We start from the raw sequence: 72,089 nt of genomic DNA on the forward strand, positions 1-72,089 counted from the left end.
TCCTCCAGAGCAAAGGGTAGGTTTGCTTACAGTCTTGAAAGTTTCCATTCATAGTGAAGACAGGCATACTTACTCCTAGGTACAATAAAGAAGTCTCCCTCTGAAGCAAAGGGTAGGCTTGCTTGTTGCCCATTATAAGTGATTCAGGTTCGTTCCCTAAACTCTCATAATGTAATTACAGGGGCCATTTCTCCCCTGTAACATAACCCACTCAATGCGAAGGCATCTATCTGGCCCATCGATGTCACCTCCATGAGACTTAGAGTAAGGGAACCTAGGGTGAGTGTGCTGCTGCTTGTTCTGCTTACTGTACCATGAGTAAGTCTACCTTACCTTGCAAGTAGGGTAAAAATCTCAGAAACTTTATAATTCTTGCATGAAGTTAAATGATTTTCGCTTGCAGCACATTGGAAGAAAACAACAACCTCAGCTTTCTTTTTCTTTTCTTTCTTTTTTTTTTTTTTTTGAGATGGAGTCTTGCTCTGTCACCCCAGCTGGAATGCAGTGGCACATCTCAGCTCACTGCAACCTTGCAACCTCTGCCTCCCGGGTTGAAGCGATTCTCCTGCCTCAGCCTCCCAAGTAGCTGGGATTACAGGTGCCTGCCAATGTGCCTGGCTAATTTTTGTATTTTTAGTAGAGATGGGGTTTCGCCATATTGGCCAGGCTGGTCTCGAACTCCTGACCTCATGATCCGCCCACCTCGGCCTCCCAAAGTCCTGGGATTACAGGTGTGAGCCACTGTACCTGGCCCAGGAACAGCTCAGCTTTCTAAGAATGTCTCCCCAAAGATAACCTGAAGGTAAAACAAATGTCCTTCCAAACATTTGCAAACATCAAATACTGTGGAGTTCAAGAGGATCACAGATTCGGGAATCTTGTAAGAAAATAAGTGTGGAAGAAAATCAACCAGAGCACTACTAAAATTTGGGGTTATACAGTCAGAGTTTTTATTAGCCTATCCTCAACGACACTTACGAAAATAAATTTTAGGATTTTTGTTTGTTTCTTTAAGAATTTATCTATATTTCTAAAGCCATCTTCGTAACAACTTTTAAAATGCTGACCATTTAATAGTTGGAATCTTTGAACATTTTGAGTATAAAGTGCCAGAGAATACAATTATAGGTTATTTAACTATGGGGATATGTTCTAAAAAACGCATCCTTAGGTGATTTCATTTTCACGTGAACATCAAAGACTGTACTTACACAAACCTAGATGGGATAGCCTACCAAACACTGGAGGAAAATTGGACAAAGCGTCAGTAGCATAAGACTTTATTTGAAAATGTTCTGGCTGGGCGCGGTGACTCACGCCTGTAATCCCAGCACTTCGGGAGGCCGAGGCGGGTGGATCACGAGATCAGGAGATCGAGACCATCCTGACTAACACGGTGAAACCCCGTCTCTACTAAAAACACAAAAAATTAGCCGGGCGTGGTGGCAGGTGCCTGTCGTCCCAGCTACTCGGGAGGCTGAGGCAGAAGAATGGAGTGAACCCGGGAGGCGGAGCTTGCAGTGAGCACTCCAGCCTGGGCGACAGAGCAAAACTCCGTCTCAAAAAAAAAAAAAACAAAAAAAGCAAAGAAAATGTTCTTGGCCTAAGAAGAGTCCCAAGGGCCATTCTGACTTGGGGCAGGAAGGTGAAATGTTTTATGGGGTTTTAGCAAGGGTACTTCAGCCACCATCAAGGATAGAGGGACTGTTCCTGAGGATTAGCAGTCATAAATTGAGTAATTTGAATTTACTCAAAAGATATGAAGATAAATCGTCAGGGGATGAAGTATTATGCAAGTGGGGATTAGTTGGAGGAGGGGGACATTAGCTGAAAGGGCATGAACATGAAAGCCCAGAGGAAATGTCTTAGGTATGAAGTCTTAGGTATCATTTCTTTTGATTTTTTGTGGGAAATAGAGTAATTGTTCCCCTTATACAAGTTTGAGTGAGGTTCATCGCAGAGGAGCATGAATTATTTGCCATGCTGTGCTATGCAGAATTATGACCCCCATGACCCTTGATGTTATATAATGTGTGCCCTATGAATGTGAGCAGAACCTGTAAATAGGATGAGATTGAAAAACCACAACTATGTTATATTATATGGCAAAAGGGATTCTTGAAGATACAATGAAGGTTACTAATTCATTGACCTTGTATCAATAAGAAAGGAGGTTTTGGGAGATTCCTGGAGGGGCCCAGTCTAATCACATGAGCCATTTGAAAGCAGATAATTTTCTCTGACTGGCAGCATAAGGGGAAGTCAAGAAATTCAAAGGCCAAAAAGAATTCACTGTCCTGGTGCTAGCTTAGAAGATGGAGGGGTTCTTGTGCCAAGGAATCTAGCTGAGACTGGCACCTAAGCTGATAGCCAGCAAGGAAGTGGGAACCTCAGTGCTACAACTCTACAACTACAAGGAACTGAATTCAGTCAATAACCTGAATGAGAGTGAAAGTTTGTCACACAGCCAAGTTAAACTAATAAACTGACTTTACAGGGGAAAAACATAAATGGGGATTAGTCTGGAATCCTCTTGTGAGTTATAATTACCTTCTCCAAAGATCAAAGACCTGGTACCTCTAAAATTTTAATGAACAGATCTTAACCTATCTTCTGGTGTATTATAAGGCTATTTTAATCTATGCTAAGGAGACAACGTGAAGGAAAATTCTTAGGTCTGGCCCTATTGTGTTCTTTAATTGGCTAAATAGAGAAAATGCCAATGTTGAAAAGAGCCAATAGGAAATCCTACTGGATGGTAGGATCAGAAGGCAAGCCAGCAAATCCAGTAAGGGAGATTCTCAGAAAGAACCTGGAGCTCCTTTTGCAAAAGATAGAGAGTGATCTTGATCATTTTAAAAGTGTGCTCAACAGAGGAAGAAAAGCATAGGCTTTTCAGCTACTGTGGGACAGTCCAAATTGAAATGCATGAGTGGTTTGAGAAGTACATAAAGGTTATAACAGGGTGATGCAGGCAGTGGTCTTGTCAGGAAATGGACAGTGCAGAAGGACTGACCATACATGGACTGACAGAACCTGCAAGTGGAGGGTGCTCAGAGACCAAAACAAACAAACAACAACAACAACAACAGTATATTAGACTAAAAAGGAGAAAAAAAGAAGAATTGAGTTTTAGCTCCGCTTTCTTCCATAGTACAGTATTGGATAAGTCAATTAAGTTACCAATATTTTAAACTCTATTTGTCCCACTGCTCCAAACAGGGATGCTCCATAACCATTCAGCAGCTCCCTTCTCCCTGTGTCTCAAAGACGGCCCTACTCCAGGTTCTCACTCTCTCTGCCTCTACTACTGCTGGCCTAGCCTGCATAACAGCTGCCAAGATTCCTGGAAGGTCTCAGCTGCTTGCTGGATCTTCAGGGCTACAGGATAGGACATCTGGTTTCTGCTGAGCAAGGGCAAGGTCTGCCTTGAACTTGGAAAGGTTTCCAGTTTAGGGGAAGGGACTTCATCTGTGGCCGTTCCCAGGATATGCCAGGAAGAGCTCCTCTTGATGCCAGAATCTCTTACTGTCAATGCCCTCTGTAGAACCGCTGTCTCTCACTCCTTGCTCCACCCCGGCTTAAATACTGTGGCTCTTCTCTCAGATCCTGTTATACATCTCTACCATTACCTAGCCTGAAAAGCCACCTCAGATTCAGCCAACAGGTAAGTGGGCATTACAGGAGAAGGGCACCTTTCACAAGGGCTGTAATCTAAAATCTTGGGGAAGATACAGCATCATCCGTCCAAGAGGTGTCAGCAGTAACGAAGCCTCAGTAGAAGCCAAAGTTATTTTGGGTTACTGAGCCTGTATAGTTTCCAGATTCTCAAGAGAAATATATGGGAATGTAGATATCTCAGAGGACCTTCCTGCTGTCAGGAATTCAGAGGAGGAAATAAGGAAGGTAATAGGTGCTCTGCTCTCATTCTCTCAAACCCTCTTCCCTGTGTTTTCCTATAGAGATTGCTGATTTGCTCCTTAAGCAAGAGATTCACTGCTGCTCAGCATGGCTCAAACCAACTCATGCTTCATGCTGATCTCCTGCCTGATGTTCCTGTCTCTGAGCCAAGGTGAGATTTTTTTTCCCCCACACATACCTCCCACAACCCCAGCCCTGAAGCCCTCACTCTATCCTCATGCATATGAGTTCACTTGAGAAAAAGCAGAGTCAAGTTCAGGGGTTGTTTTGTGTTGTTCAGTGATATTTATTGCTGATCTCATCCCATTCAAAAACATCCTCACCTCACTAGGGAGTTAGAGATGGAACTTAGCATGATCCTTTATCAGTGACCACTGCAGTTGGCATTGGTTTATCATATTAATGCTACTCATGATGGGGGGTGTTGAGGATGTCTGTATGTAGACAGTCATTAGTGGAATGGGGAGCTTGTGTGTAGAGAAACTGGACAGGCTTGAGAAAGAAGCCTCAGTCCTTCAAGGAAGAAAAAGCCATAAGTAAAAGGGACAATGGGGACACTTTTCATGAGCCTATTCATTGTGTGCTCTTGTCTTGAGCAAAGACATCTTGAGAGCCTATAGGTAAGATGCAGAAGGGCAGAAGTGACCAATCGCTTCGTGACCTGTAGGATCCTTCTATTCCTATAAAGAATCCTCAGAAGCTCCTACCTCATATTTTAGCCTTTACCTTGCCCTGAGGGTCTTTCTTAATTGTCTCTCTTTTCCAAGGACAGGAGGCCCATGCTGAGTTGCCCAAGGCCCAGATCAGCTGCCCAGAAGGCACCAGTGCCTAAGGCTCCTACCGCTACTACTTTAATGAAGACCATGAGACCTGGGTTGATGCAGATGTGAGTGAGGAGAGCAGTGTGGGAAGGGAGGCTCACGAAGGAAGGGGAAGCTGCCACTCTCCAGTGTGTTCAGTGGCTGATATGAGATGAGACTAATCCCCTCCCTATCCAATCATCAGCCTAAAACTTTCCAATCTACTTCATCCCATAATTCAGCACAGAGATGCTGGTGGTCAGTGACAGCATCATCAGGGACATTTCTGTGCTGTCCTTTTTCTGTTACATCCTCTGGGAGGGCTCAATATGTCTCCCACACTTTCCTCCTTCACTGAGTGCTCCATTTTCTTCTCCAACAGCTCTACTTCCAGAACATGAATTCAGGTAACCTGGTGTCTGTGCTCACCCAGGCTGAGGGTGCCTTTGTGGCTTCGCTGATTAAAGAGAGTGGCACCAAGGATAGCAATGTCTGGATTGGCCTCCATGACCCCCACCGGGTCAGTCTGCTGCATCTTCTACCTCCTGATTATCAGGTTCCAGAGGGTCCGACATCTGGCACCTCAAGCATCAGTTTTTACTATATTATGATAAAAGCAACCTCTCTATAAATCATATAATGTAAAGGATATCAAGGTTCTCCATAGGTTCTTAGAGATAAGCTTAAAGCTGAATTTCCTGTGTGTTTCAGGCATTCACAGATAAACTCATTCTCTCTACTTCTAGGGTAACATCTTTATGTATCTATTATGTACCTCTTATCTATTGTGTTATCATCTCTGTTATAGAAGAGCCTTTTGTAGACCATATAGAAAAAGATTATAGAGGAGGAGAATCTACTGCTGGCAATCGGGAACCGCAAGGTATACTAAATAATATATCAACAACTAATGGCCATCTAATGCTATGCTGGATATGAACTTTTGGGGCCTCAGGAAAGAAAAACCAGGAACTAGTTTCAATAATGAGGTTTCATGGTTCCCTGTGGCAAATTTAGAACACTTATCGTTTGGCAGGACACAGAGAGGTAGGTGAACATTCCAGGAAAGAAGAAGCTTAGAGAAAATGTGGAGGAAATAATATGACACTTAGAGAAAAAGGCAGGTTTATTCTTGTCTTATGTCTTGACCTGTTTCTGAGTGCGAACACAAACCAGGTGTTTCTATCTCTTTCTGAGTCACGTCTGCCCCTATTCTGGCCCTTCCCCATCTAGAACTGCCATTATCACTGGAGCAGTGGGTCCCTGGTCTCCTACAAATCCTGGGACATTGGATCCCCAAGCTGTGCCAATACTGCCTACTGTGCTAGCCTGACTTCAAGCTCAGGTGAGAGGCACAGAATCCACACACTTATTGCCATCCTCTCCTATTTATCTCTGAGGATCGACCGGGGACTGGGATAGAGGAAGGGTGAGCTCCTCATTCAGGAAATAGAGGAGTGTTTCCTCTTTATTTTTGCTGAGTCCTGCAGCCAGGAGGGTAATACACTCTGACCCCCTCAGTCTGAATCTTCTCATTGTCTTATAGGATTCAAGAAATGGAAGGATGATTCTTGTAAGGAGAAGTTCTCCTTTGTTTGCAAGTTCAAATACTGGAGGCAATTGTAAAATGGACGTCTAGAATTGGTCTACCAGTTACTATGGAGTAAAAGAATTAAACTGGACCATCTCTCTCCATATCAATCTGGACCATCTCTCCTCTGCTAAATTTGCATGACTGATCTTTAGTATCTTTACCTACCTCAATTTCTGGAGCCCTAAACAATAAAAATAAACATGTTTCCCCCATAGTGCTGTCTTCTGTGCCTGCTATTTCCCCACCTAATGCCTGGGTAGTTGGGATGGCAGTGATTGTAGCACTCTAGAGGTTGCTTCGGCCCATTCACTTTTAAAAACTTTGTCCACATATCATGCATGTTGGACTCAAGGGTTTATGAACATATGGTGGCCTTGCTTATGACAATGTTAAGAAGATAAGGATTTCACTCACCACCCACGTATTTCCATGGACCCAGTGTCAGAGAAATTATTACTGTTGATTTACAAGTGACTGGAGTGTTTGGTACTCTAAAGAGGTTCACATACCTGTGGCCTGAGGAAGGCACATCTGTGCTTTGTTATACAAGTTGAAGCTATGACTGAAGTGTTAATTTGAGAATTGTCAGGTCTACAGTGTTGAATGCATTGGTGTTGGAATGACTAGAGGCTTGGTGGCCAGCAATGTTGGTTAAATGGCGCTCCTGGAATGAACGGCTAAATGAATAATAAATTAGATTAATAAAATACTCAGGCATAGTTATTTAATAATCCTATCTTCATATACAGTCAGATTCTGAAGTACTGATGTTAGGACTTTAATGAATTAATTTTGTGGGAACACCATTCGGCCCGTAACACCAACAGCATCAGTAATACTATTACCCGGGATTTAATAAAACAATGCAATCAAAAGGCACATATTGTCAATCTGAATTACAACAACAACAAAATCTATTTATGAGCTATGAATAAATTGACTTAGATTCACAGACACTGTGGAGATGAAAGTGACTCCATCTTGGGTGCTAATCTGCCATGTTGACTTTTGATTAGCCCCAGTCGTGGGAATGCTTCCTGATTCCTACATTATTTACTGTCCTTAGGGTAAGAACATATACTTACTAGAAATCTTGCCTTTAGATAAAAACAATCTTGAGGTCTTTGCACAAATGATAGGCTATAGTGAACCTAGCATTCTTGTCTGTTTGGAAGGGTTGCCTCTAATTGTCTGTATAGAGCACGTGCACTCTTTCCCTGAGGTACATAAGCCCTGGGGCCAGGGAGTAACAGTGTGGAAATCTCCCTGTATGTGGCCACCAAGACCACACTTCTGTCTGTATGTTCCCCAGCAAATCACCCTTTACTGACAAACTGGACTGCTCTGCCTCATTCTTTAGTTTCTTGGCTCCTTTCGTGTTTGGTGGTTGCTTTGCATACATGGTCATTTATGAAACAACTGGGGAGTCAGTCAATAGGGGTCCAGGAACCAAAGTATGGGCAAAAGGCAGGAAACATATGTGGAGGAAATCCTGGCAGGCCCCCCTCATCTATGTGGGGTGGTGTTGGCTACTTGCTAGATGCCTGTGGACCATCATGTGAGTACAGAGATGCCCTGAAAATGCTGGAGGGTCTAGAATGCTTGTTAGTAGAACATCTTACAGCTCACTGGGGTAAGGAAGTTCACCAGGTGGCTGAGACAGAGGGTTGGCCACTGTTACGGATTGTGGGAATGGCCACAGAAGTGTAGTTAGCAGCTAAGATGAAGGTACTAAGACTAGAGGAAGAATTACCATTAGAAAAGGATATGTGGACCTCCGCATCCATGTTTGCATCTAGTCTGGCAGCTAAGCTCAAAACTCAGGATACTCACCTGGAACCCCTAGCCTGCTGCATTATATGGTTAGGTGGGAGAGAGCTGTGTTGGCCAAAAGTGCAAGCTGTTCTTCCTAAATTGGACTGGAATGCTAAGACTTGTTGTCCTTGGGAACCAATTAGTGAGTGAGATGAAGACATACCTCAGGAGGAGGAGGAGAATTATCCTTCCTTTTTGAGAGCAAGACCTCTCATGCAAAAGAAAACAAAAGCCCAACGCCTGCAGCCAGGTGGTAATGGACAACCTTTTCAGGAAAACTTCAATGTCCAAAATTACACCTTGGCAGAATTATTGAACATAGCAAAAACTTTCAAAGAGCAGCCAATAGAAAGCTGAGCCACACGGATGATGCAGCGAAGAAAACCTAGCGTGAATGGCATTTCCTTAGCAGAAAGTGAAGCTGATACAATGAGTACTGTAACCACCCTATCTGCTTTGAGACAGCGTTGCATAGTGCTGGAACTGCTGAGAGCAAGCACAGTCTTATAGACCAGATTATCCTGGCTGTGACAGAGGCTTGGCCAAATGAAGGGGACTTTCCGGGTCAAACTCTGGTAAGGTGAACTCTGGAGGAAACAAGGACCAATTTAAAGGAGTTGGTCACGCTCAGGCCATCTATGCCCAGCAATTTGCAGGACCAAATAAGGCCGTGTTTACCATAGGCAAAAATATATATATATATAATAATAATAAGTTGTTGCAAGCTGCCCCGTCCCCACCACCCCTGGAATTGCTATGGTTCTTTCCTATGCCTCTTAAGCCCTCTTGTGGGACAAGATATATATTACATGAGGAAGCTGTAGCTAATCTTGGAAAAAATGAAAAGGAAAGAGATAAGGTCTGTCTGTTTGCTAAAAAAAAAAAAAAAAGGTGGGGGAGGGGGTGGAGAAGAAGAAGCCAAGTCTGCCAGACTAAAAAAGGGAGGAATGAATGGCCTAGTTAGGATTACCAGGAAGCAGATATGGTATGATCTGATCTCAGCTGGAGAAGACAAAAAATAGATCAGAAACACAATGCCGTATTAGTGGGCCTTTGGAAAAACCTGGCACCTGATCAACATGTTAGACTACTTCCTAGTGCCCCACCATAATAGAGAGTAGACGAGGAAACTTCACATAAAAGAACCCCAATCTCTGCATTCCAGGGGCGACTCCTCCCCAGCCTAGAGACTGTTGCCTCCACCTGCCAGCAATAGGAGGCAAACAGGCCCCACGTGGATCTCACAATCTATTGAAGTCCAAAAAACAAGCAGAAAGGCTTAGCCTTAGTGGACATAGGTGAAAAATGCACCATAATTCATGGAAACCCAAAGAGACATCCTGGTAAGTGAGCAGCTGTGGATGGTTAAGGGGGGCGAACAATTTGAGTGAAACAAACTCCTTTCCTCATTTGTATTGGACAGAGTACCCCCACTTATTATATGTTTGTATCTCATTTATTCCATAAAACATCTTCAGTAAGGATGTCCATTTAGAATGTACTTTACAAATGTCTGTGAGGGACTTAGCCCATGAGTTTGGGTGGTAAAAGCTATTTTAAGAGGGGAAGCAAAATGGGAAGGGGTACACCTTCCTCCTCCACTGTGTTTATTAATGTGAAACAATACCATCTTTCTTGTAAGATAAAAGAAATGACAGGCACCATGCAGGAGCTGGTCAAAGTTAATGTTATATGGCCATTCCACAGTCCTTTCTAGAGTCCTGTACGGCCAGTAAGAAAACCTGATGGCACCTGGAACATGAGAGTAGACTACCAGGAACTAAATAAGATGGTTCTAGAGATACACATCACTATACCTAACATAATCTAAGTGATAGAGCAAATAATACCAAAATAGCGCTTTGCACCCTGACTCAGGGAACCAATTTGCCTTTACTTGGAACAGCAAACGATGGACATTCCAAGTGTTGCCCCAGAGTTTTTTCCACGGCCCCACTATTTGTCATGGAATGATTGCTAGAGATTTAACTTTGTGTTCACTGCCACCTGCTGTTAAACAGTTTCATTATAACAATGATATTATGCCAACTTCTGAAGACTCTCTATTGCTACAGCAGCACCTCCATGCATTGTGCACTCTTCTCCAATCCAGAGGATGGGCCATCAATTCACAAATGATACAAGGACCACGATTGGCTGAGCAGTTCCTAGGGGCACTTGGTTGGGTAAGACATGCCTTATCCCAGGGACAATCATTCATAAAATACAGTTTGCCATGCCTAAAGCAGTTAAACAGTTGCAAAGTTCCCTAGGTCTTTTGGAATATTGGCAGGCTTTCATTCCACTTTTAGCGCAGTGTTTTCATGCTCTATACTGACTAGTGAAGAAGGGATCTAGTTGTTGCTGGGATAAAGAACAAGAAGACGCATTTGAGAAGGCTAAAATATTAGTGGCTCAGGCACAAGCCTTAGGTCATCTCTTCCCAAGGTGCCAACGTCTTTGAATGCGAACATAAGGCCTGAGGGGATCAGTTGGGTAGAAGAGTTGTGTCCCAGGCCTGTATCAGCTATTCTCTAAGCCTCCACTTTACAAAAGTGGCATGTATCCCTGCAACAACATAGTGCCTTCTCCATGAGTCCCTTGGGAATGAACTGCATGCTATCTTAGAGCCAGTGCTATATATGGGGCCAGTGCTATCGATGGGACCAGTGCTGCCCTTATTGAGGAGCCTCCACAGGAGATGCCTCCAATAGTGCACAAAGGCACAGCCCCCATTCCTGAAAATGTGTGGTGCTCCAATGGACAAGAGCTAACCCTTGTATATGGATGGCAGTAGCTGTACAACCACGGACAGATACTATCTGGTTTGAGATAGGAATGTAGCAAAGCAGTGGGAAGAACTCTGTGGTGCATGGTTGGTTTGTACCCATGAGCCACTGCCTATAGTTCTCTGTACATATAATTGGGCAGTATTTAAAGGTCTTACAATTGGCTTGCCCAAAGGGCCCAAGATGACTGACACGTGCTTTGAAAGTCTTATCGGGAGCTGCTATGTGGAAAGACGTTTGGGAAAGGCTGCAAGAACTCACTGCAAGCTTAATTGTGTATGATGTTTCAACAACAGTCAGATTCACCTCCTGGAAACATGGAAGCCGACACTCTAGCAAAAATTAGAACACCAGCTCCCTTTCAATTACCCGAACTAGCTGATTGGTCCATAAACACAGTGGGCATCACATTGCAGGAGTGTGCTGACAAATAGCAAAGGGAACAAGATTGCCCCTCTACTATGCAGATTTAGTGGTGACAGTAATGAACTGCCCCTGCCATGTCCCACAAACACCTGGACAGAAACAAGGTGAATATATACACATACACACATAGGACAGCTGCTCTTGTAAGAACCTGGCAGATAGACTACATCAGACACCTGTCAGGCATCCTGGAACAAAAGCATGCACTAACATGTGCACATACTGCCAAGAGATTGTTGCAGCCTTCTCTAGAAAAATGGCAAACCAAACAACCATCATTAAGGGCTTGGAAAAATTCACTGACATGTATGGATACCCTCTATGCATTGATAACAATGGAGACATGCGTTTTACTGGATATGATGTCCAAGATGGAGCACATGAAAAAGATATAGACTGGAGATTTCACATGCCATATAATCCCCAAGTAGCAGGGTTGATTGAAATGGAAAATGGCATTTTGAAGGCACAACAGCAAGCACTCTCACATTCTAATACCTTGCATTTCCAGGGAGTTGATTCACTGGACGCATAAGAAAATGAAAACTAATAAGCAAAAAGTAAAATATTCAATCCCTTGGTTATTGTAATATATAATAGTTAAAATGAAAGTAAAAGAGAGTGCTGGGTTTGAACTTAAGGCTGGAGCAAGTTTTGATGTGGGCCTGTCTGAGGTCATGCCACTAACCTCAAAGCTACCCACAAAAGGGAAGATTATTCCAGGACAAAAGAAAGTACCTCAGACCAGTGGTTACCAAAAAGATAGTCAATATGAGAGAAGGAACAACCAGTAACTATTGGAACAAGAGGATATAGTGTGAAAGAATTTTTTCCTGTTGCAGATCAGCATCATTAGCTTTTTTAGAAAACTTAAATAAATGGATTCTGAGAGTAACTAATTTAGGAGCAGTATCTTTGGTTTCAAATGCTGCAGAGTGAAACAGCATGTTTGGGTTAATGCAGGACCCACAACTCACTATTGAACAATTGCAAATGGGTATAAATGATCCAGACACACAGGAGGTAAATCCTGAGGGAACCGCCAGCCTGGTGGACTGGATGAAAGCCATTGTGAGATCTGTTTATCCTGAGGAAAGGAGCAGTCCAGCTCTCCCTGTAAATGCCAAGTAAAGCACTTTAGAAAAAGCAGTTGATATGCTTTCTATGAAAGCCGCATAGGCCTGGCTTTATGATGACAAGGATATTCGCCACTGAGTATGCCCATTACTTAGGTCAGAGTAAACGCTGTGGTTAAGGTGACCCCTTCTACATGGGAACCTCATGTGACTTTACTCCTGCAGAATTAAATATCAGTTCAAGAAGCCTTATCAAATTTGCTGCCTGAGCTTCCTTTCATGGGTCTCACAGATGTTAATAAAAACACTAAGTTTATAAACAAGAGAATGGGGGAAGGCAGGAGGGAGAGTGAATGGACACATCCCAGAAAGGTAGACATTTTTAAACAAATATTAAGAAACAAGGTGAATGAAGAAAACATTGATAGTGATGAAACTGAGAGGAAAAAGAAACGGGAGAGACATGGGACTCAGGCAGCAGGGTGAAAATCTTTAGATGATTATTAAAAAATGGAAAGAATAAAATGGAAATTAGTAGGATTAAAACAAAGGTCTTCATACAACACGACTGAAGGTTGAGTGGACCAAAAGGAGCCCCTCCTAGCCCCCCAGCATTAAAGAGCCTAAGTCTCTGAACCCAAATCCTTTTCCACAGAAAAAAAGTAAAATGGTCTGGGGATGGAGAAAAGAAGTTCCTGGATCCTAGAATATAAAAATATAAAGGTTAATAGGATTATGAAAGTTAAAATATATAAACAGGCTTTATGTAAAGTAGTTGTGTCTCCTTTACCTAAATGTTTTATGAAATGTCTGACTGAGGAATGTTTCCTCTACCTTGCAGTATAAAATGGAAGGCATGTTAATCTGCTCTTTCAGCAATAGATGTCTTAATGGTGCACAAGGGGGGACTTGTGCCATTATGAAGGCTGAATGCTGTGTACATATTCTTAATAATTTAATATTATTACTATATTATTATTTACTATTATAATATTAATATTTAACATTATTAATATAATAATAAAATTCTTAATAATTCCTGCAATATAACTTCAGTCCTACACGACACGCATGAACAAATAACTGCCTTTTCTTTCTGACTCTACCCTTTCTCCCAAAGGCTCTCCTCTGTTTTTTTTTTGGCTCCTGGAGAACATGGTGGCAAAAGGCATTATTAATTCTGTTTCTTATACATAGCATAGGTATCATCACCTGTTGTTCATATTACTGCTGTAGCCTCTGCTTACATGTGAAAACAAATTGATGTAACATGTTACCCACACCATCAAAATGACTGCAGTGCCCCCCACCCTACCCTATCCTCAGCTCAGGGACCATTGCGGAACAAGTGGGTGTGTGAGATTATAAGAACCTGATTAGAGCTGTGGAGTATGGAGACAAAAGTGACTCCATCTTGGAAGCTAATCTGCTGTATTGACTTCTGCTTAACCCCAGTCCCAGGAATACCTCCTGATTCTTTATTTACTGTCTTTCCTTTTTTTTCTTTTTTTGAGACAGGGTCTCACTCCTGTTACTCAGGCTGGAGTGCAGTGGCATGATCACAGCTCACTGCAGCTTCTGTCCCCCTGGGTTCAAGTGATCTCCCTGCCTCAGCCTCCTCAGTAGCTGGGATGACAGGCGCACCTCATGTCACCACATCCGGCTAATTTTTGTATTTTTAGTAGAGACAGGGTTTCACCATATTGCCCAGGCTGGTCTCAAATTCCTGTCTAAAGCAATCTATTTCCCTTGGCCTCCCAAAAAGCTGGGGTTACAGGTGTGAGCCACCGTGCCTGGCTTATTTACTGTCTTTGGTGCAAGAATATGCACTCACTCTACATCTTTCCTTTAGAGCAAAGCAACCTTAATATTATTATACAAATTACAAATTATGACACATAGAGCATTTTTCCTTGTTCTGGAAAGTTGCCTTTAATTGTCCCTACAAAGCATGCACCCCCTTTCCCTGTGGTGTATAAGCACTGGGCCTGGGAAGTTATGGTTCAGAGATCTGCCTGTCTTGCTGCCACCAAGACCACACTTCTGTCTGTAAGTTCTCTAATAAATCACCCCTTACAGACAAACTGGATTTGTTTGCTTTGTTCTTTCTCTTCTCATCTCCTCCTTCATTTGCCAGTTGCTTCACATATATGGCCCTTTCATGAAATAGATACAGTAGTTTGAAAGTAAAAAAATCAGGAAAAGATATGTCATACAACAGCAACCATAAGAACACTGAAGTGTCTCGTCTAACGACAGGCATGTTAGACACTAAAGCAAAAAATGTTACTGGACATGTTAGACATTAAAGCAGAAAGTGTTACTAGAGGAAAGGAGGAGCATTTTATAATGACAAAGTGGTTAGTCTTTCAGAAAGGTGTTACAATTGTAGATACCTGTACAAATAACAACAGAGTCCCAAAATGCATAAAGCAAAATCTGGGAGAAGTGAAGGGAGAAACAGGTGATTGAACAGTTGTAGTTGGAGTCTTCAATGCAGCACTTTTAGTAATGGAAAGAACACTTAGAAGATCAACAAGAAAGTAGAACACTTTAAATATATTCTAAATTCACTAAACCATACAAACATATATAGAATGAACGCTTCACCTAATGTCAGCAAAATACACATCCTTCTCAAGCACACAAGATATATTCTCTAGGAAAAACCATACGGTAGGAATAAACAATTTAAAATAATATCAAGAAAACATTTTCATTACAATAATATCAAAACAAATAACATTTTAAGAAAAATTTTTAAAAGAAGTGCAAATCTTGTACACTAGAAACTACAAAACATTGTTAAATGAAAGTAGAGAGACCTAAATAAGTGAAAAGAGAGTTTGTGTTTATGGATCAGGGACTAAATATTAAGGTGAAAGTACTCTCTAAATTGACCTTCAGATTTGTTTTAATCCCCATGAAAGTCCCAGCTGCCTCTTGCAGAAATTGTCAAGTTGATCCTAATATTCATCTGGAAATTCAGAACAGCCGAAACAATATTGGTCTAGAATAGACAAAACAATTTTGGTAAAGAACACCAGTTCTTACAGTTACAGTTTCAGATTTTTAGAACTTATTACAAAGCTAAAGTGATAAAGATTGTGTAGAATTGTCATAATGACAAACATGAGTTAGTGTTATAGAATGCAGATTTCAGAGATAAACTTTTAGACTTATAGTTACTTGTTTGTTGCCAACTGTGTCATGGAAATTCAAGAGGGAAGAATATTCTTTAGCAAATGGTGCTGGAACAACTAAATAGCTATACGCTAAGGAATGCATTTGGTTCTATATCTTACACTGTATATAGAGATTGATTCAAAATGAAATATAGATTTATATTTAAGAGATAAAACTATCAAACACTTGAAAGAAAACATTTAGTAACTCTGTAAATTTATGCCAGATCTCCTATAGATACCACATAGTTGGATCCTGATTTTGTTATTGTGGTGGTTGTTTTAATCGAACAACCTGTATTTTTAATTGGATTGTTTTATCAAATCACATGTAATAGTACTATTGATATGGATGGTGTTATGGTCTGAATTGGGTCTTCACAAAATTAATTTGTTAAACTCCTTAGACTCAGAACTTCAGAATTTGACTGGATCTGGAGATATAATCTTCAAGGAGGTAACTAAGTATGCCTGGATATTTTAACTATTTACTGATTTATTATGTATTCAAGGAGAGCCATGTAACAACTGTTGCTGGATTCCAAGTCTCTAGGTTATTCCACTATGCATTCAGCACTCTAGATCTGAAAATTTTCCTTAAATGACCCATTTCCACTGTGGCTTCAATTTGCATATGGAGCAAAGATGCGACATCCTCATACCGTAACTATACAAATTTCTCATGAATATCAAATACTTCAGCCATCTGTAGACCATTAACAATCACTTCTGTAACTTGAACTGGGTTTATGTGAATACAAGCATACCTCATTTTATTGTGCTTGATAGATACTGCGTTTTTGGTTTTTGTTTTAATGGAATGTTTGTGACAACTCTACATTGAACAAGTCTATCAGTACTGTTTTCCAATATCATATACTCACTTCAAGTCTTTAGGTCATATTTTGGTAATTTTGCAATATTTAAAACTTTACTATTATTATTATATCTGTTGTGGTGATCTGTGATCAGTGATCTTTGATGTTACTATTATCATTATTTTGGGCTTCAATGAAACATATAAAATTATGAACTTAATCAATAAATGTGTGTGTTCTGACTACTCACTGGTCACTTCCCCAGCTCTCTCCCTTTTCTCTGGCCTCCCTATTCCCAGAGACACAATAATATTGAAATTAGGCCAATTAATAACTTTCCCATGGCCTCTAATTCTTCAAGTGAAAGGAAGAATTGCACATCGTTTGAGTTAAATTAAGAGCTAGAAAAGATTGAGCTTAGTGAGGAAGGCATGTCCAAACTGAGATAGTCTAAAAATGAGGCCACTTGTCCCAAACAGCCAAGTCGTGAATAAAAAGGAGAAGTTCTTGAAGAAAGTTAAAAGTGTTACTCCAGTGAACACACAAATAATTTTAAAAGCACGTCCTTATTGCTGACTTGGAGAAAGTCAGCAACATTCTATGAAGGCTGAGAGAGTTGACGAAACTGCCTAAGAAAAGTCTGAAGTTAGCAGAAGCTGGTTTATGAGGTTTCAGGAAAGAAGCTGTCTCCATAACATAAAAGTTCAAGGTAAAGCAGCAAGTGTTGATGGAGAAGCTTTAGCAAGTTATCCAGAAGATCTAGCTAAGATAATAAAGGTGGCGACACTAAAGCCTGGATGAGAGCATCTGTTTATAGCATAGTTTATTGAATATTTTAATCCTACTTGTTAAGACCTATGTATCAGAAAAAAGATTTTTCAAAAATATTACTGCTCATTGATGATGCACCTTGTCACCTAGGAACACAGATATATGCAAGAAGATTTATGACTTTTTCATGCCTGCTTCTAATACAAAATCTGTTTTGCAGCCTAGGGATCAAAAAGTAATTTCACCTTTCAATTCTTATTATTTAACAAATACATGTCACAAAGCTATAGCTGCCATACATAGTAGGGATTCCTCTGAAGGATCTGGGCAAAGTAAATTGAAAACCATCTGGAAAGAATACACCATTCTAGATACCATTAAGAACATTTTTTATTTAAGGGAGGAGGTCAATATATCATTATTCACTGGAGATTGGGAGACGCTGATTCCAACTTCATGGATAACTTTGAAAGGATCAAGATTTCCATGAAGGAAGTAACTGTGAATGTAGTGGAAATATCAAGAGAACTAAAATTAGAAATGCAGCATGAAGAGGTGACTGAACCGCTGCAATCTTATGATAAAACTTGAAAGGATAAGGAGCAGCTTCTTATGGATGAGCAGAGAAAGTGGTTTCCTGAAATGGAATCCACTCTTGACAAAGGTGCTGTGAACACTGTTAAAATGACAACATAGGGTTTAGAACAACATATAAACTTAGTTGATAAAGAAGCAGCAGGGTTTGGAGAGGCCGACTCCAATTTAAAAGAAGTTGTACTGTGGGAAAAATGCTATAAAACAATATTACATGCTATAGAGAAATCATTCATGAAAGGAAGAATCAAATCAATGTGGCCAACTTCATTGTAGTCTTATTTTAAGAAACTTCCACAGCCACCCTAACCTTCAGCAACCACTGCCCTGCTCAGGCAGCAGCCATCAACATTGAGGCAAGACCATTCACGAGCAAAAGAATACTACTTGCTGAAGACTCTGATGATTGTTAGCATTATTTAGCAATAAAATACTATTTCATTAAAGTATGTATATTTCTTTGTAGATTTCTATGTATATTGCTCATATAATAGACTACAGTAAAACATTTATACGCAAATGGAAGCAAAAAAAAAACCTGTGTAACTTGCTTTTCTGTGACATTACCCTTATTACAGTGATCTGGAACTGAATGCAAAATATCTTTGAGATATGCCAGCATGTGAGTTTTTGGTCAATCTCCATCTTGTTAACCTTGTCATAAGCAAAGCCACATATGTTCATAAATACTGAATTCCAATATGCATGGTATGCGGATGGACTTTCAAGAAGTGGATAGGCCAGAGCAAGCTTTGTTGTAATCACTCTCATCTCAACCACCCAGGCATCAGCTGTGGAAATAGCAGACACAGTAAGACAGCACAATAGTGGAAACATGTTTATTTTTATTATTTAGGGTTCCAAAGACTGGGGTAGGTAAAACTATTGAAGATTAACAAGGCAAACTCAGCAGCGAAGAGAGTGTCCAGGTTGATTTGAGTTGGAGAGATGGTCCGGTTTAATTTTTGACTCCGTAGTAATTGCTGGATCAGTTCTAGACATGTATTTTCCAGCTGCCTCTAGTTTTTGAACTTGCAGACAAAGGAGAACTTGTCTTCACAAGGCACATCCTTCCATTTCCGGAATCCTATAAGTCAATGAGAAGAGTTAGAATTGGGAGACCAGAAAGAGTATGACCCTCCTGGCTTTAGGACTCAGGACAAAAACCAAACATCCATTTCCTTAATGAGGAGTTCACCTTTCCTCTATCCCAGTCCCAGTTCCATCCCTGGAGCTAAGCAGGAGAGAACAGAAACAGGTGGATGGATTCTCTGCCTCTCACCTGTGCTTGAGGTCAGGCTCACACAGTAGCCAGGATTAACACTGCTTGGGGCTCCAATGCCCCAGGACTTGTAGGAGACCAGGGACCCACTGCTCCAGTGCCAGCGGCGGTTCTAGATGGGGAAGGACCAGAACAGAGGCAGTGGTCACTCAAAAATATATGGAATCACTGGGCCTGTGTGCACACTCAGAAACATGCTAAGACACAAAGGAAGAATAAACCTTGCTAAATATTGTTTCCTTTCCTTTGCTATTGCTCTAAACTTCTTTCCTGAACTGTCCAACTCATTAACTGTATTCCACCAAGAAATAAGTGTTATGAATTTGACAGAGACCCAAAGTATCTCACTTAAAAAGTGGTTCCTGATTTTTTGTCTTTGTGGCCCAGGACCCTCATATCTAGCATAGCATTGGCTGACCATTAGTTGTTGATTTATTATATTATTTAGTATACTACCAGGTTCCCAAATGCCAGCAGTACAGCAGCAGATTTTTACCACAAGTCTCCTTTCCTATATAGTCGGCAATCTAGTCTCTCTTGTGACTCTGACAGTAACAAAATAGGTAAGAAGTTGGTGCATAAAGATGCTTTGTTGACTGTAAACAGGATAAGTTCATTCATGAATGACCAGAACACCTAGGAAATTCAGCCTTCCACTTATATCTCCAATCATCTACAGTGCACCTTGCTACACAGGACATTAGAAGATCTGTAAACAGCCTGATTTCTGGAAAGCAATAAAAGCTGGTACTTAAGAGACCAGAACTTGAACCTCCTTCTTACTTCTCAAACCTGATCATTAGGAGATAAAGAAGGCTGCAGCCTACCTTTTTGGGGTCATGGAGGCCAATCCAGACATTGAAGTCATCAGTGCCACTCTCCTTAATCAGTGAGGCCACAAAGGCACCCTCGGCCTGGGTGAGCACAGACACCAGGTTGCCCGAATTCATGTTCTGGCAATAGAGCTGTTGCAGAAGAAAATGGAGCACTCAGTGGAGGAGGAAGGTGTGAGGGATATACTGAGTCCTCCAAGAGGATGGGTCAGAAAAAGGACAGCACAGTAATGTCTGTGATGATGCTGTCACTGACCACCAGGTTCTTCGTGCTGGGAATGTGCTGAATAATGGGATAAAGTAGATTGGAAAGTTTGGGGCTGATGATAGTATAGCGAGGGGTTCAGTCTCATCTCATTGCAGCCACTGAACACACTGGAGAGTGGCAGCTTCCCCTCCCTTCATGAGCCTCCCTTCCCACACTGCTCTCCTCACTCACATCTGCATCAACCCAGGTCTCACGGTCTTCATTAAAGTAGTAGCAGTAGGAGCGATAGGCATTGGTGCCTTCTGGGCAGCTGATCCGGGCCTGGGGCAACTCTGTCTGGGCCTCTTGGCCTGAAAAAGAAGAGACAATTAAAGGAGGCTCTCAGGGTAAGGAAAAGGCTTGAAGGTGAGGTAAGAGCTTCTGAGGTTCCTTTATAGAAACAGAAGAATCCAGTCTATTATGGGATGACTGCTCACTATTGCTCCTGCATCCTACATCTTCTGTCTTTGGTTTCTTTGATCAGGGGGAAAAAAACAGAATGAATAGGCCAAAGAAACAAGTCTCCAGTTTCCCTTTTATGTCTGGAGCTCAGGCTCTTCTACCTTGAAGGACTCAGCCTTCTACTTTCTCAAGCCTGACTTGGTTTCCCTGAACACAAGGCTCTCTTCAGTTCTCCACCCCGTTAGTGACCGTCTACACACAGACATCCCCAAATCCACCATCATGTATAAATTTAATCAGATAAACTCATGCCAACTGCAGCAGTTGCTTATAAGGGGTCATTTTAAATTCTAGCTCCAACTCCTTAATGAGGTGTGGATGTATATAAATGTGAAGAGATCAGCAATAAAGATCACTAAACACCACAAAACCACCCTTAACAGTGACTCTGCTTTTTTTTTTTTTTTTTTTTTTTTTCAAGTAGACCCATATGCTTGGGGATAGAGTGAAGTCTTCAGGGCTAGAAAGAGTTGGTTGGTGGAAAAGAGATCTTACCTTGGCTCTGAGACAGGAACATCAGGCAGGAGATCAGCATGAAGTATGAGCTGGTCTGAGCCATGCTGAGCTGCAATGAATCTCTTGCTTAAGAGGCAAATCAACAATCTCTATAGGAGAACACAGAGAAGGGGGTTCTGAGAGATGGAGAGCAAAGCACCTATTACCTTCCTTAAAACCTCCTCTCAGAATTTCTGAGACCAGGAAGGTCCTCTGAGACACCCACACCTTCAAATGTTTCTCTTGAGAGTGGGGATTATACAGACTCAGTAACTGAAAAACAACTTTGGATCCCACTGAGGCTTCATTACAGCTAAAACCTCTTGGACAGAAACTCATGCTGTATCTTCCTGAAGATTTTAGATCTACAGTGCATGTTAGAGGTGCCCTTCTCCTGTAATGCCCACTTACCTGTTGGCTGAGTCTGAGTTGGCTTCTCAGTCCAGGTAGCTGTAGGAGCTTTATATCAGGATCTGAGATAAGAACCACGTCATTTAAGCAAAAGGGGTGGGGGCAAGCGGTGAGTTTTGGGACCCAGAGAGGGCATTGACAGTAAGAGATTCTGGCACCAGCACGAGCCTTTTCCTGGCACACACTGGGAGTGGTCACAACTCAGGTCCCCTTCTGGCAAACAATTTGGCAAGCTGTCTAAATCCAAGGTGGACTTTGCTCTTGCTCAGCAGAAAACAACTGAGGGCTCCCATGTCCCCTAATAACCCAGAGAGGAGCAGAGAACAGTAGATTTCCTTGTATTCCCTGTAAATTTAGAGGCTCCTCTTTGGTGTCAGGCATGGCTAGGACATGGGGAGGAATTAACTGATTCCAAATAACTTAGAACAATGTGCTTGTGGCATTAAGTGGTTCCTCCATGTCTTTTTAGGCTCAAAAATCTCTCAAGACCTACCTCAAGGGATAGGTTAAATTTATATTTCTAAACATTTAACATGTCTAACAAGCTTTGAGCTAACAGAATACAGATATTCTCAATGTGAGGATTGTAGAGAGCTGATGCCTAAGGAAGCTTAAAGGAGCTAAATATGAAGTCAGGCTTCATTGAAATTGTCCATGTGAAGTCAACTGTTTGTTAGTATGAAGTCAAAGATTGTGTGGTGAAATTGAATATTTACCAGAATCATCATAGAATAGTCATTTATAATTCAGGGAATAAAAGCCAATCAGAATGCAAAGTTAGGAAGAAAAAACTAACCTGAATATTCACAGAAAGAGAGATAAGTATATGAATTGGGACAAATGGATTAACAAAATATAATAAAATACTAAACAGAATTTAAATCGAATAAAGTAGATATCTATATTTCAACTTGGACTAGTATCAAAGCTATAACATTGAATACAAAAATTCAGTTGCAAGAAGTTATAAGCTATTTGATAAACTTTATATATGGTTTTAAAAGAGATTAATACTAAATTTTATTTATTAATCAATTCTTATACAGTTTAAAAAATAAAAATCTGAAATGTAAGAATATATATTACAATTTGTCATATTATTTGCCTAACAATTTTAAGGTTTTTTTTTCTTTATATAAAAACTGATGATGGGCCTGGTGTGGTGGTTCAAGCCTGTCATCCCAGCACTTTGGGAGACTGAGATGAGAGGATCACTTGAGCCCAGGAATTCGAGACCAGCCTGGGCAACATAGCGAGACCCCATCTCTACAAAAAAAGTATATATATATATATATATATATATATATATATATATCCAGATATGGTGGCACATGCCTGTAGTCTCAGCTACTTCAGAGGCTAAGGTGGGGGATTGTTTGAGCTTGGGAAGTTGAGATTGCAGTGAGCTGTGGTTGTGCCACTGCACTCCAGCGTGGGTGATAGAACAGGGAACTGTCTCAAAAAATAAAAACAAAAACTAACGATATTAAACAAAGATGACAAATGTTAACATTGTTTATTCTCACTGGTTCATATGCGTTTGTTAAATTAATCCAAATTTTTTCTGCTTTTACAAAAAGTAGTTATACCTTTTAAAATGATTACAACCAGAGAATGATTCCTATTTTTTTCTATAAATAAGAGATTCAGAAATATTCTTCTGTTAACAAAGGATATAGTAGGGAAGAGTCCAGTATACTTGGTATCATGACATATTTATCTTGTGAAAATTAAACAAGCAATCAATTTTTTAAAAATCTAAGATAAAAATACTTTATGGCATAATATTTTCTTTTCTTTTTTTAACTTTAATTTTTTTTTTTTTTGAGATGGAGTCTGGCTCTGTCACCCAGGCTGGAGTACAGTGGCTCAATCTCAGCTCACTGCAAGCTCCGCCTTTGGGGTTCACGCCATTCTCCTGCCTCAGCCTCCCAAGCAGTGTAGCTGGGACTACAGGCATCCGCCACCACATCCGGCTAAGTTTTTTTATTTTTTTTTTATTTTTAGCAGAGACGGGGTTTCACCGTGTTAGCCAGAATGGTCTCGATCTCCTGACCTCATGATCTGCCTGCCTCAGCCTCCCAAAATGCTGGGATTACAGGCGTGAGTTAACACACCCACCCTTTAACTTTAATTTTAAGTTAAGTGGTACAAGTGCAAGTTTGTTACAGAGGTAAACTTGTGTAATGGGGGTTTGTTGTGCAGATTATTTCATCACCCAGGTATTAAGCCTAGTACCCTTAGTTACTTTTGCTGACCCTCTCCCTCCTCCCATGTTCCACCCTCCAAAAGGCCCCAGTGTGTGTTGTTCCCCACTATTTGTTCAATTATTCTCATCACTTAGATCCCACTTATAAGTGAGAACATACAGTATTTGGTTTTCTGTTCTTGTGTTAGTTTGCTAAATATAATGGCCTCCAGCTCCATTCATGTCCCTGAAAAGGACATTATCTCATTCTTTTGTATGGCTGCATAGTATTCCATGGTGTATATGTACCACATTTTCTTTATCCAGTTTATCATTGATGGGCATTTAGGTTGATTCCATGTCTTTGCTATAGTGAACAATGCTGCAATGAACATATGTATGCATATGTCTTTATAATAAATATTTTTAAAATATGAGATTTTTTCTAAATTTAACATCAAACAAGAAATGACTGTCCAGGTATAAAAGATCTAATACTCTAAAATACACAATAAAATATGTTACAACCAGGAAGACATAAAACAGAGATTCAAAACAAATAACAATTGACAAAGTACTCCCATAAAAATCTTTATTGTCCCCAGTAGCGGTAAATCCATGGAGAAGTTGCACTTATTGCTTACATAGGTGACTGGCCAAATTCCACATGCAAGATAACAAAATTTAGGACATAAATTGGTAGCAGCCTTGGTCCCAGAGAAATTCCTTTTTCAGGAAAGCCATACATTCAATCCCTTTAATATTTTCCTTATTTTTCTGAGGAACTTCAAGGACCTTTTACCTAGTTTTAAAAGATTCCCAGAAGCTCATTTCAGGCCTTTCCCATCTATTCCTTATGTTAATTTGCTCACAGATAGAAACAAGTATCATGGACGTTAGGGTTAATATGTGCCCAAGTGGGGCAATTTCTTGATAAGACTTAATATGGCTTAGAACGTTTCAAGGCTGTAGGTGATAGATGGTGCTACTGGCCATCATCCAGTAGGTATTTTCTGCTTTTGATGCTTGTAATAGAGATTTTAGACTTGTTATTGAGAAATAATTTTCCTCTTGTTTAAATACTTAGCAGGCATGTGAATAGAAGCCTGTCTGCAAACCTTAGACTGGAGAGGAAAGGAGCTCAAGAAATACAAGATGCATTCAGGACTTTCCCTGGTCTACTGTGTTCTGCAGACATAAAGAAAACTTACTTATAACTTAGCCTCTTCTGCTTCACAGGAAACCTCTGTTTTATTTGACACAAAATTTCTTTTTCTTTTTTTTCTTTTTTTTTTTTTTTGAGATGGATCCTCACTCTGTCACCCAGGCTGTAGTCCAGTGGTGCCATCTCAGCTCACTGCAACCTCCGCTTCTCAGGCTCAAGTGATTCTCCTGCCTCAGCCTTACAAGTAGCTGGGATTACAGGCATAAGCCACCATGCCTGGATAATTTTTGTATTTTTAGTAGAGACAGGGTTTCACTATGTTGGCCAGGCTGGTCTCGAACTCCTAACCTCAGGTGATCCACCCACTTCAGCCTCCCAAAGTGCTGGGATTACAAGCATGAGCCACTGCATCTGGCCATTTAACACAAACTTTCATTGCATGCTCTCTGTGCCAGGGACTATTCTAATGCTGACTAACAGGAACCTACTTAATCCACAAGACATCCTAATAATATAGGTTCTATTAAGAACCATATTTAACAAATGAAGAGACTGAGGGTCAGAGAAGAACTAACTAAACCAATTCAAATGGCAGATATTTATTGGCACTATATTCAACACAAGCAGTTTTGCTTTAGGGTCACTTTGTTATTCCAACTACCTGAGTTTCTTTTATTAAGTAATTTCCATGTTCAACCCATCTAGACCTCTGAGGACTGATTTAATAACCACAAACTCATCATGACCATGGCCAGAGACACCATAAGAAAAGCTTAAAATGTAAATAAGTATAAGACATCAAGCACCCATATCTACCCCACAATTTATTTGTTTTTTTTTAAAAAACATACATTAACAACACAGTTCTGATCTGAAGTCACAAACCAGTGTGGTCAAATAACTTGAAATATTGGAGGAGCCTTGGAAGAGCAGAAACTTAGGGCCCCCACCTCACCCTTTCTCACGTCTCAGCACTTGTTCAGAGAAATGAAAGACACAAAAAGATTCAGGAAAATACCAGGCACAGAAAGATAAATACCACATGTTCTAGCGCAAATGTGGAAGCTAACAATTTAGATCTCATAGCAGTAGAGAGAGAAATAGTGGTTACTACAGTCACAGAAGGGGACAGAGAAGACAGCCAAAGCTTGGTTAAGGAATACAAAAGTACAGCCACATCTGAGGAATGGGTTCTAATGTCCTATAGCACTACAGGGCGGCTATAATTTATAACAATTTTGTGTAAATTTTTGAATAGCTAGATGAGTGAGTTTTGAATATTCCCAACAAAAGAAATGATGCATGTTTGAAGGGATAGATATGCTAATTACCCTGGCTGGTTTATTACACATAGTATACATGTATTGAAATATCACAGTGAACCTGAAAAATATGTACAATTATTATAGGCCAATTAAAACATTGAAAGGAAAAAGAAAAGAAAAAGCTATTACATAAAACTATCCAGGACCTCTCCCTACTCTAAATCTTGCATCACTGAATAGTCAGAAACACCTACTCTATCAAGCCCCCAGTTATTTAATGTATTTATTTGAGTATAGAGTTTCTAGAGAAGTTGTAAGTTCCTCAAATCCACAACAGAAGCTATTTTCCTGTGGATCCCTCCTACTGTAAAGAGAGCTTTGAATTTGAATTCCAAGCAGAGGGCAAGGGTAGAAGCTCAGAGACCCTACAGATGGCTCCAACACAAGGGAATTCTGGCATCAGGGGGAACTCTTCCTGGCACACCCTGGGAGTGGTCACATATAAAGTCCTCTTTCACAAACAGCTTGGCAAACTGTGCAAGTCAAAGATGGGCTTTGTCCTTTCCCAACAGCAACCAGATGTCCAGTTCTCATGGCCCTGAGCAGCCCAGGAAGAAGCAGAGACCTTCCAGGAATAGTGATGATGGGTGTGAAGGGAGGACTCTGGGAGGAGGGGCAGTGAGTGGTGTAAGCCTTGAGCAGGACCATCTGTGGGACAAGGGACAAGGGCAGCAGCAGGACAAGATGTGGACCATCCTGCTTGGGGCAGTGGGGAATGGGAGAGACAGAAGTTCGTGGAATGTTAACGTCATTTACCACGGAGGCCTCCTCTACTGACTAGGCGTGTCCTGAAAGGAGCCTGTGGAAAGAGAAACTCCCACGGAAGAAGCTGAAGGTTTCTGGGGACTGCACCTTACATCTCACTTCCCCAAAGTAATAAATCAACTCTAATGCCTCTTCAGAACTGTTGCCAGATACCTTGAGGATAAAGAGGAGGAAGAGAGTGATGATGGTGATGATGCATTCAGCAAAGGCACTCTTTAACACTGTTGGCTTTCTGCTAAACACATAACAGTGATGATTAAAGCTGAAACTATAATTCTCTGTGTACCTTCATAATACCTTCAAATACACCCTTTCATATAATAGTTTAGAATATTTCTGTTATATTATTCCATTTGCACAAACATGTATATTACAATTTTCACGTTCTGAGAAATATTTGTACATGTGTCAAATATGTTAACTTTTAAAAAATATCCCTACATATTGGGAGGCTAAGATGGGTGGATCATGAGGTCAAGAGATCGAGATTATCCTGGCCAACATGGTGAAACCCCGTCAAAAATTAGCTGGGCATGGTGGCGCACGCCTGTAGTCCCAGCTACTTCGGAGACTGAGGCAGGAGAATCGCTTGAGCCTGGGAGGCGGAGGTTGCAGTGAGCCAAAATAGCGCCACTGCACTCCAGCCTGGCAACAGAGCAAGGCTCCATTTCAAGAAAAAAAAAAATCCCTACATAGAAGACGTTACCTTAGTAAATAAATAAATAAATAAATAAATAAATAAATAAATAAACCTTATCCACAGAAAGGTGGATTAACTTGCCCAGGGTCACACAGTAACCACGATATGTGGCATAGTTAGAATTCAGACCCAGTGAACCTGACACCAGGGTCTGTGCTGTTTCTCTGCTCTATCACCCACCCTGCAAAAGTTCTAAAATTCTGACACAACTGGTAAGAATGGAAAGTTATTGGTAGATGGGATCACGTATTGTTCCACTCCCTCTCATAAGGAGACAGGTATTCAGAGAATTTTATTGTCTAGTTCAGACACTAAAATTGGATCCCTCCTCTCTAAAGAGAACCATTGTCCATTAGTGATCAAACAAAATGCTGAAACTCCAATCCACTTCCCAGTCTGCTATTCCTTCCACCACTTTGCCCCTCCTTTCCCTGTGGGCTCCAGCAGCTATTTTACTTTATGGTTATTTTGTAAAAGCTTCCCATTGACAACCTCATCTCCACATGGAAGCTGGAGTTATACCATATCCTCCTCTGAGTGTCTATAGTCTCTCAGGTTTCCTAACCACCATCCCACTTCCTCCATTTATACATTTCACAGAGAAACAAAGTCAAACTCAGTTTTGTGAATACATTGTCTCTACTTTGCAGTCTCCGGACCAGTTGACTTGTTGCCAGTGGGGTTTGACTTATTTTTGTGAGACTTCCAAGGAGGAATCACTCGTCAAGGACTGTTGTCAACTGTCCATTATAAGCCTATGGGCTGAAGGGCCAAATTTGGTTTAGGGAAAGCTCCAAAGATTCTGATCCTCAGTTTCGGAGTGAATTATATTCTGCAGGAGTAATGGATCCCTGAACCCTAAAACATGAAAAGCTAAGCATATAGCCATGGTCAGAGCCATCATCTGCCAAACAGCATTGGGCTTTTAAAACACACATTGATGTTAGCCACAGACTAGCACAAATATAAACTGCCTTAAAATCTGAGATTTAAGAATAGAGGTGGAGTTTGGGAGCTCAGATTTTATTCTCTCTCATGTGAAAAGATTCTTTCTTCAGAGAAACAATGGCCTGCCTCAAAGACATGGTAAATCCACAAACTTAAACTCAACTCATAATGGATGTCTTGCTATGGAATTAGAGAAAATGTAAAAGAGGAAGCCAGATAACACTTTTAAAAATACCATTATGTTAATTGAGATGAATATTAGCCAGGGTCCAGATGAACCAAAAAGGTAAGAAAATCAGAGAAGGTTATAATATGTGTTCCCTCCAAAACTTTTGTCGAAATTTAACTGCTATTGCAATACTACTAAGTAATGTTACCTTAAAGAATTAATGGAGCTATGAGGCTTCTGTTCTCATGGGTGGGATTAATGACATTATAAGATGGCTCCTTTCATTTCCTTTTGCCTTTTTGTCATTCAGCCTTTTACCATGAGATAACACAGTAGGAATGCCATTGCCAAGTGCAAGCACCATGATGTTGAACTTAGTATCCAGAGCTGTGAGAAAATAAATTTCTGTCAATTATAAATTTCCCTCTCTCAGGTATTCTGTCCTAGCAGCACACACACACACACAAAAACTAAGATAGAAATTGGTACCAGAAGCGGTATTCTTACCATAACAAATACATAAAAACGTATGTCAGCTTTGGAACTGGGTAATGAGCAGAGGCTGGATGGGTTTGAAAGAAGAGGCTAGAAAAAGTCTATATTGCCATTAACAGAGAGTTAAGGGCTTTCCTGATGAGGGCTCAGAAGAAGGAGAGCTAACAGCCAAGCCTAAATCATCTCTAAGATTACTAAGTAAATGTATACAGAATATTGTTAGCAACACAGACACTAGAAGTAATACTGATAAGGTCTTAGATGGAAATGAGGAGCATGGTATTGCACAATGGAGGAAGGGCCATCCTTTATATAAAGTGGTAAAGAACTTGGCTGAATTATCTTTGTGTCCCAGCAATTTGCGAAAGCAGACTTTAAGAACCGTAAACTAGGATGTTTGCTAAAAGAAATATCTCGGCAGCAAATTGTTGAGGATGCTGCATGGCTTCTTTGACCTAATAATAGTAAAATTCAGGAAGAAAGAAGCAACTTAAAGCTTATGGATGCTGGGCTTAATACCTAGGTGATGGGCTGATCTGTGCAGCGAATCACCATGACATACGTTTACCTATGTAACAAACCTGCATATTCTGTACATGTACCCTGGAACTTAAAATAAATTTGATGAAAAAAAGAAGATATAATTTATGTGAAAAGATAAACAAAGTGTAAATATTTGAAAAAATCTCAGGGTTGCTTTGTTTTTAAGAAAGAAAAAGCAAGGTAACAAGAGAAAACCAAAAATATAGCCAAGTAACTATTTGATATAGAGATTAGTATGAATGGAAGAAGCTAGCTGCTTCTTCATCAAGACAATTCATCAAGACAACGGAAGAATGATCCCAATGTCATCTTGGAGATTACTGGTGCTGCTTCTCCCATCACAGGTCTAGAATGCCAATATCTAGGGGATAGAATTATACTAAAAGCTGGACCTTGGAAGCCCTAGAGACCTTGATGCTCAATGCCCAGGGCTACTTCAAGTCTCTGATGCCTACATTCCGGAGTAGCAATCCTTACCATTTCAGAAGTGGCTTAAAGGATCTCACGTGTGGAATAGGAACAGCTCCGGTCTACAGCTCCCAGCGTGAGCGACGCAGAAGACGGTGATTTCTGCATTTCCATCTGAGGTACCAGGTTCATCTCACTAGGGAGTGCCAGACACTGGGCGCAGGTCAGTGGGTGCGCGCACCGTGTGCGAGCCGAAGCAGGGCGAGGCATTGCCTCACTTGGGAAGCGCAAGGGGTCAGGGAGTTCCCTTTCCGAGTCAAAGAAAGGGGTGACGGACGCACCTGGAAAATCGGGTGACTCCCACCCGAATACTGCGCTTTTCCGAACGGCTTAAAAAATAGCGCAGCACGAGATTATATCCCGCACCTGGCTCGGAGAGTCCTACACCCACGGAGTCTCGCTGATTGCTAGCACAGCAGTCTGAGATCAAACTGCAAGGCGGCAGCGAGGCTGGGGGAGGGGCGCCCGCCATTGCCCAGGCTTGCTTAGGTAAACAAAGCAGCCGGGAAGCTCGAACTGGGTGGAGCCCACCACAGCTCAAGGACGCCTGCCTGCCTCTGTAGGCTCCACCTCTGGGGGCAGGGCACAGACAAACAAAAAGACAGCAGTAACCTCTGCAGACTTAAATGTCCCTGTCTGACAGCTTTGAAGAGAGCAGTGGTTCTCCCAGCACATAGCTGGAGATCTGAGAATGGGGAGAACGGGCAGACTGCCTCCTCAAGTGGGTCCCTGACCCCTGACCCCTGAGCAGCCTAACTGGGAGGCACCCCCCAGCAGGGGCACACTGACACCTCACAGGGCAGGGTATTCCAACAGACCTGCAGCTGAGGGTCCTGTCTGTTAGAAGGAAAACTAACAAACAAAAAGGACATCCACACCAAAAACCCATCTGTACATCACCATCATCAAAGACCAAAAGTAGATAAAACCACAAAGATGGGGAAAAAACAGAACAGAAAAACTGGAAACTCTAAAAAGCAGAGCACCTCTCCTCCTCCAAAGGAACGCAGTTCCTCACCAGCAAAGGAACAAAGCTGGATGGCGAATGACTTTGACGAGCTGAGAGAAGAAGGCTTCAGACGATCAAATTACTCTGAGCTATGGGAGGACATTCAAACCAAAGGCAAAGAAGTTGAAAACTTTGAAAAAAATTTAGGGGAATGTATAACTAGAATAACCAACACAGAGAAGTGCTTAAAGGAGCTGATGGAGCTGAAAACCAAGGCTCGAGAACTACGTGAAGAATGCAGAAGCCTCAGGAGCCGATGCGATCAACTGGAAGAAAGGGTATCAGCAATGGAAGATGAAATGAATGAAATGAAGCGAGAAGGGAAGTTTAGAGAAAAAAGAAAAAAAGAAATGAGCGAAGCTTCCAAGAAATATGGGACTATGTGAAAAGACCAAATCTGCATCTGATTGGTGTACCTGAAACTGATGGGGAGAATGGAACCAAGTTGGAAAACACTCTGCAGAATATTATCCAGGAGAACTTCCCCAATCTAGCAAGGCAGGCCAACGTTCAGATTCAGGAAATACAGAGAACGCCACAAAGATACTCCTCGAGAAGAGCAACTCCAAGACACATAATTGTCAGATTCACCAAAGTTGAAATGAAGGAAAAAATGTTAAGGGCAGCCAGAGAGAAAGGTCAGGTTACCCACAAAGGGAAGCCCATCAGACTAACAGTGAATCTCTCAGCAGAAACCCTACAAGCCAGAAGAGAGTGGCGGCCAATATTCAACATTCTTGAAGAATTTTCAACCCAGAATTTCATATCCAGCCAAATTAAGCTTCATAAGCGAAGGAGAAATAAAATACTTTACAGACAAGCAAATGCTGAGAGATTTTGTCACCACCAGGCCTGCCCTAAAAGAGCTCCTGAAGGAAGTGCTAAACATGGAAAGGAACAACCGGTACCAGCTGCTGCAAAATCATGCCAAAATGTAAAGACCATCAAGACTAGGAAGAAACTGCATCAACTAACGAGCAAAATAACCAGCTAACATCATAATGACAGGATCAAATTCACACATAACAATATTAACTTTAAATGTAAATGGACTAAATGCTCCAATTAAAAGACACAGACTGGCAAATTGTATAAAGAGTCAAGACCCATCAGTGTGCTGTATTCAGGAAACCCATCTCACATGCAGAGACACACATAGGCTCAAAATAAAAGGATGGAGGAAGATCTACCAAGCAAATGGAAAACAAAAAAAGGCAGGGGTTGCAATCCTAGTCTCTGATAAAACAGACTTTAAACCAACAAAGATCAAAAGAGACAAAGAAGGCCATTACATAATGGTAAAGGGATCAATTCAACAAGAAGAGGTAACTATCCTAAATACATATGCACCCAATACAGGAGCACCCAGATTCATAAAGCAAGCCCTGAGTGACCTACAAAGAGACTTAGACTCCCACACATTAATAATGGGAGACTTTAACACCCCACTGTCAACATTAGACAGATCAACAAGACAGAAAGTCAACAAGGATACCCAGGAATTGAACTCAGCTCTGCACCGAGTGGACCTAATAGACATCTACAGAACTCTCCACCCCAAATCAACAGAATATACATTTTTTTCAGCACCACATCACACCTATTCCAAAATTGACCACATACTGGGAAGTAAAGCTCTCCTCAGCAAATGTAAAAGAACAGAAATTATAACAAACTATCTCTCAGACCACAGTGCAATCAAACTAGAACTCAGGATTAAGAATCTCACTCAAAACCGCTCAACTACATGGAAACTGAACAACCTGCTCCTGAATGACTACTGGCTACATAACAAAATGAAGGCAGAAATAAAGATGTTCTTTGAAACCAACAAGAACAAAGACACAACATACCAGAATCTCTGGGATGCATTCAAAGCAGTGTGTAGAGGGAAATTTATAGCACTAAATGCCCACAAGAGAAAGCAGGAAAGATCCAAAATTGACACCCTAACATCACAATTAAAAGAACTAGAAAAGCAAGAGCAAACACATTCAAAAGCTAGCAGAAGGCAAGAAATAACTAAAATCAGAGCAGAACTGAAGGAAATAGAGACACAAAAAACCCTTCAAAAAATTAATGAATCCAGGAGCTGGTTTTTTGAAAGGATCAACAAAATTGATAGACTGCTAGCAAGACTAATAAAGAAAAAAAGAGAGAAGAATCAAATAGACACAATAAAAAGTGATAAAGGGGATATCACCACCGATCCCACAGAAATACAAACTACCATCAGAGAATACTACAAACACCTCTATGCAAATAAACTAGAAAATCTAGAAGAAATGGATGAATTCCTCGACACATACACTCTCCTAAGACTAAACCAGGGAGAAGTTGAATCTCTGAATAGACCAATAACAGGATCTGAAATTGTGGCAATAATCAATAGCTTACCAATGAAAAAGAGTCCAGGACCAGATGGATTCACAGCCGAATTCTATCAGAGGTACAAAGATGAACTGGTACCATTCCTTCTGAAACTATTCCAATCAATAGAAAAAGAGGGAATCCTCCCTAACTCTTTTTATGAGGCCGGCATCATTCTGATACCAAAGCCAGGCAGAGACACAACAAAAAAAGAGAATTTTAGACCAATATCCTTGATGAACATTGATGCAAAAATCCTCAGTAAAATACTGGCAAAATGAATCCAGCAGCACATCAAAAAGCTTCTCCACCATCATCAAGTGGGCTTCATCACTGGGATGCAAGGCTGGTTCAATATACGAAAATCAATAAATGTAATCCAGCATATAAACAGAGCCAAAGACAAAAACCACATGATTATCTCAATAGATGCAGAAAAAGCCTTTGACAAAATTCAACAACCCTTCATGCTAAAAACTCCCAATAAATTAGGTATTGATGGGATGTATTTCAAAATAATAAGAGCTATCTGTGACAAACCCACAGCCAATATCATACTGAATGGGCAAAAACTGGAAGCATTCCCTTTGAAAACTGGCACAAGACAGGGATGCCCTCTCTCACCACTCCTATTCAACATGGTGTTGGAAGTTCCGGCCAGGGCAATTAGGCAGGAGAAGGAAATAAAAGGTATTCAATTAGGAAAAGAGGAAGTCAAATTGTCCCTGTTTGCAGATGACATGATTGTATATCTAGAAAACCCCATCGTCTCAGCCCAAAATCTCCTTAAGCTGATAAGCAACTTCAGCAAAGTCTCAGGATACAAAATCAATGTACAAAAATCACAAGCATTCTTATACACCAACAACAGACAAACAGAGAGCCAAATCATGAGTGAACTCCCATTCACAATTGCTTCAAAGAGAATAAAATACCTAGGAATCCAACTTACAAGGGATGTGAAGGACCTCTTCAAGGAGAACTACAAACCACTGCTCAAGGAAATAAAAGAGGATACAAACAAATGGAAGAACATTCCATGCTCATGGGTAGGAAGAATCAATATCATGAAAATGGCCATACTGCCCAAGGTAATTTACAGATTCAATGCCATCCCCATCAAGCTACCAATGCCTTTCTTCACAGAATTGGAAAAAACTACTTTAAAGTTCATATGAATCAAAAAAGAGCCCGCATCGCCAAGTCAATCCTAAGCCAAAAGAACAAAGCTGGAGGCATCACACTACCTGACTTCAAACTATACTGCAAGGCTACAGTAACCAAAACAGCATGGTACTGGTACCAAAACAGAGCTATAGATCAATGGAGCACAACAGAGCCCTCAGAAATGACGCCGCATATCTACAACTATCTGATCTTTGACAAACCTGAGAAAAACAAGCAATGGGGAAAGGATTCCCTTATTTAATAAATGGTGCTGGGAAAAGTGGCTAGCCATATGGAGAAAGCTGAAACTGGATCCCTTCCTTACACCTTATACAAAAATCAATTCAAGATGGATTAAAGACTTAAATGTTAGACCTAAAATCATAAAAACCCTAGAAGAAAACCTAGGCATTACCATTCAGGACATAGGCATGGGCAAGGACTTCATGTCTAAAACACCAAAAGCAATGGCAACAAAAGACAAAATTGACAAATGGGATCTAATTAAACTAAAGAGCTTCTGCACAGCAAAAGAAACTACCATCAGAGTGAACAGGCAACCTACAAAATGGGAGAAAATTTTCGCAACCTACTCATCTGACAAAGGGCTAATATCCAGAATCTACAATGAACTCAAACAAATTTACAAGAAAAAAACAAACAACGCCATCAAAAAGTGGGCAAAGGACATGAACAGACACTTCTCAAAAGAAGACATTTATGCAGCCAAAAAACACATGAAAAAATGCTCACCATCACTGGCCATCAGAGAAATGCAAATCAAAACCGCAATGAGATACCATCTCACACCAGTTAGAATGGCAATCATTAAAAAGTCAGGAAACAACAGGTGCTGGAGAGGATGTGGAGAAATAGGAACACTTTTACACTGTTGGTGGGACTGTAAACTAGTTCAACCATTGTGGAAGTCAGTGTGGCGATTCCTCAGGGATCTAGAACTAGAAATACCATTTGACCCAGCCATCCCATTACTGGGTATATACCCAAAGGAGTATAAATCATGCTGCTATAAAGACGCATGCACACGTATGTTTATTGCGGCATTATTCACAATAGCAAAGACTTGGAACCAAGCCAAATGTCCAACAATGATAGACTGGATTAAGAAAATGTGGCACATATACACCATGGAATACTATGCAGCCATAAAAAATGATGAGTTCATGTCCTTTGTAGGGACATGGATGAAATTGGAAATCATCATTCTCAGTAAACTATCGCAAGAACAAAAAACCAAACAAAAAACCACATATTCTCACTCATAGGTGGGAACTGAACAATGAGATCACATGGACACAGGAAGGGGAACATCACACTCTGGGGCCTGTTGTGGGGTGGGGGGAGTGGGGAGGGATAGCATTGGGAGATATACCTAATGCTAGATGGCGAGTTAGTGGGTGCAGTGCACCAGCATGGCACATGTATACATATGTAACTAACCTGCACAATGTGCACATGTACCCTAAAACTTAAAGTATAATTAAAAAAAAAAGAAAAAGGATCTCACTTGTGGCTTCATCCACCATTCCAGAAGGTGCAGGATGTAAATCTTGGCAGTGCCCACTGGTTGCTAATTTTGTAGCCTTGCCTATTATAGATTTCAAAAGATGCCTCAGAGAGGCTCGGGGCTCAAATAATTGACACTAGGACAGGGTCACCACAGAGTTTGTCCACTAGGGCAATTTCTAGTAGAACTTTGGGGAGTGGGTTTTCTTCAAAACCCTAACTGTAGATCCAGCAGTGTGAGATGCCATCTGTAGAAGGCTGCATAAAAGAGACTCTAACCTCTGATAGCTACTTCCTGGGATGCACCCAGCAAAATCATGGGGGCCCAACCCTCACCCCAATATGTAGAGAAGGTTTGACTTGGAGCCAAAGACGATTATTCTCAAACCTCAAGATTTAATGTTATTTGCTTTGGTGGGAATTGGACTTATTACAGACTTATTATTTATTTTTATTTTCCATTTCTCTCTTTTGGAATGAGGCTGTCCATCCTGTGCCTGTCCCATCACTATATTGTGGAAGTACATAACTTACTTGATTTCACAGCTGGAGAAACATGTGCCTCAGAATGAATCATACTTGACTTTCACACGTATCTGATTTTGATTATATTTAGATGAGAATCTGGACCTTAGACTTTTAAGAGGATACTATAATGAGCTAAGACTTTTGGGGCTTTTGGGATGAAATGATACATTTTGTACCTGAGAAATACGTGATTTTTAGGCAGCTAGAATGCTGCAGTTTGAATGTTTGTCTTCTCCAAAGTTCATGTTGAAATTTAATTGCCATTGGAACAATGTTAAGAGGTGGGACTTTTATGTGGTGACCAGGCCATGAGGATTCTAAAGAACAGTTCCTCCTTTCAGGAACACACACACACACACACACACACACACGGGTTGGTGGTGCTAGTGTGTGTGTAAAAGACAAATTAAATTGCAGGTTAAGAATTGGGTGCTTGATGTCTTACATTTATTCACTTTTTAAGCTCTTCTTGTGGAGCCTCTGTCCTTGACCGTAATCAATGGGTGGTTATGTGTTGAAATCATTCAGAATCCAGATAGCTGGATGAGTTGCATGTGGAAATAAGTAGAGGAAAATCAGTATTTTGGGAACTCAGGGAATGGCCCTGGAGCTAAACTGCATGTCTGAATCTAGTGCCAACACATAGTAGCTGTTTGGCTTTTTAAAATTTTATTTTAGGTTCAGGGGTACATGTGCATGTTTGTTATACAGGCAAATTGTGTGTTGCAGGAGTTTGATGTATGGATTGTTTCATCACCCAGGTAATATGCATAGTATCTGATAGGTAGATTTTCAATCCTTACTTGCCTTCCACCTTCTATCCTCAAGTAGGCCCTGTGTCTGTTGTTCCTTTCTTTGTGTCCATATGTACTTGATGTTTGGCTCACACTTATAAGTGAGATCATGCAATATTTGGTTTTCTATTCCTGTGTTAGCAGCTGTTTTAATCTTGCAGAAGTTACCTAGCCTTTCTCTTGCCTTCAGTTTTTTTATGTGTCCAATATGGTTCGTAGCAGCACCTACATTATTAGGTTTTCATGGGGATTTCATGGTTTCTAATTAGGCAAGCATTTAGAATTGAGCCTGGCATAGACAGCATGTGACAAAAATTAATGTTTAAAAATCAGAGGTTTCTTGTGAAGCAGAATAGGCTAACTTATAAGTAGGTTTCCTTACACCTGCAGAACACAGCAGACCATGGAATGTCCTTGCTGCATTTGTTATTTGTTCAGCTCCTTTCTTTTCCAGTCTAAAGTTTGCAGACAGGCTATTATTTACATGCCTGCCAAGGATTTAAACAAGTGGGAGATTATCTCTCTCTTATATGTCTAAAATCTCAATTCCAAAGGTGGAAAGCAGAGAATACCTCTTGGAAAATGGCAAACAGCACCTAGAATCAGCCATAGCCTTGGAATTTTCTTGGCGTTATTGGAGGCTTATCAGAAAGTTTCCCCACTTAAGGACATATTAACACTAGATTTCCAGGAGACTGCTTTCCATATACAAGAAGACTGCTAGAGGGAATATGATGGGAAAGACCTGAAATGAGCTTCTTGGAATCTTGTAAAACTATGTCACAGGAAGGGCCTTGTTTTCTGGAGGACAATGAGATAAACCTTGAACAGATAGGAAATACAGTTTATATGCAAAAGGCATCACTTTGGAACAAAGTAGCTGCCAGGTAAAGGTATCAGTTTTATTAGCTTGCATGCGGAATTTGGCCAGTCACATGTGCAAGCAATAAAGTTAATAACATCTCAATGTGTTTCCAGATACTGGTAGCAATAAAGATTTTTATGGGAATACTGTGTCAATTGTTGATACAGTATTGAACTGAATCTCTCTCTGTTTTATATCATGCCAGTTACAGTGTATTTCATTATGTATTTTAAAGTATTAGATCTTTTATATCTGGAATGTTTTTGCTTGCTTTAAGTCTTCTTGAAGTAAATAAGAACTCTCATATTTAAAAAAATTATGCCACAAAGAATTTTTTGTTTTAATTTTAAACTATTAATTACTTGTTCATTTTTTTTGCAAGATACACTTATTATGGTACCAAGTATACTGGACTCCTACCTACTGTATCTTTTATGAAGTCTGAAGAATATGATTGACTTTCTTATTTATAAGAAAAAAGATATCTTAACCTGGCTATAAGCTTGTAAGATAGCATAAATATTTTTACTAAATGCAGAAATAAGTTGGATTAACATAACAAACACCTATGAACCTGCCAAGTAGAATAAATAATGTCAACGTTTGTCATCTTTGTTTAATATTATTAGTTTTATTTAAAAAGTTATAAATTCTCCAGGCAAATACTGTGATAGATTTTTCTGTTTACTCTGTGTATATGCAACAATGTAGCAAAAATTATCTCATCAAAATCTGACAACTTGATCTTGGACTTCCCCGTCTCAAAAAATTAGAAAAATAAATTTGTGCTCATTAAAAATTACACAATCTCAGTTATTTCATTCTGTTATAGCACACAAAATGATCTAAAACTAGAAGAATGCCTACCTGGTATCTATCACCTCTTCCTCACTAATGACATAAGCAAGAATTTACATGATGTGTCAATGTATCACAATAAAGAACATTTTATTATTATTATTATTAATATTACATACATTTTTTTTTGAGACGGAGTCTCACTCTGTCGCCCAGGCTGGAGTGTAGGGGTGCTATCTCAGCTCACTGCAAGCTCCGCCTCCTGGGTTCAGGCCATTCTCCTGCCTCAGCCTCCCGAGTAGATGGGACTACAGGTGCCCACCACCACAACCGGCTAATTTTTTGTATTTTTAGTAGAGACGGGGTCTCACCATGTTAACCAGGATGGTCTCGATCTCCTGACCTCGTGATCTGCCCGCCTCTGCCTCCCAAAGTGCTGGGATTACAGGCGTGAGCCACCGCGCCTGGCCAACATTCTCCTTTTTAAATACAGAAGGCACAAAACTAGCAGAAATATAAACTGCTGTAACATATGAGGCTGAGGAATAGAAGTGGAATTTGGAAACCCAAACTGGATTTTCTCTCAAGTGAAAGGATCCTTTCCTCAGAGGATCAACGACCTGTCTCCAAGGCAAGGTAAATTCACAAATCTAAATTAAACCGATAACGTATTTCTGGCTATGAAATGACAAAAAGTGTAAGACAGATAACCATATAACCTTTAAACAAATGTCATTATGCCAATTGAGGAGATGAATATTAACCAGGTTTCAGAAGAATGAAGATAGTAAGAGAATCAAGGAAAAATTATCAAGTTTATCTTCTCTAAACTCATGTCGACATTTAATTGAACATTGTAATCATTTTTACATGGACCTTTAAGAAGTGATTGAGCCATGAAGGCTCTGTTCTCATAGGTGAAGTTAATACCATTATAAAATGGCTAGTTTCATTCCCTTTTGCTTCTTTGCCCTTCAGCCTTTTGCCATGTCATGAAACAGCAGGAAGGCCCTTGAAAGATTCCAGCTTCTTGATAATGAACTTTTAAGTCTCTGGAACTGTCAGAAAATAAATTTCTGTTTATTATAAATTATCCAGTCTCAAGTGTTTTCTTCTAGTTGTAGAAAATGGACTAAGATAGAAATTTGTACCAGAAGTGGGGTTGTTACTATAAAAAACACCTAAAAATGTGTGTCAGATTTGGAACTGAGTAATGGGCAGAGGGCAGAAGAGTTTAGAGGATCAGGCTAGAAAAAAGCCTAGATCGCTATTAACAGAGTGTTAAGGGCTATGCTGGTGAGGGCTCAAGAAGAGGAGAGCTATAGGCTAAACCTAAATCAGCAGTGAGATTACTTAAGTGGTTTTCAAGAGAATAATAGCAATATGAATGGTAGAGGTAATTCTGATGAGATCCCAGATGGAAATGTAGAACATGGTATTGCACAATGACCCGAGGGTTATCCTTTTTACCAAGAGGCAACAAACATGGCTGAATTGTCTTTGTGTCCCAACATTTTACGAAAGGCAGAATTTAAGAACCACAAGTTAGGATATCTGGTGGAAGAAATATCTAAGTAGCAAATTGTTAAGGATGCTGCATGACTTTTTTAAACTGTCAATAGTAAAACTTGAGAAAAGGGGAAAAAATTAAATATGAAATGTACATTGAAAAGGAAGTAGAAAGTAAAGATTTGGAAAATTCTTAGTCTGGCTGTGTTTTAAATAAAGAAAAGGCACATTCAAAAAAGAAAAACCTAGGGTGTGGCCAAATTTTGATAAGGAGATTAGCTCCCATCACAAACCCAGACAGAATGCCAATGCCTGGAGAACAGAATTAGATCAAAAGAGGAGTCTTGGGAGCCCTTGGGACCTTGTTACTCACTACTCAGGGCTTCCTCAAATCTCTGATTCCTGCATTCCTAAGCAGCTCTTTTAAGCCATCTCAGAAATGGCTTAACGAAGCCCAGATGTGGTGCTGGCCATCACTCCAGAAGGCACAGGGCACAAGTTTTGATGGTGTCCATAGCGTGTTAATTCTCCAGGATTGCTGATCGTAGGAGCTAGATTTCAAAAAATGTGTCAGGGAGCCTCAGGGCTCAAAGAGAGAACTGACACAGGTGCAAGGCCACCACAGAGATTACCCACTAGGACAATTCCTAATGAAACATTAGTGGGGTGGGGGGGGGGTTGCTAGGCAAATAGCTAAACATAAGCAGGAGGGAAGAACTCATGACAAAAGGGAGGTTTGAAAAATTTTACACCCCAGAGAATACCTAAAACAGGCATGCTAAATATAAGCCAAAAAGAGGAAATAAACTCTCTGTTCTCTATTTTCCTTCAATACATTCTCTTTTTTGGTTAAATCAATCGCTTGGCAGAATTCTTCCTCCAGTTAAAACTAATCAAAAATTCCTGCACTTCCCAGTAACAGTTGGAAGCCCCAGCTGCAGCGAACTTTGGGGATAATATTTCAGCCTGTGAGAGCTGCTGCATTGGTTGCTCCCAGAAAAGCCATGGAGGCCTAACCCCTGCCCCAGTCTGTGCTGATAGTGGGACTTGAAGTCAAAACAAAAAATTCTCAAATGTCGGGATTTAAAATGTTGTTGTTGTTGTTGTTGTTTTTTGGTGGGGGTTTGGACTTAGTGGGAGCCTGTTAATTCTTTTTATTTTCTGTTGCTCTTTTGTTATGGAATTGTCTATCCTATGCCTGTCCCACCATATATTTTAGAAACATATAATTTGTTTGATTTCACAGCTGGAGGGGAATTTTCCTCAGAATGAATCATAACCTGAGTCTTACATATATCCAATTTTGATGATATTTAGATGAAAATCTAGACCACAGACTTTTAAGATTATGCTAGAATGAATTAAGACCAGGAGCTATTGGGTTAAAATGAAAGTACTTTATATGTGAGAAGTACATAAGTTTTGGGGGTGACAGAGGCAGAATGCTGTAATTTGAATGTTTGTCCCTTCAAAAATTCATGTTGAAATTTAAGTCTCACTGTAACAGTGTTAAGAGATGTCACCTTTAAGTGGCAATTAGGCCATGAGTGTAAGATTCTCTCTGGGGCCTGAAAGCTTAAGGAAATGAATAATTCTTCCCTTCTCAGGCCCAGTCCCAAGGTGCAAGGCTACTTGCGCCAGCAGCGTGTGCCAGCAGGATAGCAGAAGCAGGAAGTGAGCGAGCTGGAAGACATGTACCCCTGAAGATCGAGAAAGAGGCCATCTGGGTCCAACGTAGCAGTTACGTCAGACTAGGACACTTCCTGTTTACAGGAGACTATAAAACCTTTGCCCCTTCCTCACTTGGGGCTGACGCCATTTTAGGCCTCAGCCATCCTGCACCCAGGTGCTCATTAAAACAGCATGTTGCTACACACTGCCTCCTGTTAGCTGTTGGCGCGCTCTCGGGGTTTGAAGTGATATTAAAAACCTTACATCTGGTGCTGAAACCCAGGAGGGGCTCAGGTCTGCATCCTCCATGGACCTACCCCTCCACCCCAGAAAGCAGGCCACAGCAGCTGGACAAAGGAAGCTCCTTGGTCTCCAGTCACTTCTCTGTGCATGCACATCAGTCGCTGATCTTGCCTACTGCTGAGTTTCCTTGGGAGCCCCGTTAAAAGGGAAAAATCTGCACAGCCTGTTTTTGTTTGTCTGGTCCAAAAATCCAACATTGGTCCAAGAAGGCTCCAGCATGTGTCAGGCACTCGCTGATCATCTGGTCTTAAGTGGATGCCTCTTAGCCATTTGATCCTGTTTCGGGAACAAAAAAGGCAGCGGTGACAATTGCTCCTTTTATCATCTCCCTCTGGCTGTCCAGGACGGTCTCCTTTTTCCCTGTTCTCCCCAGCCTACCCTCCTTTATGGAAAACTCCCCGTCCTCCATTCCAAAAAACAGCCCTCTAGGCTGCCTCATAAAAACCTGCAAACCTTAGGCCTCAAGCAAGATATCCGCCGTAAGCGCCTTGTCTTTCTTTTTGCAATACAGCCTGGCCACAGTACAAATTAAATAACGGATCCAAATGGCCCGCAAATAGAACATTTGACTTTACAGTTTTAACTGACTTGAGCAATTATTGCCGACGACTGGAAAAATGGGGAGAAATTCCTTATGTCCAGGCCTTTGTGCACTCAGATCACTACCCGACCTCTGCAATCCTTGCTTACCTGTTCAAATCCTTCCCCTCCATTCTTGCCTCCCTGATCGCCTTTCTCCCCCGACCCTCTCTCTTTTTCCTCATTCTATCCAGCTGACTGCTGTTCACCCCTCCCAGCCACTACCTCTTCCTCTCAACTGTCTTCTTTAACCCTCCAAACCTCCTTGTTGTCTTCTCAGCCGCCATCTTCCCAGCTGGCATCACCTCCAAAAGTACCAACTTCTTTTCCTACAACATCCTCTCCTCAAGACAACTCTAGCATTGTCTGTACTAATTCTCCTTCTTCACCCCGCTCTCCTGAAGCCTGTAAAACCATCCCACCACATTATGCCCCTATCTATCGTCCACTGCCTGTCAACTCAAACCCCCTTCCCCTTCAAACCCTGAGCAGGAACCACTTCTGGCTTCTTTCTTCTCTCCCACCCATATTCGTTCAGGCACCATCTTTGGCCCATGCCCTACTCTTACTTCGGCGCCGGCGCTAGAATGCCCCCTTCGGGAAGTGGCAGGAACTGAAGGTATTGTTAGAGTTCATGTTCCCTTTTCCCTCACTAATGTCTCTCAAATTAACAAAAGACTCGGTTCATTTCCAGAAGACACTACCTTTTATATTAGAGAGTTTCAGTACCTTACCCAGTCTTATAAACTAACCTGGCATGACCTCTACGTTATCCTCTCTTCCACCCTCACCCCAGAAGACCAAGACCGGACCGTATCTGGACCCTAGCTCAGGCACACGCTAATACAATTCATCACCAAGCTCCTGCCCTGTCTACTGGCACAGAGGCAGTCCCCAGCCAGGACCCCCACTGGGATTATTAAGATGGGGCCTCTGGATGGCGCCATCAAGACCACATAATTATGTGTCTCCTTGCAGGACTCAAAAGGGGTGCCCATAAAGTGGTAAACTATGAAAAACTTTCAGAAATCACCCAAGGTCCTGACAAAAACCCAGCCCTTTTTCTCTCTTGTTTAACTGAAGCCATGAGAAAATATACCAACCTAAACCCAGCCATCCCAGAAGAAACCACTATTTTAAACCTTCAGATCATTTCCCAATCCACCCGTGATATTAGACGCAAGCTTCAGACGCTTGACGATGGCCCTCAAACCCCACGACAAGACCTTATTAATTTAGCCTTCAAAGTCTTTAACAGTTGTGACGAGGAAAGTAAAAGGCAAAAACAGGCAGATTCTCAAATGCTTGCCTCCGCCATCAGGGGCCCTGCAGGCCCCCAGGGCCGCAGCTCCACACGGAAGCCTCCAAGCAATCCACCTCCACCTGGCACATGTTTCAAGTGCAGCAATAAAGGCCACTGGTCCAGAAAATGCCCAAATCCAGGTAGGCCCACCAGACCATACCTCCTCTGCAGAGGACTCCACTGGAAGTTGGACTGTGAGTGGCCCCTGCAAGGACCACCCCCATCCCTTCCTGAGCCGGCCAAAACCTCCTACTCAGATCTCATTGGTCTTGCCGCTGAAGACTGACGGTGCCCTGGAACGGATGCCCCAGCAACTACCATTGCTTCATCGGAGCCAAGGGTAACCCTGATGGTGGCAGGTAGGCCACTATGTTTTTTTAAATTAATATCGGGGCAACCTACTCTGCTTTACCTAATTTTTCAGGACCAACCCAGTCCTCCCAAGTCTGTGTTGTGGGAATTGATGGACAAATCTCCAAACCCTGAGCCACCCGCCACTTTTCTACTCCCTGCACACTTTTTCCTTCACTCACTCTTTGTTAGTCTTGCCTTCATGCCCAACTCCGCTCCCAGGCAGACATATCCTTCCTTTTTCTTTCTTTCTTTTTTTTTTTTTTTAAGACGGAGTCTCACTCTGTCACCCAGGCTGGAGTGCAGTGGTGCGATCTCTGCTCACTGCAAGCTCTGCCTCCCAGGTTCATGCCATTCTCCTGCCTCAGCCTCCCGAGTAGCTGGGACTACAGGCGCCCACCACCACGCCCGGCTAATTTTTTGTAATTTTAGTAGAGACAGGGTTTCACCATGTTAGCCAGGATGGTCTCGATCTCCTGACCTCGTGATCCTCCCGCCTCGGCCTCCCAAAGTGCTGGGATTACTGGTGTGAGCCACCGTGCCCAGCCGAGGCATCCTTTCAAAACTCCACACTACTCTCCACTTCCACGTTCCCCATAGTACCCAACACATCCACCCAGACCCCTCCAGTACTTCTAGTTTTCTTCTACTCCTTCAACCTCCCACCCTAAAACACACAACCTTTCCTTATCCCCCATCTGTAGTTAATCCTGCTGTTTAGGATGCTTGCTCACCCTCAGTTGCAGAACACCACACCCCTGTCCACATTACTCTTAAAGAGCCCACCCAGTTCCTATCACAGAAGGAGTATCCCATCCCCCAAGCAGCTCTCATAAGCCTAAAGCCTATCATTTCTTGCCTTCTTGCCAGTCACCTACTCCGCCCAACAAACTCCCCTTTTAACACACCAATTCTACCTGTCAAAAAGCTAGCTGGAACTTATCGCTTAGTCCAGGACCTCAGGCTCATTAACCAAGCTGTACTTCCAGTATGTTCAGTAGTTCCTAATCCATACACTTTCCACAATTCCCTCCAATACCACCCATTTTTCTGTTCTAAACCTAAAGGATGCTTTTTTTCACAATTCCTTTGCACGCTAATTCCCAAAACCTCTTTGCCTTTATGTGGGAAAACCCCGACACCCACATTTCACCTCTGCTCACCTGGTGCGTACTACCTCGAGGTTTCAGAGACAGCCCCCACCTTCTTAGACAGGCCCTTGCTTGCGACCTTTGTACCTTATCCCTAAAACTGTCCACTCTGCTTCGATGCGTTGATGATCTGCTCCTGCGTAGCACCTCTCAAAGAGACTGCAACGCCCATACTATCTCTCTCTTTTAAACTTGGCAGAACGGGGGCATTAAGTCTCCCCTAAAAAAGCACAAATATGCACCCCCTCAGTCATCTATCTAGGCCTAGATCTTACCCTGTGTACCCAAGGGCTCACAACCGACCGCATATTCCTCCTCCTGTCCCTTCCACCTCCGCAAACTAAGCAAGAAATTCTCTCTTTTCTAGGGACAAGCAGGATATTTTAGACTCTGGGTTGCCCCCTTGGCTCTACTTGCCAAACTGTTATACCAAGCTGCTAAAAGGCCCTCTCCATGAGCCTTTAAAACCTGCACAGCCTATTACTCAACCTTTCCATCTACTCCAGAAGGCTCTCATCTCAGCCCCCGTCCTCACTCTCCCAGACCTCACCAAACCTTTCTCCTTCTATACCGACAAACAGTGTGAAGTTACACTGGGTGTTCTAACCCAGTCTAAGGGACCCACCCTCCAGGTTGTTGCCTACCTGTCTAAACAGCTTGAAGCCACAGTTCTCAGATGGCCCGCCTGCCTCCGAGCATTGATGGCAGCTGCTGCCCTCACACTTAAAAACCTAAAACTATCTCACCATGCCAACCTAACAGTTTATTCAACCCATAACATCAAAGACATGCTAGCTCACCACAGTGTACTAAGTCTCATCTCTGCCCTACAGCTCCTCCAACTGTATGCTCTATTCATAGAAAGCCCCCAAATCACCATGCTAACCAGCTCCCGTCTAAACCCGGCCACGCCCTTACCTGAAGCTACAACCACCCAAGACCCTACACACTTCTGTTTGAACACTATTCAAACCTTTCTTATACCTTTTGCAAATCTAACACACCAATATCTTCCAGATGCCTCCTTTACTTGGTTTGTAGATGGTAGCTCCTTCCTACATCAAGGACACCGGCATGCTGGCTATGCTATAGTGTCACCCCCACACACACTATTGAAGCCAATCTGCTCCTCCTAGGCATCACCTCCCAAAAAGCTGAACTCATCGCCCTCACTCGAGCTCTCACTCTAGCAACCAGACAACAGATCAACATATATTCAAATTCTCATTATGCTTTCCACATAGTACACTCACACTTGTCCATCTGGAAAGAACGGGGTTTCCTAACTGCAAAAAACATCCCTGTCATAAATGACTCCCCCATCAGCAAGCTCCTTCAAGCTGCCAGGCTCCCGCAGAAAGTTACCATCATTCATTGCAGGGGCCACCAAACCCCAGACAATCCTATATCGGTGGGAAATGCTTTCGCAGATCAGGTAGCCAAACAAGTAGCCCTACAACCTGTGCAAGGCCGGTTTCTGTCCCTGTCCTTGTTCTCTCCTCTTTACTCCTCAGAAGAAAAGGAGGACTTCTGAGCCCAAAGCCTTCAAAAGCAAGGACCATCATATGTCAAGGAAGGGCGCTTTGTTCTTCCTCACTCTCAAAGTCTTCCTCACCTCCAAATCCTCCACAACTCTTTCCATGTTGGTTACAAACCTCTCTTGCAACTTCTCTGCCCCATTCTCACTTGTCCTCACCTTTCCAGCCGTGTTTGAGAAATTACCCAATCCTGCTCTATCTGCCACTTAGTGTCACCTCAGGGCTCCCTCTGGCCACCGCCTTTTCCTACTCACCAAGACTGGGGCCAGATACCTAGGCAAGATTGGCAAGTAGACTTCATTCATATCCCACCGGATAAACGGCTCCTCTGTCTTCTAGTCTTTGTCTGTACTTTCTCCGGGTAGATAGAAGCATTCCCAACAATTTCAGAAGGTGCAAATATCCTCACACTAACTCTCATCATGCATGCAATTCCCTGTTTCGGACTCCCAACATCCATCCAGTCCGATAACGGGCCCGCCTCCATCAGCCAAATTACCCAAGGCATCTCTACATCCTTAGAAATAAAATGGGCCCTCCACACACCCTACAGGCCTCAATCTTCAGGCAAAGTTGAAAAAATTAACTCTGTGCTTAAAGCCCAACTCACCAAGCTGGCTCTAGAAACCCACCAGTCGTGAACAAAAAAATCTCCCTTTCGCCCTCATGAGACTCCGCACACCAAAAGCACCCTCTTTTTATAGTCCCTTTGAAATCATGTGTGGCCGAACTTTTGTCTTAGGGCCTCTACCCTTACCAGACTTTGAGCCACTCAGGAATTACCTCCCCTCCTTAATCCAGACACGGTGTTTCATTCGTGAAGCAGCAAATGAGGCCATGCCTCTCCTGTAGACACCTCCTCGTCCTCTCAACATAACTGCATTGCAAGCACAGACGTGTTTATCTGCCAACCTGACCCCCACCCAAAAGCTGCAACCAAAGTGGACAGGCCCCTACACTGTGATACTCAGCACGCCAACTGTAGTGAGAGTCCAAAGACTCCCCCACTGGGTCCATCGTACCAGCGTCAAGCTCACCCCCAAGACTACTCCTTCCTCCAAAACATTAACAGTGGGCCACACCCTCGGAGTCACTGTATACAATAACCTAAACAAAGAAAAATGATCCTTGAAGATAGGAGGAAGCCAAAGATGGCAAGGGGATGAATGGCCTCCACAACAGATCATCGAGTATAACTGTCCTGCCACTTAGGCTGAGGATGGTTCCTGAGGTTATCGCACTCCTATATATATGCTAAATAGAATAATTAGACTACAGGCTGTTCTAGAGATAATCACTAACCAAACCACTTCAGCCCTGGAAATGCTCATGCAACAACAAAACCAAATGCACGTGGCAATTTATCAAAACAGGCTAGCTAGCATTAGACTACTTATTAGCAAAAGAGGGTGGAGTCTGTGGTAAGTTTAATATCTCTAATTGCTGTCTTAACATAGACAATAATGGAAAAGCAGTTCTAGAAATCTCTTCAAACATAAGAAAAGTAGCTCATGTACCAGTCCAAAGCTGGAAGGGATGGGACCCAACAAACCTTCTAGGAGGGTGGTTCTTTAGGATGATTTAAAATGCTGGTAAGGACAGTAATCTTCATCACTGGACTCCTCCTGTTTCTTCCTGTGTTATCCCACTGATAATAAAAGCCATTAAAACTCTTGTTGAAACTACGGTTAACTGCCAGACAATCCAGATGATGCTCCTGCTACAATGACACTATAGATACTAACCCGTCTCTTAAGAATACACCAAAAATAAAATTTTTCTTTTTCCAAGGTGCCCATACCACCCCTATGTCACGCCTGAAGTAGTTATCCCTTTTCCCTTTTCTATAACCAAATAGACAGGAATGTAAGATTCTCTCCAGGGCCTGAAAGCTAAAGGAGATGAATAACTCCTCCCTTCTCAGGCCCAGTCCCAAGGGTGCAAGGCTATTTGCACCAGCAGCGTGCACCAGCAAGATAGCAGAAGCAGGAAGAGAGCCAGCTGGAAGACACGTACCCCTGAAGATCCAGAAAGAGGCCATCTGGGTACAACATAGCAGTTATGTCAGACTAGGACACTTCTTGTTTACAGGAGACTATAAAACCTTTGCCCCTTCCTCACTTGGGGCTGAAGCCATTTTAGGCCTCAGCCTGCCTGCACCCAGGTGCTCATTAAAACAGCATGTTGCTACACACCATCTCCTGTTGTCTGTTGGCACGCTCTCGGTGTTTGAACCGATACAAAAACCTTACAACGAGGACTCTAAAGAACAATTCCCATTTCCTTAAAAACACGTACACACACACACACAGAGGATTGTGATGATAGCGTGTGTAAAGGACAAATTAACTTGTAGGGTAAGGACTGGGTGCTTAGTATCTTAAATGTATTTTTTTTTTCAAGTTCTTCTTGTGGGGCCTCTGGCCATCACCATGATCAATGGGTGGTTCTATACTGAAATTAGGCCTCAGAGAGCTAGACTGGTTGAATGTGGAAATAAATAAAGAGAAGGAAACTAGCAGGTTTCATTGAGCTAAGAAAATGAACGCGAAGCAAAACTTCTTGCCTTTGAATCTAGCTTCAATATAGAGTAACTGTTTGATCTTGGGGAAGTTGCTTAGCTCTGCTATTACCTTCAGTTTCTTCATATGTGATATATGGTTCCTCGTAGTACCCATATTACAAAGTTGTCATGTGGATTAAGTGGGTGCCTATTTGTTAAGCATTTAGAATAGTGCCTGGCATAGAGAGCACATGATGAAAATTTCTGTTAAATAAACTGAAGCTTTCCTGTGAAGCAGAAGAGGCTAATTTATAAGGGAGTTTCTTTACATCTGCACAATACAGTGGACCATGGAAAATTCTTGGGGCATATGGTACTCCTTCAGCTCCTTTCCTTTCCAGTCTGAAGTTTGCAGACAGGCTGTTATTCACATGCCTGCCAAAAGTTTTAAACAAAAGAGAGATTCTGTCTCCCTAATAAGTCTAAAATCTGTTAAAAGGTGGAAAACAGGGAACAGCAGATAGAAGATGGCCAATAGCACTAAAAATAAGCCATAGTCTTGAAACTCTCTAAGCTTTATTGAGGCGTATCAAGAAATTGCCCCCATTTGGGGATATACTAACACTAGTTATCCAGTTTACCCCTTTCCACCTATGTGAAGACTAACAGAAGAAATAGATAGGAAAGGCCTAAAATCAGCTTCTTAGAACTTTGTAAAACTAGTTCAGGGGACAGGACCTTCAGAATCCTGAGGACAAGGAGATAAATCTTAAAGGATTGGGAAATATGGCTTCCTTGACAAAGGCATCATTTTGGAACCAAAGTGGCTACCAGTAAATGTCCTCAATTTTACTACCTGGCCTGTGGAATTTGGTCAGTAACCTATGTGAGCAATAATGGTTAGTTATCTAAACAGGCATACAGCTATTGGGGCAATAAACATTTTATGAGAGTTGCGTCAACTGTTATTTGTTTTAAAATGCTTTCATATCGTGCTAGCCACAATGTGTTTTATTATATATTTGAAAGTATTAGATCTTTTGTACCTGAAAAGTCATTGTCTAGTTGAAGTCTTCTTGATGTAAAGAAAAACTCTCATTTAAAAAATTACCACAAATAATTTTTTTGTATTAATTTTTAAAAATTGGCCCAACACAGTGGCTCCTGCCCATAATCCCAGCACTTTGGGAGGCTGAGGCAGGCAGATGGCTTGAGCCCAGGAGTTTGAGACCAGTTTGGGCAACATAGTAAAACACCGTCTCTACTGAAAATACAAAAATTAGCCTGGCGTGGAGGTGTGCGCCTATACTCCCAGCTACTCAGGAGGCTGAGGCGGGAGAACAGTTGAGCCCAGGGGCTCAAGACTGATGTGAGCCTTGTTTGAGCCATTGCACTCTAGCCTGGGTGACAAAGAGAGACCCTGTCTCAAAAATAATGATAATACTACTACTACAAATAATAATTGCTCGTTTGATTTTGGCAAGATAAACTTATGGTAACAAGCATACTAGATTTCTCTTTTCTTCATCCCTTTCTAACTCTGAATAATATGATTGAAATTCTTACAGAAAAAAAAACTCACATCTTTCTCTGGTTGTAAGCTTTAAAGAAAACAATTATTTTTAGAAAATGCTGAAATAAATTGGAGTAGTTTGACAAACACTTTTGAACCTGTTAGACTAAACAGCATTAACCTCTGTCATCTATGTTTAAAATGATTATTATAAAGAGACAAAATTATATATTCTCCAGGAAAACAGTAATGTAGACAGTAAAAAGATCCCTGTTCAAAGTTTCCCTTCTTGTTAAAGAATAAATCATAAGTGTTAGAAATAATCATTTATTTTAAAGACGAACTTCCTTCAAGCCCCCTCGCTTTACGCTAATAACTCTTTGTTAAGCCCTATCTTATATAGCTGTTGAACAGTCACAGGCACGTAGTACATTCCACGTCCTTGTACCTTAACCAAGATATTTGTGTGGGATGTGCTCATAGGTATGTCCCAGTTCACAGCCTGTGCCCCTTCCTTATTTGGAAATATTATTATTTTTGTACCTATTTTAAAAAGTTTTAAATTATTAGCCAATCAGGTTTTAATTTAGATTGTGAGGTCTGGCTCCAGCCAATGGAGAGAGGACACAGCAATAGGGACCTCATGCATAAGGAATAAATATTCTGGTGTCTCTTAATTCTGTGTATGCCCTTGCCATTGTTCCATCTGTGAGGGGCATCCTTTCTGCAGAAATTAAAAATTGCCTCGCTGAGAGAACTTTTTGTCTGAATGCTGACTTTTCCTTGCAGAACTGAGAAACAAAAATTTTGCATTTCTAATGAGTATGAAAATTTTTTGTATAGCGTTTTATTACGGATTTATTTTACTTTAAACTACATGTGAATAGATAACGAAACAATATAAATAATTAGCTTTTTTAAAGCACGTATAAATATTAGTTTGTAAATTTTTGCAACTTTTAAAATTCATTTTGTTTATATATGCTTTTGAAATGAGCTCATGTGTATATAAAGATATTTAGTTTATTTAATTTAACTCCTGTTAGTATTTCAAAATATATTATTTTGTCATTTATCCCAATTGATATAGCCATCTCTATTTCTGTGGACATTTTGGTTAGTTTTTCAACTGAATTTTAAATTCCAGATTTGCGCTTGTTCCCTGATTCTGAATGGGTATTTAATGGGAATTTCAGTAAGCTTTTAATTTCACATCACTATCTGTAACTTCACAACAACAGATAATTGACTTCAAACCAACAACTTCATATTCCATTACTTTGAGCTTACTTAGGCATCAGCTCCCTGCAGTTCCCACCTGCTTGGACTTTGAGAACATCTGTATCATGCTAGCTAGTTATGCTCAAACCTTGCTGGAAATGCTGGTTTAAATTTACATAACTACTAAACCTTGTGATGTGGTGTGGCTCTGTGTCCCCACCCAAATCTCATCTCAAATTGTAATCCTCATAATCCCCATGTGTGGATGGAGGAACCTAGTGGGAGGTGATTGGATCACGGGAGTAGTTTCCCCCATGCTGTTCTCTTGATAGTGAGTGCATCCTCACAAGATCTGATGGTTTTATAAAGGGCTCTTCCCTCTTCACTCTCTCTTGCTCACCTGCCACCATGTAAGACATGCTTTCCTTCCCCTTCGTCTCCATGATTGTAAGTTTCCTGAGGCCTCCTCATCCTCAGGAAAGTCTGTGAGTCAATTAAACTATGAGTCAATTAAACCTCTTTCCTTTTTAAGTTACCCAGTCTCTGGTATTATCTTTACAGCAGTATGAAAAGGACTAATACACCTTGCCTTCTGAAGTAGGTCTTGAGAGGTTCCTGAACCTGAAAGGGAATGGAGAAATGACTTAAAGCCACCAGCTAATTGGGCTTAATCATTTGGACTCAGCTGACTCTTCCCCTACCCCTACCCATGCCTAAACCAAAGAAAGGATCATCCCACATTTACATAGCACAAAGAAATCTACTCTTCTGCTCTTTCTAGGACTGCTAAAGGCCATGGGAACTGGACACCTGGATGCTGCAGAGGAAGGGCAAAGCTCGACATCAACTTGGACAGTTTGCCAACCTGTTTGTGGTAAGTTGATGTCATTTGTGACCGCTCCTAGTGTGTGCCAGGAATAAGCTATTCCTGATGCCAGAATCTCTTACTGTCAGTGCCCTCTGTAGGCCTTCTGATCCTTACTCCTTGCTCCACCCATTGTTTATATCATGTAGTTCTCTCTCAGACCCTGATATAAAGCTCCTACTCTGTCTGACCTGACAAGCCACCTCACGTGGACAAGGCACTTACCAACAGGTAAAGGGGCATTACAGGAGAAGAGCATGTCTAACATGGGATTTTCTCTTTTCATTTTGAGGTAGATACAGGGTGATTTTCTGAATAAAAGATCCCAGTAGTAATGAAGCTTAAGCAAGACCAATGTTGATTTTGGGTAATTTGGCCTCTGTTATCCCCAAACCAAAAGAGAAATATCTGGGAGTGTAGCTATCTCAGTGGACCTTCCTGCTCACAGGAATTCAGAGCGGAGAGGATGTTAGAAAGATAATAGGTGCTCTGCTCTCTTCTTCAAACCCTCTTCCCTGTGTTCTCCTACAGAGATTGCTGATTTGCTCCTTAAGCAAGAGATTCACTGCTGCTAAGCATGGCTCAGACCAACTCATTCTTCATGCTGATCTCCTCCCTGATGTTCCTGTCTCTGAGCCAAGGTGAGATTTTCCCCCACACTTCCCACAACCCCAGCTCTGAAGTCTTCCCTCCATCCTCATGCGTAAGGTTCACTTGAAAAAAAGCAGAGTCAACATCAGGGTTTTTTTATGTTGTTCAGTGATTATTATGGCTGATTTTATCCCATTCAAAAACACCCTCAACTCATTCATGGGTTTGAGACAGAATTTAATAGGACCACTTATAGGTGACCATTGTGGTTAAGTTTATCTGATTGAATCTATATGCGATGGCAATTTGGGGGATGTTTTTATGTAGTCATTGCTAGGATGGAGAGCTAAGGCAAACGTGTGCAGGGAAACCAAGAGAAACTTGAGAAAGGAGGAAGCCTGGGTCTTTAAAGGCAGAAGCCTGAGCCTCAGAATTAAAGGAAAACGAGGACTCATTTATTTAGCCTATTCATTGTGAGCTCTTGTCTTGAGCAGAGGAAACTAGAGAGAAAAGAGATAGGATGCAGGAGGGCAGAAGTGAGCAGTCGCCCCAGTATTCACTGTATCAGTATGTTCTTATAAAGGACACCAAGAAGCCCCTGATTCACCTTCCAGCCTTTTCCTTGCCCTGAGATTCTTTCTTAATTCTCTCTTTTTTTTTCCCCCAGGCCAGGAGTCCCAGACAGAGCTGCCTAATCCCCGAATCAGCTGCCCAGAAGGCACCAATGCCTATCGCTCCTACTGCTACTACTTTAATGAAGACCCTGAGACCTGGGTTGATGCAGATGTGAGTGAGGAGAGCAGCAGGGGAAGTGAGGCTTATGAAGGTAGAGGCAGCTGCTAATTTGCAGTGTGTTCTGTGGCTGCAATGAGATAAGATTGATCCCTTCCCTATTCCACCACTGGTCCAAAACTTCCTGATCTACTTTATCCCATCATTTGACACATTCCCAGCACAGAGATGCTGGTGGTCAGTGACAGCATCATCAGGGACATTTCTGCGCTGTCTTTTTTCTGTTACATCCTCTGGAAGGTCTCAGTATATCCCTCACACCTTCCTCCTCCACTGAGTGCTCCATTTTCTTCTCCAACAGCTCTATTGCCAGAACATGAATTCAGGCAACCTGGTGTCTGTGCTCACCCAGGCGGAGGGTGCCTTCGTGGCCTCACTGATTAAGGAGAGTAGCACTGATGACAGCAATGTCTGGATTGGCCTCCATGACCCCAAAAAGGTCAGTCTGCAGCCTCCTCTATCTCCTTATAAACATTTTTGAGAGGTAAGAGGGACGTTTAAGGTCTGGCACCTCGAACGCCAACTTTTATCTTTTTGTTTGTTTAAATAAAAGCAATCTCTTTATAGATCCTATAATGTATGAGGTGTGAGGTTCAGTGTAGGTAGTTAGAGACATGAGCTGAAGGCTGAATTTTCTGGGCTCCTGGGAATTAATGCACACACTTATTGTGTCTACTTCTAGAAATGCATCTTTATGTACAACTTCTTCCCCATTTTGCTGTTGTCTGTCTTGGAAGAGGTCCCTCTGTAGACTATAAAGAAAATGAGCAGTGGAGGAGAATCTACTGCTGGCATTTGTTATACATTTTATACAAGTGTATAAAACTGTACAGTATATTATTTAACACTATAAACTAAATAATGTATCAATAACTACTCTACAGCCAATGTTATGCTGGATATGAGAGTTCTGAGCTTCAGGGAAAAAAATCAGGAACCACTCTCTCTAATGGGCTTTTATTGGTCTCCGTATCAAACTCTGAACACTTATTATTTGCTGGAAGAAGAGGAGGAATTTGGACATTCCAGAGAAGGAGAAGCTTAGAGCAAAAGCAGAGAAAATGATATAATATTCATGGTGACAACAATGTTTATTCTTTCTGCTATATCTTGGCCTGTTTCTGAGTGTGCACACAGGCCTGGTTATTCTATTGATTTTTGAGTGACCCTGGCCCCTGTTCTGGCCCTTCTCCATCTAGAACCGCCGCTGGCACTGGAGTAGTGGGTCCCTGGTCTCCTACAAGTCCTGGGACACTGGAGCCCCGAGCAGTGCTAATGCTGGCTACTGTGCAAGCCTGACTTCATGCTCAGGTGAGAGGCAGACAATCTATCCACCTGTTGCCATTTCCTTCCCACTTATCTCTGGGGATGAACATGGGGACTGGGATAGAGGAAAGGTAAGCTCCTTATCTGGAAAATAAAGAAGTATTTCCTCTAGTTTTTTGTTCTGAGTCCTAGGTCGAGGAGGGCCTACACTCCTTCTGATCCTCTCTGTCTGACACTTCTCATTGTACTATAGGATTCAAGAAATGGAAGGATGAATCTTGTGAGAAGAAGTTCTCCTTTGTTTGCAAGTTCAAAAACTAGAGGCAGCTGAAAAATGGATGTCTAGAACTGGTCCTGCAATTACTAGGAAGTCAAAAATTAAACTAGACTATGTCTCCAACTCAGTTCAGACCATCTCCTCCCTAATGAGTTTGCATCGCTGATCTTCAGTACCTTCACCTGTCCCAGTCTCTAGAGCCCTGAAAAATAAAAACAAAGTTATTTTTCTCTAGTGTTCTGTCTTCTGCATTTGCTCTTTCTACAGCCCCTGCTTGGGTGGTTGGGGTGGGAATGATTGTCACACTCCAGAGCTTGCCATGGCCCATCCACTTGTTAAAACCCCACTCACATTTTATGTATGTCAGGCTTATGAACATGTGGTGGCCTTGTTTATGACAAGATAAAAAGATTAAGATTTCATCCACAACACATGTTAGCATGAACCTAGTGTGAATTACACAAATAATTAAATTGTTGATCCAGTCTGACTGGAGTATTTAATATTCCAGAAGAATTCGCATAGTTGGGGTCTGAGGAGAACACATCTGTTCTTGGTTATGCAATTTGAAGTCATGACTGAAATGATAACTTAAGGAGAATTGTCAGGTCTACGGTCCTGAGTGCATTAGTGGTACATTTTTGGAGGCCAGCCTGCAAAGTTTGTTAAATGCTACTCCTTGGATGAATGAATAAGTGAATGATCAATTATGTAAATTAAATATACAGGCATACTTAATCATCTCTTTAAATATTCTAACTCTCAATAAAGTCAAATTCTGAAATATTACTCTTAGGACTTTCACAAATTAATTGTGCAGGGACACAGTTCAGCCCATAACATCAATCATATCAATAATAGAGTTAAATGTGATTTGATAACAAAGGAAACAAATTGTCAGCCTGGATTAAAGTAACAACAATGAAAACAAGATTCAACTGTATGCTATGTATGAGAGACATGAGTTAGATTAAGACACAAATAGCTTGAAAATAAAAGGAAGGAAATAGACATATCTTGCAAACAGAAACCATAAGAACACTGGTTTCTGTACTGTTACCCAGTGTAATGCCTATATGAGATTGCTGAATTTCTACCCTGTCTGAACTCTGCTTATCTTTAAGAAACAGAATGCCTGGGTAAAAAGTTTCCTTTATAACTAGTCCAGCTGATACTGGTTAGAATCAAGATCACCATCAAAGGACCTCAGAAAGACATCTGGTTCATTATAATCTCATTTCCATGCTAAATGACACTCCTACCAGCACAATGACAGCTGACAATCACCATGACAATGGCCAGAAGAAGCAATAAAGGTACAAAAAGGAAGCACACTCTGGTTCCTAGGAAGTTCACAACCTATTTCCAGAAAAGACATGAATATTCCTCCCTTTGTTTTTAATGCCCAGTCCTTTCATTGGATAAACCCTGTATTTTAACCCCTTTACCCCTCACTAGCAGAGAAGCCAATTTGTGAGTCATGTTCCTGCTTCTCAATTCCATGGCCATCAAATAAATCCTGCAGTGCTTGACACTCACTTTCTGTTTCATGTATTGGCTTTGTGACACCAAATAGGGAAAGACTCCATCTTTTGGGGGACTGGTTTTGTCTGCAATGATACTAATATCAGACATATTTGACTTTAAAGCAAAAATGTTACTTGAGAAGAAAAGGAGTATTTTATAATAATAAAGTAGTTAATCCTTCAGGAAGATGTCTCAAAATACCTGAAACAGGTGGAACCCACTGCAGTGTGACAAAGCCGCTATAACCAGACTGCCCCTCCGGATTCCTCCTCTCTGGGGAGGACATCTCTGAAAGAAAGGCAGCAGCCTCAGTCAGGGGCTTATAGATAAACTCCCGTCTCCCTGGGACAGAGCACCTGGGGGAAGGGGCAGCTGTGGGCCAAGCTTCAGCAGACTTAACCTTTCCTGTCTGCTGGCTCTGAAGAGAGCAGCAGGTCTCCTAGCACAGCACTCAAGCTCTGCTAAAGGACAGATTGCCTTCTCAGGTGGGTCCCTTACTCCAGTGCCTAATGACTGGGAGATACCTCCCAGCAGGAGTTGACAGACACCTCATACAGGAGAGCTCCGGCTGGCATCTGGCCAGTGCCCCTCTGGGACAAAGCTTCCAGAGGAAGGAGCAGGCAGCAATATTTGCTGTTCTGCAGCCTCCGCTGGTGAGACACAGGCAAACAGGGTCCGGAGTGGACCTCCAACAAACTCCAGCAGACCTGCAGAAGAGGGCCCTGACTCTTAGAAGGAAAACTAACAAACAGAAAAGAATAGCATCAATATCAACTAAAAGGACACCCAGGAAAATCATCATCCGAAGGTCACCAACATTAAAGACCAAAGATAGATAAATCCATGAAGATGAGAAAAAAACAGCGCAAAAAGGATGAAAATTCCAAAAACCAGAAAGCCTCTTCTCCTCCAAAGGATCACAACTCCTCATCAGCAAGGAAACAAAACTGGATAGACAATGAGTTTGATGAATTGACAGAAGTAGGCTTCAGAAGGTGGGTAATAACAAACTCCTCTGAGCTGAAAGAGCATGTTCTAACCCAATGCAAGAAAGCTAAGAACCTTGATAAAAGGTTACAGGAACTGGTAACTAGAATAACTAGTTAGAGAAGAACATAAATGATCTGATGGAGCTGAAAAACACAGCACGAGAACTTCATGAAGCATACGCAAGTATCAATAGCTGAATCTATCAAGCAGAAGAAAGGATATCAGAGATTGAAGATCAACTTCATGAAGTCAAGAGTGAAGACAAGATTAGAGAACAAAGAATGAAAAGGAAAGAACAAAGCCTCCAAGAAATATGGGACTATGTGAAAAGACCAAACCTACGTTTGATTGGTGTACCTGAAAGTGACAGGGAGAATGGATCCAAATTGGAAAACATACTTCAGGATATTATCCAGGAGAACTGCCCCAGCCTAGTAAGAGAGGCCAACATTCAAATTCAGGAAATACAGAGAAGACGGCAAAGATACTCCTTGAGAAAAGCAGCCCCAAGACACATAATTGTTGGATTCATCAAGGTTGAAATGAAGGAAAAAATGTTAAGGGCAGCCAGAAAGAAAGGCCAGGTTACCCACAAAGGGACGCCAATCAGACTAACAGAGGATCTCCCTGCAGAAATCCTGTGAGCCAGAAGACAGTGGGGGCCAGTATGCAACTTTCTTAAAGAAAAGAATTTTCAACCCAGAATTTCATATCCAGTCAAACTAAGCTTCATAAGCAAAGGAGAAATAAAGTCCTTTACAGACAAGCAAATGCTGAGGGATTTTGTCACCACCAGGCCTGCCTTACAAGAGCTCCTGAAGGAAGCACTAAATATGAAAAGGAAAACTGGTACCAGCCACTGCGAAAACATACCAAAATGCAAAGACAATCGACACTATGAAGAAACCACATCAACTAATGGGCAAAATAACCAGCTAGCATCATAATGACTGGATCAAATTCACACATAACAATGTTAGCTTTAAATGAAAATGGGCTAAATGCCCCAATTAAAAGACACAGACTGGCAAATTGGATAGAGTCAAGACCCATCTGTGTGCTGTATTCAGGAGACCCATCTCATTTGCAAAGACACGCACAGGCTCAAAATGAAGGGATGGAGGAATACTTACCAAGCAAATGGAAAGCCAAAAAAAAAAAAAAAAAAGCAGGGGTTGCAATTCTCATCTCTGATAAAACAGACTCTAAACCAACAAAGATAAAAAAAGACAAAGAAGAGCATTACATAATGGTAAAGGGATCAATGCGCCAAGAAGAGCTAACTATCCTAAATATATATGCACCCAATACAGGAGCACCCAGATTCATTCAGCAAGCTCTTAGAGACCTACAAAGAGACTTAGACTCCAACACAATAATAGTGGGAGATTTCAACACCCCACTGTCAATATCAGACAGATCAACGAGACAGAATATTAACAAGGATATTCAGGACTTGAACTCAGCTCTGGACCAAGTGGACCTAATAGACATCTAGAGAACTCTCCACCCCAAATCAACAGAATATACATTCTTCTCAGCACCACATCACACTTATTCTAAAATTGACCACATAATTGGAAGGAAAACACTGCTCAGCAAATGCAAAATAATGGAAATCATAACAGCCTCTCAGACCACAGTGCAATCAAATTAGAACTCATGATTAAGAAACTCACTCAAAACTGCACAACTGCATGGAAACTGAACAACCTGATCCTGAATGACTACTGGGTATATAATGAAACTAAGGCAGAAATAAATAAGTTCTTTGAAACCAATGAGAAGAAAGACACAATGTATCAGAATCTCTGGGACACAGCTAAAGCAATGTTTACAGGAAAATTTACAGCACTAAATGCCAACAGGAGAAAGCGAGAAAGATCTAAAATTGACACCCTAACATCACAATTAAAAGAACTAGAGAAGCACGAGCAAACAAATTCAAAAGCTAGCAGAAGACAAGAAATAACTGAGATCAGAGCAGAACTGAAGGAGATAGAGACACAAAAATCCCTTCAAAAAATCAATGAATCCAGCTGGTTTTTTTGAAAAGATTAACAAAATCGATAGACCTCTAGCCAGACTAGTAAAGAAGAAAAGAGAGAAGAATCAAATAGACACAATAAAAAATGATAAAGAGGAGATCACCACTGATCCCACAGAAATACAAACTACCATCAGAGAATATTACAAACACCTCTACACAAATAAACTAGAAAATCTAGAAGAAATGGATAAATTCCCGGACATATACACCCTCCCAAGACTAAACCAAAAAGAAGTCAAATCCCTGAATAGACCAATAACAAATTCTGAAATTGAGGCAGTAATTAATAGCCTATCAACCAAAAAAAATCCCAGGACCAGATGGATTCATAGCTGAATTCTACCAGAGGTATAAAGAGGAGCTGATACCATTCCTTCTGAAATTATTCCAAACAATAGAAAAAGAGAGGCTACTCTCTAACTCATTTTGTAAGTCCAGCCTCATCCTGATACCAAAACCTGGAAGAGACACAACAAAATGAAGAAAATTTCAGGCCAATATCCCTAATGAACATCAATGCAAAAATCTTCAATAAAATACTGGCAAACTGAATCCAACAGCACATCAAAAAGCTTATCCACCATGATCAAGTCAGCTTCATCCCTGGGATGCAAGTTTGGTTCAATATACACAGATCAATAAATGTAATCCAACACATAAACAGAATCAATGACAAAAACCACATGACTATCTCAATGGATGCAGAAAAAGCCTTTGATAAAATTCAGCACCACTTAATGCTAAAAGCACTCAATAAACTAGGTATTGATGAACCATATCTCAAAATAGTAAGAGCTATTTATGACAAACCCACAGCCAATATCATGCTGAATGAGCAAAACTGGAAGCATTCCTTTTGAAAACCAGCACAAGACAAGGATGCCCTCTCTCACCACTCCTATTCAACATAGTGTTGGAAGTTCTGGCCAGGGCAATCAGGCAAGAGAAAGAAATAAAGCGTATTAAAATAGGAAGAGAGGAAGTCAAATTGTCTCTATTTGCAGGTGACATGATTGCATATTTAGAAAACCCCATCATCTCAGCCCAAAAACTCCTTAAGCTGATAAGCAATTTCAGCAAAGTCTCAGGATACAAAATCAATGTGCAAAAATCACAAACATTTCTATACACCAATAATAGACAAACAGAGAGCCAAATCATGAGTGAACTCTCATTCACAATTGCTACAAAGAGAAAAAAATACCTAGGAAAAAACTTACAAGGTATGTGAAGGACATTTTCAAGGAGAACTACAAACCACTGCTCAACGAAATAAGAGAGGACAAAAACAAATGGAAAAACATTCGATGTTCATGGATAGGAAGAATCAATATCGTGAAAATGGCCATAATGCCCAAAGTAATTTATAGATTCAATGCTATTCCCACTAAGCTTCCTTTGACTTTCTTCACAGAATTAGAAAAAACTACTTTAAATTTCATATGGAACAACAACAACAACAAAAAGCCTGTATAGCCAAGACAATCCTAAGTAAAAATAACAAAGCTGGAGGCATCAGACTACCTGACTTCAAACTATATTACAAGGTTACAGTAACAAAAATAACATGGTATTGGTGCCAAAACAGATATATAGACTAATGGAACAGAACAGAGGCCTCAGAAATAAACCTATATGTCTACAACCATCTGATCTTTGATAAACCTGACAAAAACAAGCAATGTGGAAAGGATTCTCTATTTAATAAATGGTGTTGGGAAAACTGGCTAGCAATACACAGAAAACAGAAACTGGACTCCTTCCTTACACCTTATACAAAAATTAACTCAAGATAGACTAAAGACTTAAACGTAAGACCTAAAACCACAAAAAAACTAGAAGAAAACCTAGGTAATACCATTCAGGACATAGGCATGAGCAAAGACTTCATGACTAAAACACCAAAAGCAATTGCAACAAAAGACAAAATTGACAAATGGGATCTAATTAAACTAAAGAGTTTCTGCACAGCAAAAGAAACTATCATCAGAGTGAAAATGCAACCTACAGAATGGAAGAAAATTTTTGCAATCTATCCATCTGACAAAAGGCTAATATCCAGAATTTACAAGGAACTTAAATTTACAAGAAAAAAACAAACAACCCCATCAAAAAGTGGGTGAAGGAATATGAACAGAGACTTCTCAAAAGAACACATTTATGTGGCCAACAAACATGAAAAAAGGCTCATCATTGTGGGTCATTAGAGAAATGCAAATCAAAAACCACAGTGAGATACCATCTCACGCCAGTTAGAATGGCAATCATTAAAAAGTCAGGAAACAATAGATGCTGGAGAGGATGTAGAGTAACAGGAACGCATTTACACTGTTGGTGGGACTCTAAATTAGCTCAACCATTGTGAAAGACAGTGTGGCAATTCATCAAGGATCTAGAACCAGAAATACCATTTGACCCAGCAATCCCATTACTGGGTATACACCCAAAGGAACATAAATCATTCTACTATAAAGACACATGCACATGTATGTCTATTGCAACACTATTCACAATAGCAAAGATTTGGAACCAACCCAAATGCCCATCAATAATAGACTGGATAAAGAAAATGTGGCACATATACACCATGGAATACTATGCAGCCATAAAAAAGGATGAGTTCATGTCCTTTACAGGGACATGGATGAAGCTGGAAACCATCATTCTCAGCAAACTAACTCAGGAACAGAAAACCTATCACTGCATGTTCTCACTCATAAGTGGGAAGTGAACAATGAGAACATATGGGCATAGGGAGGGGAACATCACACACTGGGGCCTATCAGGGGGTGGGGACCAAAGGGAGAAATAGCATTAGGAGAAATATCTAATGTAGATGACAGGTTGATGGGTGCAGCAAACCACCATGGCACATGTATACCTATGTAACAAACCTGCATGTTCTGCACGTGTATCCCAGAACTTAAAGTATAATAATAAAAAAGTAAAACAAAATACATGAAACAAAAACTGACAGACTTAAAAGGAGAAGTAGATAATTCAATAATAATACATCTCAATTCACCACTTTGAATAGTGAGTAGAACACTTAAAAGATCAATAAAGAAGTAGAACACTTGAAAATATTCTAATCCAACTGGATCATGCAGATATCTACAAAATGCTTCACCCAACACCAGCAAAACATACAGAGTTCTCAAACATACGAGAAACATTCTATAGGAAAAACCATATACTAGCAATGAACAATACAAAATGATATCAAGAAACAATTTCATTGCATTAACATAGAATAAAACTTTTAGAAATTCACTTTTTAAAAAGTTCAAGTTTTGTATACTAAAAGTGAAAAACACTGGCAAATGAAATCAGCAATCTAAATAAATGAAAATACATCTCTTGTTCAGTGACCATAATATAATATAGTATAAAGGTGGACATTCTCCCCAAATTTGTCTATAGATTTATCACAATCCCTATCAGTGTACCAGATGGCTTTTTTGCAGAAATTGACAGGCTGATCCTAACATTCATATGGAAATTCAGAACAGCCAAAGTAATCTGGATGAAGAAAAACAACATTGGAGGGCTTATGCTTCTAGATTACAAAATTTACTACAAAGCTACAATAATCAAGATTTTGTGGAACTGGCATAATGATAAGCACAGATTTCAGCGGTAGAGAATTCAGAATCCAGGAATAATCTCTTTCATTTACAGCTAGTTTTTTTTTTTTTTTTTTTTTGATAAATGTGTCATAGAAATTCAACAGAGAAGAATATTCAATGGGGTTTCTCCATGTTGGTCAGGCTGGTCTCGAACTCCTGACCTCAGGTGATCTGCCTGCCTCGGCCTCCCAAAGTGCTCGGATTACAGGTGTGAGCCACCACACTGGGCCAATTTCTTCCCATTTTTATGCTACACATAGAAATTAATTCAAAACGGATCACAGACAAATTTAAAAGATAAAACCATCAAAACACCTAGAAGAAATCATATAAGCAACCCTTGGTGACCTTGGAACAGGCAATGGTTTTTTAAAGTTACGACATCAAATGCACAGGTGGTAAATATATACATATATATATTTAAAATATAATAAATACATATAAGATTTCAATAAAATTTACCGATTTTTTGCTTAAAAGGACACAGTCAACAAAGTGAAAAGACAACTCATAGAATGGTAGAAAATACTCGCACATCATACATCTGATAAGGAATCTATATATAAGATATATGTATATATATTTGTACGTATATCTTGCATATCTTATATACAAGTCTCATATCTATATCTTATACCTCAATACTAGAAGACAAATAATACAATTAAAAATGAGCAAAATATTTGAAATATATCTCCCCAAATAAGATATACAAATGGCCAATGAGACATGGAAATATGCTTAATTATGGAAAAATGCTCCATCATTAGACATGAGGAAAATGGAAACCAAAACCATAAGGAGAGTGTACCTCACATACCTACTAATATGGCTATAATAAAAAAATATAATAACAAGCACTGTTGATAATGTAGAGAAATTGCAATTCTCTAACACTGCTGGTGGGAAGTGTAAAACCATGTGGCTGATTTAGAAAACAGCTTGACAACTTCTCAAAATATTAATCATGAAGTTACCATATGATCAAGCAATTCTATTTCTAGGGACCTATTGGCTAGAAATGGAAACTTATGTTCACACAAAAACTTGTATACAAATGTTCTTAGCAGGATAATTTTTAATGGACAAAAAAAAAATGGAAATAATCTACATGTTAATCAAATTGATGTTTAGCTCCTTGCCACATCATGACTTTCACCCTTTAGTAATCAAATCCTTCTGTACAACTCTCTCCTTTCGTGTCAGCTGGGCATAGTGATTAGATTCTGAGAAATGAAATATAGCAAAGTGATGGATGCCATTACTGAGATTATGTTACAAAAAATATGATTTTCATCCTGAATACTCAGTCAGCTTGTCACACTGTTCATATAGATGTTTTGAATTTCTGATGGGTTATCTAAGTTTGTAATTTTTGCAGATTTCTAGTTCTTATATTTCATATACCTTTATTCAGATCTGGTATTACAAGTATAATATATTTATGAATGAACTGGAAACTTTCCTCTTTTATAGGCTTTTCTGATAGCTTGTGTAAGATTAGATTATCTGTTTATTGAAGATTTGTAAGATCTCTCAGGCCTCAAACCTTTCAAAGTACTATGAACAGGGTTATTTATTTTAATTCATGTTTGTAGCTTAAATGGTTCTTTATGTATTGTAGCTTAAATTTTAATTTGTTTAATGACTGTAAGTCCATTCAATTTTCCTATTTTTTGGAGTGAGTTTGATAGACTTTTCCAGAAAATTGTCTCTTCTCTCTAAGTTTCAAAAATGTTTTACGATAAACCTATTCAAAGTTTTTTACTGATTTTCTTTTTATTCTTCTTTCCCGAAGCTGCTGATGGTAAATGCAGCTTTTTTTTTTACTACTCAGGACTTAAACAAATCCCCCTAATGACCTGTCGCTGAGCAGATCCCTATAGGTAGAGTCTGCAGATGAAATTGTTTCAGCTAAGGTCCATCTGGTTCAATTTAGAATGGGGTTAAGCTATAAATATTACAAAATTAAAAATAAAATGGCTAAATATGATTAAAATTTATCTTATGTTAAAAGATGCATAGGGATGGTATAGAATTTTAACAATTATCAGCTAACTTGATCCTTTTCACCCTTCTAAACCAATAGATTTTGCAGGTAAATAATTCCTACAGATGATAGTTTTGAGTGATCTTTTAAAGAAAACTTTGATATATTAAGCCCAAAATGCATATATTCTGGATATATACTTAAATACTTATATCCAGAATATATATCATATATACATATCTCACACATAAAGACCAAATTGCATTTGTAAACTCTAATGCAAAATAGTCTAAAATATTCTTAGCATGATACAATGACGTATCATGTAAATGATTGGTTCTGATACTGGCGAAGAAGGAGTAAGGGATATCAGGTAGACATTCTTCCAGGCTTAGTCCATTTGTGCTGTTACAACAGGATGCTTGAGACTGAGTAATTGATAATAAACAGAAATTAATTTTCTCACAGTTTTGGAGACTAGAAATCTAAGATATAGTTACTGCACCTGGTGAGGACCTTATTGCTACATCACTGCCTGACAAAAGGCAAAAGGGCAAAGAGGCAGAGAGGGCCAAACTCCCTCTTTTATAATGGCATTCATCTTACTCATGAGGTCCAAGCCCTCATGACTCAATCACTTCATAAAGATTCCACCTCTTAATATAGTTACAATGAAAATTAAATTCCAACATAAGTTTTGTGGGGGACAAACATAGCTTATCCTGATTCACCTATCATCTTGATTTATCTGGGCCCTAGTTAATACTCATCTTCTCAATTACTATAATGGCTATTTGTTAAATGGTCATCTGATTACCTTCTTTACTCTTTAACCTTAAAACATACACAGACAGACATTAGGCTTTCATTTTAGATTTGTGAATATACTATGCCTTGGAGGCATGCTGTTTTTCTTCTGAGGAGAAGATCTTTTCGTGTGAGGGAGAATCCAGTCTTGGCCTGCAACCTCCATCTCTTTTCCTAAGTTTCAGATCTTAGGGCAGTTTATATTTCTGCTGCTGCTCTAGCTAGTGTCAATGTGTGTTTGGAAATGCCCATGTTGTTTCATACGTGGTGGCTCTAAACATGGCTCGTGGTTTAGCTTTTCATGTTTTAGATTCAAGGATCCACTACTCTTATAAAAGGTAATTCACTCAGATCTTAAGGCTCAGAGTTGTTGGATCTTTCTTCAAACCAAAGTTGGCCCTACCACCCATTGAGCTAAGGTGGCCAGCTGGCAATAGTCCTTGCCAGAGTGATTTCTCCCTGGGAGTCTCAGAGAAAGAGATCAAACCTCATTAGCAACCTCAGTTGATTAGTTAACTGGTCCAGCAACCGAATAGTAGAGACAATGTATTCACAAAACTGCGTTTGACTTTGTTTGTCTGTGAAGTGTTTACATGGAGGAAGTGTGATGGTGGTTAGGAAACTTGAGAGACTGAAGACACTCAGAGGATGATATGACAATTACTTGAGCTTTCCAATGGAGACAAGGTTGTGGATGGGAAGCTTTTCCAAAATAACCACAAAGGAAAACAGCTGCTGGCATCTGCAGAGAAAGGAGGAGCTAAGTGGTAGAAGAACATCAGGCTGGAAAGTGGATTGGTGTTTTAGTGTTTTTTCCCACAACCATTGGTTAGTGGTTCAGACACTTAAATTCTCTGAACCCCTGTCCTCTTCTAAGAGGGAGAAGTGAACCACATGTGATTTCATCCATGTATAACTTGCCATTCTTTCCAGTTGTTTTGGAATTTTGCAGCTTTTGCAGGTTGAGTGATAGGGCAGAGAGGTGAAGAGCACAGATCCTGGTGTATTATTGGAACCAAATGCTATCTGTGCCACTTGTTGTAATTACTGTGCCATCCTGGGGCAAGTCACTTTACCTTTGTGTGCATGAGCGTTTTTTTTTTTTTCTTTTCAATGATATCTATCTTCTGTGTAGGGAGACTGAAAAGGATGCAACATATTTAAAACACTTTTATTTTTCAAAACATGAAAATCATAGTGCAAGTGTTTGTTCAAGTGAAATAACATGGACTCTGGACTAGAAAACGGTGTATTTGAACACTTCGTGCCAGAATTATAGTTTAAGCTTTAATCATCACTATCTTGTGTTTAGCAGAAAGACAATAGTTTTCAGAGTTTGTTAAGCTGCATGAATTGTCATTATCACTACTCTCCTTCCCTTTCTCCTCACTGCATCTGGCAACATTTCTAAAGAGGCATTAGAGTTGATTTATTAATTTGGGGCAGCGAGGTGTAAGGTGAAGTCCCCAGAACCTTTAGCTTCTTCCATTGGAGTTTCTATTTCCACAGGCTCCTTTCAGTGCATGCCTGGTCAGGAGAGGAGGCCTCCATGATGAATAATGTTAAGATGCCCTGAACTTGTGTCTCTCCATTTCTCCACTGCCCCAAGAAGGGTGCTCCACATCTTATCCTGCTGCCTCTCTTGTCTCACAGATGGTCCTGCTCCAGGCTCACACACTCAGTGCCCCTCCTCCCAGGGTCCTTCCCTCGTACCCATTATCACCATTCCTGGAAGATCTCTGCTTCTTCCTGGGCTGCTCAGGGCCATGGGAACTGGGCATCTGGTTGCTGCTGGGGAAGGACAAAGCCTGCCCTTGACTCTCACAGTTTGCCAAGTTGTTTGTGGAAGGGACTTCTTGTGTGACCACTCCCAGGATGTGCCTGGAAGAGGCTTCTCCTGATGCTGGGCTTTCCTTGCATCAGTGCCCTCTATAGGGCCTGTGAACTTCTCTCATTGCCCTCTGCTTAGAATTCCAATTTAAGACTTCCTTTATAAAGAGGGATTCACAGGAAAAATAGCTTCTCTTTTTGGATTTGAGGAATTCACAACTTTTCTTAGACTCCATACTCAAATTAAAAAGCAAATAATGGGGTCTCGATACACTATGTGTTTTTGACTGCTCAAGGGTGCAAGACTTAGAGGGAGAGATCTTGGATGGCTTATTCTAAGAGTTTAGTCCTTTCTGAACATTTTTATTTTCATGGACAAGTCCTGAGATATGAAAAAGAGAGGAAGAGTCCTGACTTGCTTCCTGTCTTTCCAAGTTTCCATCAAAACTTCAAGTGTTATCTGATCCCATTTGTTTGTGACTTTTGTTGGAGGTTGGTCATATCTGTGCTAAGATTTTAAAAAAAAATCCTCAATGCCTCCAGACACACACAAAAATGATTGTGGTACCGGTAAATATAAAAGTCAAATTTAATTGTGTGCTAAGGATTGGGTGCGTAGTGTCTCACATTTATTTGCTTTTTAAGATCTTCTTGTGGGGCTTGCAGCTATGGCTGTGATTCATTGGTATGTTTTTACTGAATCCAGTAAGGCTTCAGAGAGCTGAATGGATTGAATGTGAAGAAAACTAGAGAGATGTCAGAAAGATAGTTGTGATAACTAAATGACCCTAGAGCAAAACTTGTGCTTGTGTTTGATTTTCACTTCAATACATAGTAGCTGCTTGATCCTAGGTAAATTACTTAGGCCTTCTCTGACCCTCAGTTTCTTCATCTGTTAAATATGGTGGCAAATGGCACCTCTGTTTTTAGGATTTCATGGGGATTAAGTGGGTTCCTGTTTGTCAAGCATTTAGAATAGTGCCTGGCATAGAGACCATACGATGTAAGTTTGTTTAAAATAAACTAGAGCTTTCCTGTGAAGCAGAAGAGGCTAAGTTATAAGGAGGTTTTCTTACATCTACAGAACACATCAGGCTGTGGAAGATCCTTGGTGCATCTGGTAATTCCTCAGCTCCTTTTCTTTCTTATTCATGCTGTAATCTGGAGTCAGACCCAAGACCACTGTCTTTGTCTGTTTTGTGTTTCTGTAAAGGAATACCTGAGGCTGGGTAATTTATAACAAAAAGATGGTTATTTGGCTCACAGACCTGTAGGCTCTACAACAAGCATGGCACCAACACCTGCTTCTGGTGAGGGCTTCAGAGAACTTCCACTCATGGAGGAAGGTGGAAGGGAGTAGGCATGACATGGCAAGAGAGAAAGGAGGGGAGAGAGGAAGATGCCAGACTCTTTTTAAGAGCCAGATCTCACAGAAACTAAGAGTAATAACTCACTCAATCCTGCAAGAATAGCACCAAGAAGCTCATGAGAATTCTGCCCCTTTACCCCTAAAACCCCTCACTAGGCCCAACCTCCAACATTGGGGATTAAATTTTGACATGAGATTTGGAAGGAACAAATATCCAAAATATATCAACCGCTATATTGATAACCTTGGCTAAGTTATTTAATTGTGTTGTGTGTAAAACCAGGATAGTAATGGTATTTGCTTCATAGAGTTGGTTTGATGATTAAATAAGTTAATATATGTAGAGCCTTTATAAAATATCTGACACTTGGTCAATATTTAATAAATGTTAGTTATTATTATTTGGGTAAGGACATTGTTCATTCTGAAGTAATAACCAAATAAATTCCCTTTTATAAATTATGGGTCTTATGTGTCCAAAGCCTAAGCATTCTGTGATACAATCTAGTCCAAAGATGAACACATCACTTGTAATAGAATGACTGTTGAGGCAGAACTTAGAAATTATGCCAGTTGTTCTTTGTCCATAGTTGAAGGCTTTCAGACACCTTTTTGTGAATAATTGCTTCAGCGACTCCCTTTAGGAATGTTAATTGAAGAAGTGTAGTCACACATTTCTGTGATTTAACACACTCTAAGCTTGAAAGGCAGAACTTCGGGGAGGAGCTAGGCTAATGTTCATGTGGAATTGTGAGACCTTCTGGAAGGGAGGGTTTCAAGATTACAGATTTTCTCCCTTGACAGTTAATCAAAACTAGCTCCTGAAAGGGCATCTGGAGAGAGGAATCTGCTGGAAGGTCACTTCACTCAGTACCCAGAGTAAGGGTTTAGCTTTGGGTATTGCTATTTTCCTAAAAGATGGGTAATAACACTGCTTTTGGATCTAAGTGCTCTGAAACCTCTGGATTTACTGCAATTTTCTTTAGGAAGCTTTCCCTGATCCTGACCTACTCCCCAGTTCCTTCCAGGCCTGGAGTCCTTTTGCCAGAGACAAGACGTTTTTATTTTTATTTCATGAGAAAAAGTTTAAAATGAAGGTTTTGATAGTGGGATGAGCAGAG

At 40.8% G+C, this 72,089-nt stretch overlaps 3 protein-coding genes and 1 pseudogene across 3 annotated transcripts; 3 read left to right on the forward strand and 1 right to left on the reverse strand.

The window, feature by feature from the left end:
* The first annotated feature begins 4,008 nt into the window (after nt 1-4,008).
* Nucleotides 4,009-6,347, forward strand: LOC100609053 (lithostathine-1-beta-like; annotated as a pseudogene).
* A 12,267-nt stretch (nt 6,348-18,614) lies between these two features.
* REG1A (regenerating family member 1 alpha) lies at nt 18,615-21,625 on the reverse strand. The gene is made up of 6 exons (XM_001163554.6): nt 21,520-21,625; nt 21,109-21,218; nt 20,344-20,462; nt 19,899-20,036; nt 19,072-19,183; nt 18,615-18,876 (listed from the first exon to the last, which is right to left on the reverse strand). The coding sequence occupies exons 2-6, from the start codon at nt 21,170-21,172 to the stop codon at nt 18,809-18,811; spliced, it is 501 nt and encodes a 166-aa protein (XP_001163554.2). The 5' UTR covers nt 21,173-21,218; nt 21,520-21,625; the 3' UTR covers nt 18,615-18,808.
* An 8,606-nt stretch (nt 21,626-30,231) lies between these two features.
* On the forward strand, nt 30,232-45,052 carry LOC129141188 (transcription factor NF-E4-like). Its single transcript, XM_063788891.1, has 3 exons — nt 30,232-30,380; nt 42,770-42,942; nt 44,727-45,052. Exons 1-3 carry the CDS (start codon nt 30,232-30,234, stop codon nt 45,050-45,052), a joined length of 648 nt encoding a protein of 215 aa, XP_063644961.1.
* A 9,329-nt stretch (nt 45,053-54,381) lies between these two features.
* REG1B (regenerating family member 1 beta) lies at nt 54,382-56,893 on the forward strand. Its single transcript, XM_001163951.7, has 5 exons — nt 54,382-54,491; nt 55,109-55,227; nt 55,535-55,672; nt 56,433-56,544; nt 56,753-56,893. Exons 1-5 carry the CDS (start codon nt 54,428-54,430, stop codon nt 56,818-56,820), a joined length of 501 nt encoding a protein of 166 aa, XP_001163951.4. The 5' UTR covers nt 54,382-54,427; the 3' UTR covers nt 56,821-56,893.
* The last annotated feature ends 15,196 nt before the right edge of the window (nt 56,894-72,089 follow it).

Source organism: Pan troglodytes, chromosome 12 (genome assembly GCF_028858775.2).
Source record: "Pan troglodytes isolate AG18354 chromosome 12, NHGRI_mPanTro3-v2.0_pri, whole genome shotgun sequence".
Taxonomy (NCBI): domain Eukaryota; kingdom Metazoa; phylum Chordata; class Mammalia; order Primates; family Hominidae; genus Pan; species Pan troglodytes.

Coding starts and splice junctions, on each gene's coding strand:
- LOC129141188 (XM_063788891.1), top strand. CDS start 30,232: ATGCTCAATGCCCAGGGCTACTTCAAGTCTCTGATGCCTACATTCCGG. Junction 30,381..42,769: donor CGTGAGCGACGCAGAAGACG/GTGATTTCTGCA, acceptor CGGGGTTTGAAG/TGATATTAAAAACCTTACAT. Junction 42,943..44,726: donor AGTCGCTGATCTTGCCTACT/GCTGAGTTTCCT, acceptor CTCCGCCATCAG/GGGCCCTGCAGGCCCCCAGG.
- REG1A (XM_001163554.6), bottom strand. CDS start 21,172: ATGGCTCAGACCAGCTCATACTTCATGCTGATCTCCTGCCTGATGTTC. Junction 20,037..20,343: donor AGACCTGGGTTGATGCAGAT/GTGAGTGAGGAG, acceptor CTTCTGCAACAG/CTCTATTGCCAGAACATGAA. Junction 19,184..19,898: donor GCCTCCATGACCCCAAAAAG/GTAGGCTGCAGC, acceptor TTCCCCATCTAG/AACCGCCGCTGGCACTGGAG.
- REG1B (XM_001163951.7), top strand. CDS start 54,428: ATGGCTCAGACCAACTCATTCTTCATGCTGATCTCCTCCCTGATGTTC. Junction 55,673..56,432: donor GCCTCCATGACCCCAAAAAG/GTCAGTCTGCAG, acceptor TTCTCCATCTAG/AACCGCCGCTGGCACTGGAG. Junction 56,545..56,752: donor AAGCCTGACTTCATGCTCAG/GTGAGAGGCAGA, acceptor ATTGTACTATAG/GATTCAAGAAATGGAAGGAT.